The following is a 72,089-nucleotide window of genomic DNA, read 5'->3' on the forward strand; positions in this document are numbered from 1 at the left end:
TGCTTTTTTGGAGGCCATAGAGGAGAAGAAAAAGCATGAAAAACATATCCTACTTTAGCAGTATGAGGAGAAAAATATTTGGAGGTGTGACACCATGTAATATGTATGCACAACATGCAAGGAACCCAATTTAGTAATAATTGCCCTAGTAGCTTTTGAGAACCTTTGACACATTTGTGAAACTTGTTCTATGATAATTTTGAAGCTATCAAAAATGCAAAGATTTCTAGAAGTCCTTGTGGGTGCTAGCAACCCACCACTACTTACAAACCGTAGTAGCTTTACACAAATTTTTATTGGTCGAGGAAATGAAATACCATATGAAACAAATCATCTATAAGGTCCATTCTAACTTCTAGATCTTTCCCATAGTCTAGGTATCTTTCATGCTCATTATAATCTCATTTCCACTAGCAAAGTCCACAAGTTCTCCATGCACATCATTCCTACTAAGTGAGCTGCCCCCTCCACTTGAAAAAATTAAAGACAAATCCAATTGGGTAGTAGATGAATAACTTATGTACTTCAATGTTACCAATAATTTTAATAATAATTTTTTTAGATATTCATGGAAATAATTATGCTTAGAGGAATGAACTTTAGAGTCATTAGTTATGATAGCCAAGTTAGAAAATTTCTTTGTTCCCTTTAACTAAAACAACTAAGAAGAATCACATTCATTACGAACACCATAACCAATACGATCATTGGTACTAGTAGGTTTTAATTAGGATTTTGAAAAACATAGACCTCTTCTTTCTTCCTTATGAGATGAAATGGGGATGCTTGGAGGTAACCCATTCCTTTTATTGATAGAATAGGGTGATCAGATGTAGGATTGACCTTTTCCTCTAAAAAACATAAATATGTTCTTTGTTCCTTTTGAGATGAAATGGAGAGAATTGGAGGTAACCTATTTGTTTCATTTTCTAGGAAAAGGATGATCAGAAATGGGATGGTGCTTGTCATCTGAGATACCTGATGAACTTAAATTACTCTCTTCTAGTAATGCACATTCTTGTTCTCTAGCTGTAAGTGAATACTGACACTTTTGGTCCAAATTGAAAGGTGCTTTCCCTTCAATTATTGATGGGATAGAGTCAACAACCATGTTAATACATATGTGAGACACAAATCTTCATTTTCATATGTATATGAAGCTATTCCAAATACTTTGCAATGTACACAAATCAATAATGTAGAGAAATATTAGCATACAATAGATCGATTAACATATCTCAACAATATTGTACTACACAGATCAATTTTTATTAACATATCTCAATGATATTATTATGAAGTACAAACATCCATATTTCCATATTAGTGAACTATGTAGAGTTCTATTCTTGTTGATTATACATTCCTATATAACAAATATAATAAAATAAAATTAACTGTCATATAAATCAGATCAAAATTAATAGTAATGATCCCTTTCTAGCTGAATTATAAAACCAAGTCAAATATGTAATTTATTCTTTTTAGTTAAATAATTACAATCTAAATAGGTAAAGATTTACACATAAAGGAATGTTTGTATCTGTATACACAATTATTGATATTGAAGGGATAGAAATATCTGATTTAGAATATGCTATGACAGTAAATGGTATTGGTGGTGATATGTGGATGATGTTATGTTTAATGTACATGATATGCTCATGAAATTACTATGTATTTCTTTAGTAGTTTGATTTTCTAAATCTAATATGCTAGTGATTCTTTCGAGAGACACTTCACTCAAGTAGAGAAGGTCTGATATAGGACTAATTAGAGAGGTAATGTTCAATGACGTAGGATATTAATTTGCTAAGAGGTCAAAAGTGTAGACTCAATACTAGTTATATATAACAAATGAAGAAATTTCCATAACGATGTTGAAAGAATGATTTATACCTTCCTAATATATTTTCTCTCACCAAAAGGTATATTTTAAAGAGACATCTTTGTACACACCATTTATAATTTGTGCCATTTCACAACATACTCAATAGCAAGCCATCTCATGATTATCATTGATTACTTAGTTTGTTTTAACAAATTCATTATTATTACAGTCAATCTAAACAAATTGATGAAATTTTTAATATATGATAATACTAAACAAATTGGAATATTTATGTAGTGCATGTTCTGATTGATAATTTTTTAATAATAGCCATTTTACATTTAATTGGTGATTGGAAAATAAAAATAAATTGTGGCATTACTATAGTCATAGCAGGAAGAGTGGGAGATAAAGTTACAAAATTTTCTTTGATCAGTTCTATTTTATCAAAAATGAGTTGTAAGAGAGAAATATATGTTTTTAAGTTTTATGCCTTATATGAATAACACTTTTGAAGAAACCACTACTTGAATGGCACCTTACTTCCCATAACTCTAAGGTTAGAAAAAAAAATTATTCAAATTTAGTCCTTATACACAATATATGGTTGTCATTGAATGTAATTGGTTACGATAAATTATTCTCCATGTAACCAACACATATATTGTGGAGATTGTAGTTCCGATGAAACCAAACATTAATATTTAACCCTTATAGAGTGCCTACCTTTGAGTCATGAGAAGAGAACATTTGTGTCAAAAATTTCTCACTAGAGGATACTACAAATGTGAATTATGGTGTAGGCTTGAGTTAAATTTTTAGACTGAGTTTGTTTCTCGGCAATGGTGGGTTTTTCTTTTTCTTTTTCTATATGTAGAGCATATGTAGTTTAGTCTATTGATTCAACCTATTTTATTTTGATCTTATATATTGGTAAGTTGTGGTTCAGAAAGGCATAGCTCATAAGTAGTCCCTATGGAAGAGGATCAAATTCAAAATCTATGGAAAGCAAAACCCACAATTCAAACCAGCTCATCTACATTAACAAACTTTGGCTTCTTTAGCCACACCTGAGGCTCTTTGAATGTCATTTTATTTTCTATTTCTTCTTTTTTTCTTATGTAATCTAAAAATATTGAGGAATTATGCCCACATAATGGTTGCAAGTTTAATTGGTACTTTGATGATAAAATTCAAAGTTTCCTCAAGATTGTGAGCTCCACTAAGAATGTTGACCAAGAACATATAGTGATTAGTTTTCAGCACAATGCAATAGGAGTTACTCATGATATTGAAGTATGTATAACCCTCATCCATAAAACTTGGATGGCTGCATGCAGACAAAATAGGTGTGAAGCTAACATGCTCAGGATATGTTCTAGAGTGCTTCATTTTTCAAAGAGTTTGGGAGCATTATTACGAAACCTATTTTGTCCATTTCCTATAACCATGGCATTCCATCATATGACACCTTTTTGAGATATTTGTAGTCAAACAATTCACATGCCTTGCGTATGTTTCCATAAGATGACATCTCTTTAAGGAAGTCTATCAAACATTTCACTTGCTTTGAGTTTGATGGCATCTCTTTAAGGAAGTTTGTTAAACATTTCATGTGCTTTGAGTTCTCTTCCACTTTTTGCATACATTTCTATCAGGGAATTTATAGTTACAACATCTTAAAAAAATACACTTTTGATTGTGCTTTGATGGAGGTTCATATCCATTTTTAAAGCTTCCATTTTGCACAGGCTATTAGGATGCCCACAAAGGTTGTAAAATATAGGATTACATCCGCCAATAGCATTTTTTGAAAGGTTTCTATATCCTTTTCAATGAATCCATTCTGTACGTATCCTACAATCATTGAATTCCATGAAATCACATCCCTATGGATTTTTTTTTCAAATATTTCACATGACTTGTTTATCATTCCACATTTTGCATATATGTCTATCAAGGTGTTGCAAAATGTGACATCTTATGGAAATCTTCTGACACACATGCCACAATGGAGGTTTATTCCTTTTTCTAGAGCTTCCAATCTAATATGGTTGGGAGTAGGTTGACATTTTCTTGAAAGTTTCCAATGCATTTTGAAAAAAATGCAATTTGTGCATATTTTGCATTCATCAAAGTCCACGAGAGTACATTTTATTAAAGAATTTCATCAAATAATCCAAATGTTTTGTGCATGATTCTACATTTTAATCTCACTTCCCACTATGATATATGAATATACTCCACATTTAATTATATTTTGATGGATGACTACATCATTTTCTGAAGCTATGATTTGAACACAGGCTGGGAGAATGCTTGCATAGTTGAGGAGTTTGGCTCTGCTCCAACTAGTTGCATTTGATTAAAACCTTGTAAGGCCTTCTAAAAAAAACCACTTTGTGTGTATCTTGAAAAAAGGCATGAACATTTAGAAGAGCATTTTTCACCCCCTAAAAAAAAAACAAGAAAATGCATACTTCCCCATGGCCATCTCCATCTCATTTATGCTCATCATTAGTTTTTATTTTCTTCTTCCCTCATCTTATATCTTATCCATCATCCTCCATGAGATTTCCTTCCCATCCATCCCATGCTCTACTTCACTTCAAAATTACCTTCAATGAGTCCATCTTAATGAGTACAACAATAAATGAAACAAACTATTGCATAGGTGGTTTGGCATATCTTATGACAATCATGCAAATCTCGTGGTCTCTATTAATGCATGTGGTTTCTCAAATTATTACAATGGTATATATAAGAGCGTATGAAAAATTTGTTTTCTCACATCACTTAGCATGTAGAAACATCAACCATTATCATTCCTCCTTGTTAGGAAATTTCTATTATATTTACTAATTTAATTTTCCTTATAATAAACTTGGTGAAATGATTCTACGCTTTCCTTGTTCACTGAAGCACCTTACATTCTTCAATTTGTAGGTATCTTTTAATTTCTATGTCATTCATCAACCTCCTCTCTGTATGATCTTCTTTCAATCTACCTATTTCTACATTCAAGTTTGATAGAAGAACATAAGTTATGGCATTCTTGGATCCATCTCAAAAAGAAGACTTTTTGTAAACAATTCCAACTATATATTCTTATGTAATCTACACATTGAGGAAACATGTCCATTGGAATTTTGATGATAAAGTTTAGAGTTTCCTCAAGATAGGCATGTTGGCTGAGGAGGTCAAGCATAAATACATAGTGCTTGGTTTTAGGCATAATGCAATAAGAGTCACTCATGCTATTGAAGTATTGAAAGCCTTCATCCACTAAACCTGTGTGACTGCATGTAAACAAAACCCATGTGAAGCTTGCATGGTTAGAGTATGTCCCTCAATGTTTCATTTTTTCATAGAGTTTGAAAGCATCATATAAAAATTCATTTTGTGCATATCTTGTAACAATGGTATTCCATCTACTGACATATTTTTGAAGCATTTTGTCAAGCAATTCACATGCCTTGTGTATGTATCTACATTTTTCACACATGTCTAGCAAGGAATTGGTAACAAAAACATCATAGGAAAATCCACTTTTTATAGATTGATGTATTTATATACTCCATTATAAAGCTTCTAATTTTACACAGGTTGGTAGGATGCAAGAAAAGGTTGTAGATTCAAACTTTACATTTTCCAATATTATTTTCTTAAAGATTTACAATGCCTTTTCAAGAGATCCATTTTGTGTGTATCCCACAACCCTGGTATTCTATGAGTTGGCACCTTTATTTGGCAATCTATCAAACAATCCATGATTTGAGCATGTTTCCACAATTTCCATACAAGTCAATTAGGGATTTTATAGTTATAAAATCTAACAATTTCCACAATGCCGGTAGGATGATGGAAAAGGTTGCAGAGTCATACTTTACATTTTTCAATAACATTTGTTTAAAGGTATACAATGTCTTTTCAAGATATCAATTTTGAGCATATCCTACAACCTTAGTGTTCTATGAGATGGCATTTTTTTGACAGTCTATCAAACACTTCATGCTCTAATCATGTTTCCACAATTTCCATACAAGTCAGTTAGGGATTTTATAGTTATAAAATCTAAGAAATATCCACATTTTATTATACTTTGATCAAAATCCCTATCTAATCCTAAGGCACTCATTGTTTCATAGAATGTTAGGATGTTAGAGAGGTTGTGAAATATGGCATTACATATGCCAATAGAATTTGATTAAATGTTTCTAATTTTGCATACCCTTTTTAACAAACCCACATTGTGCATATCCTACAATTATTGAATTCCATGAGACCACATCCCTTTTATGTATTTTGTCAAACAATTTAGATGACCTTTGCATCCTTCCATATTTTACATACATGTGTATTAGAACATTGATAACAGTAACGTTTGACCAAAAGCTTTTTTCAAAATTTTTGATGGTTGTTCATGCGTGTTATAAAAGGTCCCATTTTGGCATAGGTTGGGAGGAGGTTGGAAAAGGTTATGGAGTCCTGCTTTACCCCCCGCGAGCTGTATATGCTTAGATTCTAAGGCTTTTTGAACAAATCCATTCTGTGCATATCCTGCAATCATCTCAATTGATGAGACTATCTGTCATTGATGCATTTTTCAAATAGTTCACATGCCTTACACATGCTTCCCCATTTTACCAACATGTTTACCAATGCACTTCCAACTAGAATATCTAAGTGGATTTCTCTCTTATTTTTGTTTCAATGGACAACCGTGACTAGTTCCAAAGAACTAATTCAAGCATAGGTTGGGAGAATATTGGAAAAGGTTGAAAAGATTTGTATTAAATTTTGTAAATTTTTTTTAGAAAATCCATTTTTTGAATATCCTGCAATCATTGTAATCTATTAGAGTACAATTGATGCTTGAATGCTTCCTTCACATATTATCTTTGGTGTTGTGGTTGTAATGTTTTTTGAAGTTCCCTTACATGTGACATTGACATGAGCATCTTTATCATTGTTGCATGTCTTCCTAATAGCATAGGTTATGAGAATACTTTTCTTTATTCACTTCTTAGACAGTAAAATCTACATGCTTAGGTATTTGATTACAACGGTATGTTCTTCCTTACTATCTCATGGTTTTGATGATTATTAAACTTCTTTATGAAATTTATTGAAGGCATGACAACATTTATATATAACTAACATCATTGTTATGGAAAAGTAATCTGTATTCATAGATTACAAAAAGTTACATGTGTTTTTGAAATAGATAACTACATATTATCATTGTAGAACATTGGAAAGATTGAAAGGTTCTTTTTGGTTGTTTGGTTTTCCTTCTTATGGGTTCAAACACAATATCTTGGTGTCTTGTAATGAAGATGCCATGAATCAGAAATTCTTATTATTATAAAGAATAACACAGTGAATCAAAAATTTATGGATGTGGTAGAGGTAAGTGAAGGAGCTGCATGAATGTTTAAGGATTTCTTTCAATTAGAAGATACTAAAAACCATTTGGGAGAGAAGGAAAGGCAGTCTATTAGAGTGTAGGAACTAGACATGGTGGTCAGTAAGGAAACTCTCAGCAATACACGGGTTTAACAGTTTAAAGATCTCCTTAATCGTTGGGAACCCAAATGCTAGTAGTTTGAGAATGATTACAAAAATTCAATAACATGTTTTTAGCAAAACACATAGATTGATACTAGGAATCTAAAGCTTTCACAAATTGATTTGGGTGGCTATCCTTTTGGAACAATTTATACGAACATATTTTGGAGGATTGCATAGACTATGATATAATTAATTGCTAATGCTAGATAAATGAATAATTTATTGATTTTGCAGATCCCTTGAAAATTTATGATTTTTATTAGAAAAGATGAACTTGAATATCCCATGAATTATCTAAGAAAATAAAATCAGAAACCATAAAAATGTCCTACCAACAATGGTATGACAACTATTAGAAAGTATTTTCAGTATCATATATATATATATATATATATATATATATATATATATATATATATCCTCTTTTTAGTTATAACAAATTCCTTTAGAAATGTGAGGTTGTCTCTAATATTAAACAAATACTTTTGGAGAAATATAGTGGGTTACAATACCCAATTAAAGACAATTCTTTTAGACTTATGGAGAAATATAGCAGGATATGACATCCAATAGAAGGCAATTATTTTATTACAAATTACCTGCTACCTAATTTTTTTAGCACATTGTGACATAATTTATAACTCTTTTTGAAATATATGGCAACTTTGCAAATTTACATCAATTAGGAATAGCTGAAAATGAAAGTTATACAACCCTCGAAAGAAATTAAAATATTATTTCACATGTATGCTAGTTAAATGGAGGCTGCAATTAGGCAATTCAATCATATTGTCAATGGGTGGAAAAGATATAACATTATAATATTAAAAAATCTGATTATGAACACCCAAAAATGGTATTCTATAATCACCACAAATCAATTCAATTGTTTAAACTTAATTTCATATACTTCTGAAATTTGTAATCCAAAATTGGATTTGGGAAAATAACTGCAATTTTAAACACACTAGCAATCTCTGAATGACTATATTAAATCATTTTAATGGAGACAAGTGTTTTCATCTCCAAACCCAATCATTAAAGTTCATGGATGATCAGTGGATGAAATTGCTCATATAAATAGTTGGGTCTTTTTCCTTGAATCCATTTTTCATAAACAAATAATCTTCTAAAATACTCTATTCCTCCTTATTTAGGTTCTTTCAAGGAATATAATATTAATTTCTTTTATTGTTAAGTGTCTAGAAAGACTTAAAAAAAAAACACCAGGTCCCAATTGTAGTGACATTTTATTAACTATTTTGTAAAATAATTTTAATAATAAAACATAAGTTGCCTCTTGATGAGCACAATTACTATTTGGACAAATTAAATTATTCAATTGTTTCTCTTTTAATGTCAGGATTTTTTTAATATCTTTGGCTGAAAAAGGAGACATGGCAACAAGTGCCTTTGTTGATAAATATGTTTCAAGATTATAAACTCTGTAAATTGCTCCTACAAAATAGCTTGTCCAAGATGGAGAGGCCAAAAGTAAAACTTAGAAGGTGAAACTCCTTTATAATTTGTTTTCTGGTATTAGAACCAAAGCCAATCATTTTTCAGGCACTGGAAACATTATATAATCTAGGAAGAATTTCCCTTAGTATAATGACAATGTTCAGTAATTAAAAATTCCATTTGTTAAGGCAGCAACAACATTCTGACTCATGATAGCCTTTTTATATGAGACTAGAGGATAGTGTCCATTGTTTGCCAAAAAGTTATTGGGTAAATACTTTTAGCCACTTATATTGATGGCAAATATCTTAAGTTTATCTAAATCTCTCGATTCCAGTAGCTCTATCTCACTATATATTCTAAACTAATATTAAGAAGTAATCGATTGTAGTCTTTTTTGGTTGATATTTGATTTCTTTTGCACATTTAAATATTTGACTATGAAGACTCTAAATAGAAAAATTAAGAGAATGTTTTCCTATCATCAATTTGATGTATGTAAAATATCTTCTTGTGAAACATTTACATTCCAAAGAGTAGGGAAAAAATAGATTTAATGCAAGCATGGATTTAATATTTAGCCAAAGTACAAAAGTTGAAGTGTGGATAATGTCATGTTACATGGAAAGGACAAGTGTAGACACCAGAAAGACATTTTGGATATTTTTTGCACTTAAGTTATTTGTATTTTTTGTTCAACTCATGCATGATTAATATTTTGCAATCATAATTGAGTTTGCTAGAGATATGGCACTTGTATTAGGGCCAACACTTAAGAAATAATTAGGTTGTGGTGATAACATTTAAAAAGAATGGACAATGATGGATAAGATTTATAAATTTCTATACTACTACCTACCTATCGAATTGCCTATTGACATAGCCGTTGTAATGCATGTGATGCAATTGTTAGTATTGAAAACCCCAACTATACCTGTAGATTTAAGACTTACCAAATGCAATTGATATTATGAAAAGAAAACATAAGTGGAAGCTTTTTGGAATTAGTAGTAATGATTAGTTAAACCATTCTTGCTGATCCTTTATCAAGAACTTATGCTTCTCTACATTGAAAATATAAAGCATACATTGATTGTGGAAAATAAAATTTTGTGGCAAGAAAGGATTATGTTGCTCCCAAGATTCAATTAATTTTTTAATGATAATTATGTTTTAAGTCTAAAGTGTTTTTGCAGTACCTGTAGATTATTGTTGATGGAGAATGGAGAGCTTGTCTTGAAAATGGTAAACTAATCTAGTTTCCTGGCTTCAATGGTATTATCAATTGTAATAATTTTCCTAAGGGAAAAATTCATGTAGGAACTAAGAACTCAAACACAAGCACAACTGTAGACCAGAAAGAGAGAGTATGATCAGAATAACGATATATTCATTCAATATGCCATGCTTAGAGTACACTAGGAGTGCCTGTATATAAAGGCCTCTGAGATACATCTAGAATGCCTCATAATTAGCTACATGATAAGTCATACAACCAGGGACATGTCCACCAGATATGGGTTATCCTCCATTAAGCATGGAAGTAAGTGCAGTGATGAGAGGATAAGCCTACAAGGGTGTGACATGCAAATCAGTGTTGTAGACACCATGTGCTAAAATAGAGTTGCGTACTACTGTGTTGTCAACATGACAACTCAAAAAGGTGCAAAAACTCCTAAGTGTCTCACAAAATAAAATAATAAAATAATGCAAAATAATAAAATAATGCATTAGCCTCAGTAAACTTAAGTAAGTGTAAATAGTAAATATGTATTTACACCAACATCCCCCCTTAAGTGCAACTTAGGGGAATTCCTTTAAGCCTATGAAGACTAGGATGAATATGCAAGATGGGTCCCAGCTACTAGGCCATGCTAGGTACCCATGCACATAATGAAAATGCAATCTCTCATAAAGTGGAGAAAGAGGGAAAATCACAAGGAAAACACCCTCCCCCAAAAAGAGAGATAAATAGGGATGCATTGATGGATGGAGTAATCAAGACCCCCCCATTATGACATACATCCAATATATAGAATAGTGAAAAATGAGAAGAACAAGAACCTTACAAGAGGGAAAAGTCCCCCCCATAAGAAAGAAGAGGAAGAGAGACAAGGTAGTCCCCCCCCCCTCCCCCCAAAAATGAAGAATGCCTGTCAGTGAGAGCTGCTCCAATGAAGAAGCTGGTCCAAGAGTGTAGAATGGTGTTCCTCGCCTTTGGAAGAAACAAAGACATAGGTACAATCTTGAAGATGTATGGTGGCCCTAAAACCTGCTCAAGTATCCCTATGCTGATGCTGATGCTCACCCCTTCCAACTATGCTGAAAAGAATGAATGTAGATCTGGCAAGGATGTTTGTTGAACCTATTCCAATGAACCATCTATCTCCTCCACTAACAAAGAGACCTTTTACAATTTTTGTTCATAAGGATCATAATCATGCCAACCTGTGAAGATTGATCATGTAGAGAATGGACTTGAGGGTCAGAGTGAGCCCTCACAACAATTGTAGAAGGATCACCTTCATCAAAGAGAAGATGTAAGTCTTCAAGGCTATTTCCCAAGTCAACTAAAGATGGAGTTGTAAGATGAGATGTACCATGTTGTGTTGGACCTTTCACTGTGGCAATGTAAGCATGTGGACTAGACTGATGTTGTGACCTCTCACTGTAACTGTCGATAGAACCTCATGTGTCTAAAGCTGTTGAAGCACTATCATTGGTGTCACTATTAGTTTCTACTATGTATGAAGTGCAGAGAGGATTATAGGATAAGCTGGGTGAACTTTCCTCAAAGTGAACATCCTTCTCCACAAAAATCTCATGAGTCGATCAATAAGTCTACAAGCCTTTGCATTGTCTTCATAACCAATGAAGGTACAAGGCCTAGGTGTTAGTTCCTTGCAACCCCTAGAAGATAGGTTTTCCCATGCTAGACAATCAAAGACTCTGAAATGACTCACAACTAGTTTTTTTTTGCACCATGCCTCAAAAGGAGTCTTCCCATCTAAGGCATTATGAGGAGACCTATTAAGTATGTGAGTAGCATTGCTAATGGCTTCAACTTCTAATGTAGGATCAAGAGACTTGGCTTTTATCATGCAACTTGCTATGGTCTTGAGAGTTCTAATACTCATAGCTGAAACATTTATCTTGTGTGGAATGAATGCTGGTGGGTTCTGAAGATCAATCCCCTCAATTCTACAAAAGTCCTTAAGTCTTTTATCTACATATATGTTCTCATTGTCCACTCATAGTACCTTGATGGCTTTCCTTGACTTGTGTTCAACATGAGTCTTAAATTATTGAAGCTTATGAACCACTTCAATTTTGTGATGAAGGAAGTAGACCCAAGTGAATCTTGAAAAGTCATCAACAAATGTGAGGATGTAGCGGCCTTGGTTGACTAAAGTCACTGTAAAGGGTCCTACTAAAACTATGTGAACCAACTAAAGAACAACTGGAGCTTTGGAAGACTTTTTTTTATCATACTTCTCCTCAAGATGCATATCCACTAAACATGAACACTCTGCCTTAGAAAAGTTGATGTTAGGTAGACCTTTGACCATGTGTTTTGAGCAAAGTTGCTGAAGAGAGTAGAAGTCAAGATGACCAAACCACTCATGCCATAATGTGATTTGTGATGTAGAGTGAGTCAAAAAGGCTTGAGAAGGAGACTTAGGCACAAAGCGGGAGAAGGAATAAAGCCTCTTGTCATTATTGACTTTCCCCACTGCAACCAATGAATCATCTCTAAGACTGCGCACCATCACTAAATTTGGAAGGAACTCAACTTTATGATTATCTCCAAGGTGAGTGATTTGGTAAACTAATAGGAGATTGGAGCTAAGGTTTGGAACATAGAGAACATATTTGAATTCCCCATTTTCCATTTCCACATGTCCTTTCCCTTCAACTTCCATTTTAGTATCATCTCCCACGAAGATGTGTGGTACCTTTGACTACTTCAATGAAGAAAAGTCTCCCTTTGAAGAACCCATGTGGTAAGAAGCACCTGAGTCAAGTATCTATTCTAAAGAAGAACTTGTGTTTTCCATAAGTGCTTGCCTTTTACCCTTTGAAGAGGTTGGATTTGAATCCTTGGAAGTACCTAGCACTTGAATCTTGTTCTTCCTAAGTAGGTTTTCCATCTCATCAATTCATTTTGTCTTGCAATGATGCTCATCGTGATTTGGATTTTTGTAGTATGCACAAAATAGTTTGTCCTTCTTTTCATTACTTCCCTTCTTGTTGGAAGAAGAACCACCTTGTTGCAGGGAGGGTTGTTGTGTCTCAGATTGTGATTTTTGCTTCCATTGCTTCTTCTTGTTTTTTCTTTTCCCTCCTTGACTTGATTGGTGCTCGTCACTAGCCACCAAGGCTTTGGTCTTTGATGATTTGAGAAGTCCTAAATCCATCAAGTGAGATTGTTCAAAAATCAACATCTCTATGACTGCATCAAATGAAGGTTTCTGGTAAGAAGATCCCATGGTCAACCTGTGAGTATTAAAAATCGAAACAAAGGAAGTGTACTTTGAAGGTAGCCTCTTTAGGATGTGATGAATCAACTTTTCATCCTTCATGGGATTTCCAAAATCTTTAAGAAGTGTCCTATACTCATTGGCTTTGATGATATAATCCTAAATTGTGTCAAAATTCTTTGGATCCAAGAGAAATAGATTATCCTCAATTTGAAATCCTTTTTCTTCATCCACCTTACCATACAATGATTCAAGCTTGTCCCAAGCTACTTTGGGTTCTGCACAACTAGTAATGTGAAAGAGGAGATCCCCATGTACACAACTCTTGATAAATCCTAAAGCCTACCAGTCTTGAGCTTGCCAATTAATGAGTTCTTTAGCATTAGTAGGTTTGGTAATTGTACCATCAACATAAAGACTATATCCTTTTTTCATTAATCTACTCCATGAAATATCTTTCCAAGTAGAATAGTTACATGAAGTTAGAGGAGGACATTTAAAACCCATTATGCAAAAATTGAAAAGAGCACAAAAGAGAGACACAAGAAACATAGTACACCCCCCCCTTTTCACTCAATCAAAAGACCCCCCCCAAAAAAGATGATTTTGGCACTTTATAAGGAGTGCGTGTACAATGGGCCACTTGTCAAAATGAACAAAGTGGACTTTCTAATTTTTCTTTTACATTTAACTTATGAGACCCAAATTTGTCACTAAGCACTATAGCTTAGATGTACAATAATTCTAAAAAAGAATCAAAGCTTTATAATGCAAAGAAAGGCCTAATTCTAAAAGTGAGATTTTGGTCCACACAACCCTAGAATTTGACTTTAGTTATGGAAAGTAGATGAAAAATATACACTTTCAAAAAAATGGAACTTGAATAAGTGACCAGATGTGTTCGTACAAAGTGTTTGAAGTTGCAAAATGCAAGATTATCTAGGTACAGTCACCAAAAAATGTAATTTCTAAAAAATTCTTGCACCAAAACTAGAAAATAACACCACCAGTAGAAAATTCAGGAAATTCTACCCAATTTCAAAAAAAAATTGTACCTGAATCGGAGTTCAAATGTCCAAGTTATGGGCTCGCAAAGTTAGGCTGCCAAATTGAAAAGCAATCTGGAGAGGAGTCTGCCAAGAAAACTATGTGACTAAATTTGATGGTCAAATGGCTATCACAATAGTTATAAAATGCCTAGTTTTGACAGTTAAATGGACGTCAATTTTAACATAATCTTCTACTGACATCAGTGAAAAAAGGCCCCCTGCTGTGGTAGGGTGATTAGGCATACAGACGTGATGTGGTGGTATGATAGGTTGATGTGGAATTTTGTACTGTATAGATCTTGTGTGGTAGTAGAAACTACCAGATTCCATGTGGTACATGTCAGTTTTGGGCTTACGTGTCCATCTTTACATGTGGTAGATAACTATAGATCTACGTGGTGTACATATGTGTCAATGTGGCATTGACTTGTCTTTGCTAATGTGGGTGGACCTATACATGTGGCAAGTAGTAAGTGGGCTACATGTCTAAAGGTTCTAATTGGTCCCTATTGAGCTATGGCTGACTACACATGACAGGGTAGACTGTTAGGCACTTGATGTGGCACCGACTGCAGGGGTCCATTGAGGTGTATGCTGAGTGGGCTTACATGTGGCTTTTTGTGGGTAGGAACGTGCAGGTGCCAGGTTTTTAACTTTTGTGGCTGAATTTAATCGCATCATGAGCCAAAATTTTCAAAATTGCATGCCGAAAGGTCTACAAAGAGTGATGACAAAAACCTTCAGCAAAACTCCAAATAGGTCGCCAGACTTCCAAAAATGATGCCACCATAGCCGAGAAACAAAAAAAAAGGTTGCTTCACTTTTTTTTGGTGTGGCCAAAGTTGCAGGTCAGAGCAGTGGTTGATGCTGCAGACTGCAGACATGGAGGCTATAAAAGTTCCACGAGGGCCGAATTTGCTTTGGAATTGCCAATTTTTGATTTGTTTAATCCCACATCTATGCTATGGTGGGTGTTATAAGAGTTTATAACACATAGCACTTAGTTATGCAGGCAAAGAGCTTACCATTAGTTGGATGAGTGCCCATCTACTGATTAGAAGTGGGGATAGTCGATATGGTAAGGTTGTGGCTAGATTTTAATCCACTGGTATATGTAGTGTGGTGTTCAAAAATAATTTGATAAAGCTCGCCATGAATATTGACTGGTTTGGCTGCAAGTAAAACATATTGTCTTACGACAAATAAAATAATATGCCACCAAATAGTAGAGCCAGGGTATCACTACCTAGTTCTACTAAAAAAAAATTCTCTATTGGGTGCCCAAAGGGCAATTTTTTTTTCAAAAATTTGTAGTTGAAAAAGAGAGAAAAAAATGTAGATCTGAATAAATCAATTAAATATGCAAAAAATGACCATACCCCAACTGCAAATCAGGGCCTCTGGGTTTCAATTTGCAAAAAATTTTTGGCTTATGGTTGACTTTAGGCCAAGGTAGTTGATGGGGACACAACCCAAGAACAAAAAGGACACAACAGAAAAGGGGAAATTGTATTAACTGAAAAATAAGCTAGTACATCCAGTACAGAGAACATAAACTTCAAAACATGCCCTAAGGGCTTACAATAGCATAAATGTGGAGATAATTTCTCCTTTCAGTACCTCCTGTCAAACTCCACTCCGAACTACCTTCTACAATGCCAGGAATCTCCTTAAATAGACCCCAGAGGGTTAAGGACTAGGAATACATTCTAGAAAGTGCTAGTAGGAATCCACCAACCAAATAGAAGGCTCCAGAAGCTGGGTTAGAAGTCGGTGCAAATCTAGAAGAATCCAGAAATGGTAACTGAACTTCTAGGAGGCATAACTTTTGAACCGTAGCTCCGATTGACAAACCATTTACATTTTCAAAAAGCTCTCGAAGCGCTCTATAGCCCTATGGACCAGCTTTGCTTGTCCCCCATTTTTTTGCCCTTTTCAAGGTCATTTAATGCCCCTAACTTGACTTTGAAGCATTCTTAGGAGGTCTCCAAAACTCGAAAAACTGCAATAACTTTCAAACCGTGGGGCCTTTTGACCTGATTCTTTTTCTGGAATGCTCTAAATCACAATTACATTCATCTGGCCAATTCACACCTTCTAGTTTACCAAAATGATGGCCCAATTACCTGCTCCTATTTTTTTGGGATTTTCTAGCACACTGATAGTGGAATTGTGAGAGTTGGAACCTTTATTTGACCCAAATGGGTGTCCAAAAATGAAAACACATGAAACAGAAACTAAGTCTAAGTACATTTTTTTTGGGTGACACAAGATTGCCCTTATACCTCTGGATGCTCTTGCATCAGACACCCAGGGTAGATTGAAAAGTGACCCTGTCACTTTATGAATGGTAGAGGAAATCCCAAATGGGAAACCTCAGCTGCTGAAATCCAAGTTGAGTCCTCGATCGATCCTCCTTCCAATTTGACCAAATACTCTTCATATTGCTTGTTTCTGGTACTCCCACCCTCACAATGATCTAGAATGTCTTCTATCTCCTCCTTCTTAGAAGTAGGAATCAGACATGGCTCTAACACTAGCTCCTCATCTGCACCATCATCATGATACTCTATTAAATCTACAATGTTGAAAATGGGAGAAATGTGAATACCATCTGGAAGCTCCACCTCATATGCATTTCCTAAGTAATGTTTCTTCAAAATTTTGCAAGGGCCAAATTTCTTCATTTTTAGCTTGTTGTAAGTACCGGCTGGAAATCTTTCTTTTCATAAGTGCACCATGATTAGATCCCCTACTTGGAATTCCTTATGTCTTCTCCTTTGATCAGCCCTAGCTTTATACTCTTGACTCATCTTGGTAATGTGTGCCTGAACCTCCTCATGTAGATGCTTGATATGTTCAGCAAATTCTTCCACTTCAGCACTTGTCCTCTCCCCTTGCTCTATCTTTTTCAATTTTGGTGCAGTCCTTGGGCTATTCCCATATACAATTTGGAATGGTGATTTTCCAGTACTCTTATTTATAGAGTTATTGTATGCAAACTCTGCTTGTGGTAGAATCAAATCCCATCCCTTGGGCTTATCCCCAACTAAACATCTCAGCAAATTGCCCAGACTTTTGTTTGGCCATTAGTTTGTGGGTGATGCGTGGAACTGAATTTCAAGTCGGTTCTTAACTTTTTCCATAATGTCCTCCAGAAATACCCCACAAATTTAGTATCTCTGTCAGAAACTATGCTCCTTGGAAGACCATGTAGTCTTACCACCTCTTTGAAAAACAAGTCTTCAATATGGACAACATCATGAGTTTTGTGGCATGGAATGAAATGTGCCATTTTGGAGAACCTATCAACCACCACGAATACTGAGTCATTACCCCTTTGTGTCCTTGGCAATCCAAGAAAAAAATCCATACTTATGTCCTCTCATGGCCTTGATGGAACAGGCAATGGCTGATATAGGCCAGTATTGTGACTAAACTCCTTGGCAACTTGACAAATCTGGCAACTCTGTACAAACTTCTTCACATCCTATGAAATTTGAGGCCAAAAATAATGTTCTCTAAGAATGGCAATGGTCTTATATCAACCAAAATGTCCTGCCATCCCTCCACTATGTTTCTCCTTAATCAGATTTTCCCTCATGGAACTCCTTGGAATGCACAATTGACTACCTTTGAACAACATGCCATCCTGAATCAAATAGTCTAACCACTTGGTTCTATCTACAGCAATAGGTTCTTTACAAGCTTTCCATGCTTCAACAAAATTAGGATCCTTGGGGTACAAATTCTTGAGTTCATTAAACCCAACTAATTCAACTTGCATTACTATAAGCAACAACTGTCTCCTACTTAGTGCATCTGCAACCCTGTTAGATTTTCCACTTCTATGCTTCAACACAAATGTATAACTCTGCAAGAACTCTACCCACTTCATATGCCTCTGATTCAATTTACCTTGGCTATTTAGGTACTGTAATGCCTGATGATCAGTATACAAAAAAAATTCCTTTGGCAATAAATAATGCCTCCATTTCTTTAAGGCTTGAACTATTGCATAGAATTCTTGATCATAAACAGAATACTTCTTCTTTGCATCATTCAATTTTTCACTAAAATATGCAATAGGCTTACCTTCTTGGCTTAATACAACCCCAATAGCACTGCCACTGGGATCACAATCCACCTGAAAAACCTTTCTAAAATTTGGAAGTGCCAACACAGGTTGTTTTGTTACCTTCTTCTTCAGCAATTCAAAACTTCTCGCAGCTGCTGCAGTCCATTTGAACTCTTTTCTATCCCCTTTTATTGTATCAGTTAGGGGTGCACATATGCCACTGAAATTCTTAATAAACTTCCTATAAAAACTAACCAGACCATGAAATGATCTTACCTTAGTAGCAGACCTTGGAGTAGGCCATTCCAAGATGGCTTTTACCTTCTCTGGATCCATTTTGAGACCTTCAGGTGATATAACAAACCCCAAATAGACTAACTCCCTTTTTGTAAAGATACACTTCTTCAGATTAATTAACAGTTTCTCTTCCCTTAGCCTTTCAAGGACACTATGAATATGCAATAAATGTTCTTCCAAAGTCTTGCTGAAAATTAAAATATCATCCAAATAAAAAATAACAAATTTTCCCAAGAACTTCTTAAGTACGTCATTCATGAACCGCATGAAGGTGCTTGGGGCGTTCGCCAATCCAAAGGGCATGACTAACCACTCATAAAGACCCTCCTTGATCTTGAAGGATATTTTCCACTCATCTCCTTCTCGAATCCGTATCTGATGATAGCCACTCTTGAGATCTATCTTTGTGAAGTACTGAGCTCCACTCAAGCAGTCCATAAGATCATCCATCCTTGGCAAAGGAAACCGGTACTTGATGGTTATCCTATTTATAGCTTGAGAATTTGTACACATCCTCCACTCTCCATCCTTCTTTGATGCGAGTACTGTAGGTACTGCACATGGACTCAGGCTCTCTCAAATCAAGCACTTCCTCAATAGCTCCTGAACCTGTCTATTTAGCTCCTCTGTTTCAACAGGAGTCATCCTGTGAGCAGCCTTGTTAGGCAAACTAGCTCCTGGAATTAGATCTATCTGATGACTGATTTGCCTTACTGGTGGCAATCCATCTTTAACATTATCAGAGATAATATCTCCAAATTCCCCTACTAAATCTAAAACTTCAAGTGGTATTTCACTACTACCTTCTTTATCTTTCCTAGGAATCAAAGCATAACACATATGCTAATGTTTCATGCCATCTAAAAACTTCCCTCCATCAACAAGAAAAATCCTAGCACTGCTACATACCTTTTCACCTTCCTTTTTCATGGGCTTCAATTTGTGACGAACTCCATCCTTTGTCAGAGAGTATGTGTTTGCATGCCCATCATGTACTACATGTCTATCAGACTGCCATGGTCTAGCCAACAATAGGTGGCAAACATCCATCGAAATAACATTACAGAGAACTTCATCATGGTAACTCCCAATTTTGAATTTCACTAAACATTGTTCACTTACCAAGACCTTATGATCATCTTTTACCCAAGTAATTCGATAGGGCTGGGGATGTTTCTCCCTCTTGAGCTTCAGCTTAGAGACCATCTCTTCTGATACCAAGTTATCAGTGCTACCACCATTAATGATCATGTCACAATATTTATCCTCACACTTGCATTTGGTACGAAACAAACTCCTCTATTGTCCTGGTTCAATCTCACCACTTAGTAGGACTCTTTCATTTACCAAGGTCTCTCCTCTTTCTGCATCCTCTGAATGTGATGATTGTGCATCCTCATCAACATGAGCAACCCTAGCTTGGCCCTCAGCTCTCCTATCTGTCCTTCCTTGTTGTTGAGGGCATTCAAAGGCACGATGACCTTCTTCATTGCAATGGAAATAGGTACCATGGAAGCCTCCTCTTCCTTGTCCACATCCTCTACCTCTTCCTCTCTAATTTCCAAAGTCTTGATCATGGGAGTGGTTGAAACCCTCATTCCTCTGGTTCCTGCTAGTACCCACATCTTCATTTTTCTTTTGGGTTTCATTGCAGCCTCCAGATGATCTACCGCTTCCCCTTCCTCCTTGACTGTGCCCTCTTTGTCTTCCTTCAAACCTTTTATTTAGCTTCTCTTCAATTGATAGGGCAAACTAGTATGCCTCTTCAACACTAATCATTCTTACCAGACTTAATTCATCCTGGATGCTAGGTTGCAACCCACTGATATAATGAGAAACCTTCTCCTTATTTTCTTCTACATGCCCTACTCTAATCAAGAGTCGATAAAATTCCTCTGTATATTCTTGGACTGATCTTCCTGCTTGCTTTAACCCATGTATCTTCTTAAACAAATCAAGTTCGTAGTCCATAGGAATGAACTGCTTCTTCAATTTGTCCACCATGCGATCCCACCTTGTGATCTTCTCCTTTTCTCTTCTGTTTCTTTCCAATTGGACCTCTTGCCACCAGATTTTGGCATGGCCTTTCAGTTTGGCCTTTGCAAACTTAACCCTATCTGGGTCCTTGATATCCTTATACTCAAAGTATTCTTCCAGTTCATTGATCCAATCGATCAACTCATCTGGTTTCAGATTTCTTGAAAATACACCCACTTCAATTGTAGGTCTTTTCCCAAACATAGTAATGGCCCTAAAAAGACTTTCCTCTGCATGATTTAGAACTTCCCTGTCAAATTCCCCTTCTGGTCCAATTTCATCTTCTTTGTTGTCATCTTCACTTTCATCACCTGCAGCCACAATTGTTCCTCTACGGAGCTCCTCTTGCAATGCTTGTACCTACCTTTGGAGGGCTCTAACCTCCTTAGGATTAATAGCTTTGGCCCTTCCGCCACACTCTCTTTGTGGAGGCATCTTCTTAACTCAAACCCACAACCACACAGTCCTAGTGCCAACTGCCTCACAATCGACGCTCTATCTAAACGCTCAGAAAAACTAGCTCTGATACCACTTGATGGGGACACAACCCAAGAACAGAAAGGACACAACAGAAAAGGGGAAATTTTATTAACTAAAAAATAAGCTAGTACATTTAGTATAGAGAAAATAAACTTCAAAACATGCCCTAAGGGCTTACAATATCATAAATGTGGAGATAATTTCTCCTTTCAGTACCTCCTCTCAAACTCCACTCCGAACTGCCTTCTACAATGCCAGGAATCTCCTTAAATAGACCCCAAAGGGTTAAGGACTAGGAATACATTCAAGAAAGTGCTAGTAGGCATCCACTGACCAAATAGAAGGCTCCAGAAGCTGCGTTAGAAGTCGGTGCAAATCTAGAAGAATCTAGAAACGGTAATCGAACTTCCGGGAGGCATAACTTTTGAACCGCAGCTTCGATTGATGAACCGTTTACATTTCTGTAAAGCTCTCAAAGTGCTCTATAGCCCTATGGACCAGCTTTGCTCATTCCCATTTTTTGGCCCTTTTAAAGGTCATTTAATGCCCCTAACCTGACTTTGAAGCATTCTTAGGAGGTCTCCAAAACTCGAAAAACTGCAATAACTTTCAAACCGTGGGGCCTTTTGACCTAATTCTTTTTCTGGAATGCTCTAAATCATAATTAAATTCATTTGGCCAATTCACACCTTCTAGTTTACCAAAATTATGGCCCAATTACATGCTCCTATTTTTTCAAGATTTTCTAGCACACTGATAGTGGAACTGTGAGAGTTGGAACCTTTATTTGACCCAAATGGGTGTCCAAAAATGAAAACACATGAAATAGAAACTAAGTCTAAGTACATTTTTTTGGGTGACACAAGATTGCCCGTATATCTTTGGATGCTTCTGCATCAGTAGCCAAGTTTATAGTCAATTTTTACTGAATCAATGTTTCAGACGCAATGGTGAGGTTAGATCTAGCTCTAGACACTCCCAATTTTTGTAGTCCTTTGGAATTGGGCTGAAGTGTTGAAGCAAAAATGGTCTCGAATGACTATGTGATGAGAAAATATCCTAGCTCTAATATCATGTAAGAATTTTTCTAAGGGAAAAATTCACCCAAGAACTAAGAACTCAAAGACAAGCACAACTGTAGACTAGAAAGAGAGAGTATGATTAGAATGATGATATATTCATTCAATATGCCATGCTTAGAGTACACTAGGAGTGCCTTTATATAAAGGCCTCTGAGATACATCTAGAATGCCTCATAATCAGTGACATGAAAAATCATACAACCAGGCACATGTCCACCAAATATGGGTTATCCTCCATTAAGCATGGAAGTAAGTGCAGTGATGAGAGGATAAGCCTACAAGGGTGTGAAAAACAAATTAGTGTTGTAGACACCATGTGCTAAAATAGAGTTGCATACTTCTGTGTTGTCAACATGAAAACTCAAAAAGGTACAAAAAATCCTAAGTGTCTCACAAAATAAAATAATAAAATAATGCATTAACCGAAGTAAACTTAACTGTAAATAGTAAATATGTATTTACACCAACATCAATTATGTTATATCTTAGATTCTCTCTCATGGTTTGTCCAAGTATTTTTTTTTTTTGTTTCATCAATTATTTTTTTGCATATTTGAAATAAAAGATATCCTTTTCTCGTAAGGAATGACTCTAGCTTATCCCTGTTCTAAATCCTCTTAATCTTATTTTTAGGGGATTTGATTTACCCTCCTTATCATGAACTTTGTTATGACATATCTTGAGATTTTTATGATCAATGTGCCAATTCCTATAATTTTAACAGGGATTGTATTGATGGAAAGTGTGATTGTTTTCTTGGATGCAAAGGTGACAAATGTGCCACATGTAAGTAACCATACTCTTTCATGTTTTCTACAAGAAAGGGTCTTTCATCCATTCCAAACTTAAACCTATAAGGAAATCCCATAAATTTCCCTTATTAATTTCTTTGTTTTGTATAATCTTATCTAATATAAAGTATACTTGCTTTAGGAACTTGTCTTGCTGGTTGCACGTGCATCTCAGCTAGTACTTGTGATTGTAAACTTGGTTATACTGGAATTGACTACTCCACTAGTATCAACATGAACCTTTTTCCTGATATTGTTTATAATTTACCTACATTTTTATTCTTCATGTTGGTTATACCTTAGTAAAAGTAAATTAAATGGGTACTACTAGCTAAGATTAAGAGCAACTATCAATATTGCTTATGGGTATGATTCTAAAGTGGCCTTGATGTTCTTGTGTGCATTTGTAGCTAGCTATGACAAGTAGTTTAGCCTACATGGTGGAGTTTGTGATAATGACATTTGCAAGTTTTGTTGCTTGGATTATATAGCATACACTTTTCAGAATAGAAATCTTTTATTTTTGAGCTTATCAATGTGTGGGGATGTGCTTGTCCAAGAGGTAGAAGGTCAACACTGTGCACCAAGTGAACTGGGCAATATTTTGCAGTAGCTGTTGTAATGCCAAATTAAAATAGATTGATTCCTAATAGCCACACATTATTTGTTGTTTTAGATAGTGGATATTGTGCAACACTTTCTAAGCACCTTGCTTGTTGGGTGACTTGTAATAATTTTTTCCTATTTGTGTGCTTCCTTTCTTTTCCTATGCGATAAATTTGGGAACTATCCCTTTAGTGTGTTGTGTTGAGGAAATTAGGAGCCTTCCTTAAGAAATTGGCCCCCATTAGATCTGACTTATTTTATCTAAGAAATTATAGGATGGAAGTTAGGAATTTAATAGTGAAATTAATGCCTCGATGATTTTTGGAATTCTTTTATATGATAAATGATGGAACTCGGGAGTTATATAGAAGAAATTATGACTATTTCAAATAGAAATTAAAATTATAAAGGGAAATTTCATGCAAGTTCTCTATACTCCATGCTAGTTTATAGTTACATATATAGGTCTCCTACTGTAAAAAGAACGTTAAATTTTAAATGCTTGTAGCTACATTTTCAATTTCGTGCAACTATCTTCAGAGTAAAGATGGAAAGAAGCCCAAGATCACCTTCCTTGGGACTTCATGCTTAGTGGTTATTATGCAAAAGCTACAAACCATTTGCAGTGCATTAGGAAAATAATTAGGAAGCATCTATGAATAGGAAGAAAATGCTTTATTGTAAATCCTTTTAATGAACTTCTTAAAAGTTAGTATGATAAATTATTACCATTGTAATGTACCTTTGTCAACAAGATGGGCTCTTATTTCAATCAAGTGAAAGCCTGCAGCCTATGAGCACAATAGTCCCATGAAGACACATGTCTTGTAAATATGTCACCCCAATGAAGACATCTAACTTATGGATGCAGTGATCCAATGAGAGTTTGAATTTTGGTGATTGTCACAACAATGATTCCATTTGTGCTAAAACCTTGTTGTCATGGAAGATATTCATGTGCATCCTCATGGTGGTTGATTCTTTGAAGGGCCTCCCTAAGAATATCAAACTTAATGCCCCAATGGTTTGTGGATTCAGACTCTACTCTTAATGATTCATCTGTGGTTGCTGATGGTGCCAATAGCTTTTCTCCATTTGACCAAGCTTGTAGAATAGAAGCTCCCCCTCTTGCTTGTACACACATCCCAAGTGCTAGATGTAATCTTTGACCTTAGCATCACTTTCTAGATCACTTTAATGACACACTGGAACAACAACCATTGTCAAACCACACTCTTGAATTTGTGCCAATGGAGTGAGAAAGAAAAGCATCTTTAGGGAGTTGCACATAGCAAATCAGATGTTGCTTCATTATGCTCTTATAGATCTGATGTCATTGATTTCATTTGGAATTTAGTACTGCATTCATTCTTTGATCATTCTTGGAAATGACCCCATTTGATGGCCACAAGGAGCTTCCAATAACAAAAGCTTCCTCATCACTTGTGCTAAGTAGCCCAATTGCTAGATGACAACTCACCCTTCAGATCGCTTTCCAAGAAACAACAATGACATGTTGGAATGACACCTATGACCAAAGTATTCTGAAAATTGTACCAATGAAGTTTCATAGAGATGACTTTGGGGAGCCCTTGCATAATAATCAAGATGCTTCACAACCCTCCAATACAAAGGATTCTAATGCCAATATTCAAAATCCAAAAAATGTGTCTTTCTTGAACACTAGCACTTATTCTATTAGAGGGTCGCTAGGAGCTTTCATTATCAAATCTTCCATTAGCCATGATAGGTTCATAAAAAATTGGTAGAGTGCCAAGAAACCACCTAATTCTAGATGAGGGCTCACCATTAGATCAACTTCAAAATTGCTGAATAGACACACTTTAAAATGGCAACTGTAGCCAAGCCTCTTCCAAAATTGCGTCGATTGAGTGATCAAAGAAGATGATCTAAGAGAGAGTCCACAGTTAGGAATCCATTGGGGGATTCAACCACATAGAAAATTTCTATAGTAGCTACATAGCATATTGACAGTAATCAATATCACTACAACCCACTGTACTTTTATTTAAAAAAAACTAGTTTGGTCAAAATTTTGACCAACTCTTCAAGATTTTCCACCAATATTTGGTCAAAATTTTGACCATCCCTTTGGTCATGACCATGGCATCCTAGTCATGGGATGGGCTAGAACTGGTCAAAATTTTGACCAATTTTTTAAAGTTTTCCATGAAGATTTGGTCAAAATTTTGACCAATCATTTGGTCATGATGGCATCATAGTTGTGGGATAGACTAGGATTGGTCAAAATTTTGACCAATTCTTAGAAATTTTTGACCAAGATTTGGTCAAAATTTTGATCAATAATGATAAATTAGGGTTAGAAGAAATATAAACTTTTTGACCAAAGCGTTGGTCAAAATTTTGATCAACTTAAAGTTTGGTCAAAATTTTGATGAGAAAAATTATGATGTATTGCTTGGTCACACTTTCGACCGAGATGGGTCAGAATTTCAACCAAAATTTGTCAAAAATAGGTCAAAATTTACTAGTGGTTAATTTATTTTATCCAAAATGTCTTTGAGACATCATTCTCAAATAACATCACTCTTACTAGTTCTGTTACTGACTTGTTCCTTCTTTCAACAATCCCATTTTGTTCAGGTGTTCTTAATGAAGATAACTGTCTTTTGATTCCATTCTCTTCATAGAACATGTTGAAATCTCTAGAGGTGGACTCTCCTCCTCTATCTAATCTCTAACATTTAATGTTGACACTAGATTCATTTTCAACTCTATTATTAAATATCTTTAATTTCTCAAAATATTGAGACTTATCTTTAAGAAATGCTACCCACACTATTCTAGTGAAATCATCAACAAAAATCATAAAGTACCTTTCACCATAGAATCCCCTGGCTCTTGTAGGACCACTCAAATTTGTATGAATAATCTCCAAATTCTCTATAGTAGAGAACTTCTTGCTAGTAAAAGACATTTTTCTTTGCTTAGCATAAATACATTCTTTGTAGATAACATTAGTAGGCTTGATAATCTTAAGAAGATCTTTCATTGCAAATGTACTGCTAAAATTTACAATATTATCAAATTTCATATGATAGAACCTCCTATTCCATAACCAACTATTATCAACTTTTGCTACCAAACATGTCATTTTAGTAGGATTCAATTGAAATACATTACCTCTAGATCTAGTTCCAGTATCAATCAACTTACTATCTTTGTCTTTGATAATACAATTCTTCTTTATAAAATGCAACAAATATCCCTTGTCTACCAATTGTCCAACACTTAACAAATTATGTTTCAAACCATCAACAAAGTAAACATCATCAGTGTTAATTTTACCATCAAGAGTAATAGATCCAATTCCTGTAATATGATAGGCTGTATTATTACAAACTCTAAGAATACCTCCATCATGATTCCTGAACTTAAAAAACTTGTTCATATCATCAGTCATGTGATGTGAACATCAACTATCAATTATCCAATTTGATTTCTTTCTTTGAGTAACTAGAGCTCTTTCTTCTCTAATTTCTCTATCAAGATCATCTTCCTTGATAGCCAAAAATCCTAATCCATCATTACTTTCACTCTAACATCTTTCATTAGATTCTTTATCCTCATTAGCATATTAAAAAATTATATCCTTATCTCTTCTAGACTTAAACTTTGCTCTAAACCTTTTCTCTCTTTTAGGACACTTAGATGCATAATGACCATATTCATCACAAGTCCAACACTTAAAGATTTTCTTACCATCTTTCTCTCTTCTTACTAGAAGGGCTATTCCTTCTTCAATCTTCTTATCTTCTTCAGATCTTCTACTACTGAAAAAGTTTCCTCTTTCACTTGCACTTCTTGATAGATAAGGTTGAATGTTTAGAGCACCAAAAGCTATCTCAACTCTGGCTAGTTTTCCAGAATGTCTTAATTCTACTTCTACAAATTATAATATTCTAAGCAATGTTTCCTTTGTGAAATATTTGGTCCATGACATTACTAGCTGAATCATCTGAGTTGTCTGCTTGAATGGTGGTGTCAAAATTTTCAAGATCTTCCATATAACCTCATCATCTTGTTTAGTTCTACCAAGAGACTAAATACCTGCAATAGTTTTTGATATTATACAAACATAACTTCTTATAGTTTCATCTTCCATCATCTTAGCATCTTGAAATGCACAAATCCAAATTTTCAATCTTATTCTTTTTGTATGATCATCACCTTCAAATGTGAATTCTAATGCTTTCCAAATTTGATGAGAATTTTGAATTTTTTTACTTGATTGTATTTATTCTCTAGAAGAGCTGATAGTAGGGATTATTTGGCTCTCATGTCACACATGAACATATCTCTTTCTCCCTCACTACATTCCTCTAGATTTGATTCTTCAATAATTGCCTTCTTAGCTTTCATCAAAAGCCAACATCTTGGACCCATGCATAATAGACAAGTCTTCATATTTTCCTTCCAATTATTGTAGTTGGCCCCATTGAATCTTGGAATTTCCTTCCTGAAGATGTTTTCCATCGATCTCCCTAAGATATTAAACCTTATCTTCAAGGACTTGATGCCCCGATACCAATTGTTAGAATATATAGTCCACAAATATAACTGAGAGGGGGGTGTGAATTGGTTATCCAACTATTATCACAATCATTATCCTTAAATAAACTTAACCATGCAATTAATATAAAATGAAACCACAACAAGCTACTCATGCACAATTAACACCAAATATATTAAGTAGGGAAACCCTTGATCAAAGGGAAAAACCCCAGTGGGGATGGTACCCACAAGATGATGTACTAATTTAAATATTCCTTTTTAAATGATAGACCTTGTTAGGAGTCTATTTCAAAATTTAGTACATATGAGTCCCTATTAGGAGGCTTTGAATCTCTGTTAGGAGATTCCAACCCTTTTAGGAGATATGCCAACCCTATTAGGAGTTGTTGAAGGTAGCTAGACCTATTGCCCAAATAGCTTCAAGGTTAAGATCAATGAACCCACTATCAAAATGATCTTTGTATTATTCCTTGTAGAATAATAGAACTAAATTGTAATTTCTTCCTCTATTCTTATTGTGTCAACCATACTTCTACTCCTTCAGATCTTGTAACCAAATCTCATATTGCACATCCAATGATCCCTTAGATATCTTACACATATTCAGTAAGTATTCTGATCATTCTTACACTACACACTAATCCTTTACATCCCTCTTGATCCTCTAATCTAGGATACACTACAAATAAGGAAAAAAAACTTTCCTTTATACTGTATCTTCATAATAATTCCTTCAGTCAGCCTTAAGGCTTCCCAATTAAGTAAAATAAGACAATTGATTAGTTCACAATTGCAATAGCACTATTGGCTTATAGTCTATACAAAAACTTCACACATGTGATACCAAGTATTGCACACACATCGATGTCACCACATGACTATCCTCTATCACTATGTGATTATGCATCTCTTCATTACATCGTAGATGAAAGATAATAATAGATCATTAGAGCATTTTTTTCTAGTACTCTATTTCAATACTGCTTCCAATAAACTAAGTGTAACTTTTGTACACCATCAGCTTAGAGTTAGTCCTTTGAACCACGTCATTAAGATATTTAGAGGAACATGTCCTTCACTGTGCATCATCTGAACCTTCCTCAACTTCTATGCATCATAAGATCTCTGACTACTATTGTTCCAGTCTTTACAAAATTACTGCTATGTTGACATCAATGATAAATATAGTCATGAATCCAACATATCAATACTCTCCAATGCTTAAGATACTCCCCCAATGTAGTGTTATCAAAATTCATTCTAACATATAAAATATATTTCATTCAGCATGGCATCTATTCATTTCTCCATATATGTGAATGGAGCAGTATGTAGTTTTTTCAAAGTGACTAATGGGTTGAGAAAAGGTGATCCCTTATCTCCTTTTCTATTTGTATTGATGCTAGAAGTTTTGGTTAGATTCATTAGGAAACAAACCTCACTTAGTAGATGGAAAGTGATCTCTATTCACAATAGGTTGGAGCCTTTTTCTCATTCCCACCTAATTGATGATGCAATTTTGTTTGGGGAGGCTACCATTAAGGAGGCTAAGATTATCAAGGAGGTGCTATACATATATGCAAGAGAATTAGGCCAAGTATGAATATTCAAAAATTGCAGGTGTACCTCTCAATACTATATGCCTAAAATGTGAGCACACTTCTATGAGTCATTATATCCAAGATTACTCAAGAATGAGGTCTTGAATGGTGGCTCATAGCTCTCTATTCTTAGAGTGCAAGGGTTTGTAATAGAGGCCCTCGATTTTACCTAGTTTTTGCCCATGCAAATACACCATAAAATGAGAGATTCAAGATCAAAATATGCATGCGAATGAAGATGCAAACTAATATAAATGATGACAATGCAAAACAATGCAAGAAAGGAAATCTAATCTATGAAAGGAAATAACAATGCAATATTAATCTATGAAAATAAATATGGATCGAAGCTAATATGAAAATGAAAGGATGTAATATGATGATGAAAGCCATGGATGCATAAGAGAAGAAGACAAGAAGATATAATTTCTCCACAAAAAGTTTTAATGCTCAAATTCCTCCAAAAATCGCTCTCCAAACTTGCAACATAACAACAACATAATTGTGAATCTCTAAACCTACAAAATAGCAATAGCATAATCATGGATGCCAAAAATGAGGAGAGGGCTCTCCCTTATAAAGAAGAATGTGGTGGTGGGAGGCTTCTCACAACCAATATGGGATACTAGAGTTTGTTCCATGTGAGACAAAATTCTAGCAATAAGAAAAGAGGAGGAAAATTAAATGAGGGAAGGAAAAAATAAGTTATTTAATTTTCATTTATTTCATTTCCTTTTTCACATGGGAGTTTATCTAATTAAAAGAGACCAAGTTCTTTTAATTAAATGGGAAATATTTAATTAAATTAAAAGAGGGATCTTCTTTTAATTCAAAGGCGATTTTATTTAATTAAAAGGGAGCAGGTTCTTTTAATTAAATAGGAAATATTTAATTAAATTAAAAGAGAGATTTTTCTCTTAATTAATTAAATGTGGATTAATTATTTAATTAAAAGAGAGGTTGTCTTTTAATTAAATAAGATTTAGGATAAAATGATCAAACCTTATGAAATATTAAAATAAATAAATTAATTACAATTTGATCAAAGAAATTGATTTGAACTAATTTAATAAAATATTGCAAACTATTGATTCAAAAAATTTAATAAATTGAATAATGGGGGCCCATAGTCTAAGCGACCATTTTAGGGTGCATACATTTTCCCCTCTTTGACTAATGTGTGATCGATTTGGGAACACATGCAGTCAAAGAAAGAAATTGAAGTGTGAGATCAATTTGGGATCACAAAAAAACCTAGATGTGTGGTCAATTTGGGAACACATAAGGAAAAAGAATACAAATAAATTTTGTCTTAAAAAAGTCAAGGATAAAATTGATAAAACTGAACCAAGGATTGAAGTTGATAGATACTGCCCCCTCGTGATCGAAATTGAAATGAGATAGAGGAGAAACAACAAACTGATAAATTTGATCAAGTTGAACAAAAGATAAAGTTCTTGATGTAAGATGAAAGATATAAGAATCACAGTACCAAGGTAGATCATCAAGTATGAAATATTATGCCCCAAAGGTGAATTAGAAGAAAAGAGGCGGGGTAAAAGAAAATGAAAGATACAAGTTTAGAAGATATGGAAAGAAATAGAAAGAAGAAAATATAATGCCCCAAAATCAATAAACTATTTAAGATATAAATTTTGATTGAGATCATGAAAGAAGATAAGAAAATGAAGATCAAAACATGACCATAGTTGATTAAATGTCCACAAGAAAGATGACAGGAAAACCCTCTCAAACTCATAATGCAGCCTAGAAATGAAAACTAACATGAAGTCTAATAATGCAAGCTACATAAAAATGTAAAGGTGTACTTGCAATAGAGAAACTATAACATAGGATGTGTTCATCATTCATTAGAGAATGGAAAAGAACTTATTTTCATCATTGGGCCATTAATAATAGACATCAAGAAATCACACAATCATCACTAGTTACAAGTACAACTATGAAGATATGAATGCAATTTATATTAGATTAGAATGTGGAAAGATTCTAACATAAGCATCAAAGACATTAAGGTCAAGATGACTTTAATGTTAGCTTACCCAATTTAATGTAGCAAAACCATGCTCGCATCAAGGCATAGATGCCAGAATGACCATAAGAATGGTTGTGCAAAAGTAGTCAAGGATGATGCCTCAAATCTCCTAAGAATTTCAAGGGAACAATAATAGACACTCTAGAGTTTCAAGACCACACCCACAAGTAGAAAGCAAATAAAACATGTCCCATGCCCAAAGTCCTCTAGCTATGAATCCCAGAGAGACTTATCAGACAATGACACTTAACAAAAATCAATAACAATCAACACACAAAGAAAAGGTCAAGCATTAAGTGTTTGTGTTAAAAACAATTTAATTGTGTTAATTGATACTGAATTCTGAGGATAAGGATTGAAAGCTTGCAAGTAGGTAAGATCACATGACAAAACTTGGTAAGACCAAACCAATAAGTGTTGAAAAACACTCAATGCCAAGGGCTGTATTGAAAAATACAGTTGGGATGGTGTCGAAAAACACCATTTGTGAGATGTTCTAAAGACTAATACAGCCAAACCAAATAAAAAACATCTATGCCCCTTAGATAAAGACCAATTCCAAACCAATGCAATAGGACAAGGCATGATGGAGAAATACCAAGTGTCGAGGACATGCACTAAGAAATATGGGTGCAAAGACCTCAAGTAGCACCTATTTCTGGGTTTTCACCACTTGGATTTATTTATTTATTTTTGAAATATGTAATTTTTTTGAAGATACATCAAAGCACTTATTACTAAGATGATCATTTTTTCAAGACATTTTCCAATTTTTAGAATTTTGATAGTATATCATTTTTTTGGATTTTTGAAATATATCATTTTTTATGAATTTTTGCAGGATCAATAAATATGTACAAAGATGCCCCCAGACAGAATGGGCATCATGAATAAAACTTCTTCAAGTGCAAGATATTGATAGGATTGGGGAGCTTCTCTCCCTCTACTGTAGATAGTAAATAGGCATTAGAACCAAAAGTTGCTGTAATAATGTAAGGTCCAAGCCAATTAGGTTCAAATTTACCCTTTTGATCTCTACTCTATTGATTTGTAGGATTTTCATGCAGGACAAGATCTCCCACCTGGAATTCTCGAGGGTGAACCTTTTTGTTGAATACTTTTGACATGCACTTTTGAAAGACCCTCGTATGGTCAAATGATGCTTGGAATTTCTCATCTAGAAGTTCTAACTCTTGAAGTCTCATGGCATGGTAGTCTTCATCTATAACTAGACCTTTGAGGGAAAATATAAGTGAAGGAATCTCAACCTCTAAAGGTAAGACTGCTTCAACACCATATGTAAGGGAAAAAGAAGTAGCCCCAGTGGGAGTACAAATACTCATTCTATAGGCCCACAAAGCTAGATTTATTTGTAAGTGCCAATCCCTACCACTCTTATGAATTGTTCTATGTAAGATTTTAAAAATGGTTTTATTTGACGCTTCTGCTTGAACATTTCCTTGTGGCAAGTAAATGGAGGACCAATGTTGTTTTATCTTGAATTACTTACAAAGTTGTTTAAGGTCCTTATTTTTAAATTGGCCTCTACTATCAGCGATAATCTTGGAGGGAACTCCATATCTATAGATAATATGATTCAAAATAAATAGAGAAATTGTCTTTCCCAAGGCAATAGAAAGTGGGATAACTTCTACCAGTTTAATGAAGTAATTAGTAGCAGTGATAATAAACTTGTGTCCACATGATGAGTTGGGATGAATTTTCCCAACAAGATCAAAGGCCCAACATTGAAATGGCCAATGAGAGATAGAAGGAATGAGTTCCCTACCTGGAGCATGTATCAGGTTACCATGTTTTTGACATTTTTCACACGACTTTGCAAAAGCTACTGCATCAATTTGCATCGTAGGCCAATAGTACCCCATCCTAAGAAACCATCGAGGCATAAAAAGACCATTGGAATGTCCCCCATAGATGCCCTCATAGATGTCAACTAACACTTGATTAGATTATTCCTTTTCTAAGCATCTAAGAAATGTTCCATCTAGACCTTTCCTATACAAATATTCAAAGATAAGGGAATGATGAGAGGTGTTTTGAATAAGGTTTCTATGTTCAGATCAGTTAAAGGTGTTAGGTATAATTCCATCATGAAGGTATGAATAAATGGCACTGTAATGAGATGACACATGACCAACAAGGGTACAAATAACATGACTTTCTTGGGAATCATAGATAGGGTGATGTAGCTCTTCCTCTAGGAATTCAAATCTTGATTCATATTGTTCTAATTAAAGAAGTGAAGCAAGTGTATCCATAGCATCAACTAATTTTTTTCTACTCTAGGTATTTTTAGAAATGAGATAAAAGTGAAGTAGCATCTCAAGGAATCAACCATGTGCTTATAAGGTACTGATTTCTCATTTTTGTTAAATAATTGTCATTGACTTGGTTGTTTATCAGTTGTGAATCCCCATAGATGTGTAACTCTTTAATTCTCCATTCTATAGTCATCTTAAGTCCATTTGTTAAAGCTTCATACTCAGCAATGTTATTTGTACATGAAAATAATAACTTGTAAGATTTTGGAATCGTGTAGCCATGAGGAGAAACAAACAACACACTAGTTCCATAACCACTTTGCATAAAGGACCCATCAAAGAACATCTTCCATTTTCTTTCAATCATATAAATGAGATGATCATCTGGGAAATCAACTTGAATAGGTGCATTGTCTTGTAGCGGGAAATCAACCAATTGATCTGTTATGGCTTGCCCTTTGATTGCTTTACACTCAATGTACTCTATGTCAAACTCTGAAAGGATCATCATCCATTTAGCAAGTCTACCCATGAGGGAAACTTTACCTAGTAAATACTTAAGTGGATCAATTTTTTCTATGAGGTGTATAGTGTGTGCAAGCATATAATGTTGCAACTTTTGGGAAGTGAACACAACTGCAAGGAAAACTTTCTCAATACTAGCGTAATTAACCTAATATGAAACAAGAGTACGAATAATGTAGTATAATGTTGTTTCTTTCCCATGTTCATCCAAATGAGCTAATAATGCCCCCAAGGAAGACTTTATCGATGAAATGTATAGAATAAGTGGTTTCCCTGGGATAAGAGGCATTAAAATAGGAGGATTTTCCATTTCTTGATTTTATCTATGCTATTTTGACACTCCATTCCATACACATTTGACTCCTTTATATAAGTTCTTGTTGAAAGGTTGAGCTCTATTTGGCAACTATGAAATAAACCTCCTTATAGATTGAAGATGCCCTTAAAGACTCCTCATTTGACTTATGTTTTAGGAGGTGGCATATCCATGATTTCTTTAACTTTTTCAGGGTCCACCTCTATTCCTTTTTCTGAAATAATGAATCCTAGTAATTTTCTAGAGGTGACTCCAAATGCACAGTTTTTAGGATCTAGAATGACTTCTAAATCATTTAAGTATGTTTCTCTTTTCTTAGACTTGGACAAGGTGTCATCCACATAATCTCCCATGTTTTTATGCATCATATCATGAAAAATAGTTGTCTCATGCATTTTTTAACCCAAAAGGCATAATATTTCAACAATAGGTACCCCATGCACAAGTGAATGTAGTCTTTTCTTGATCTTCAAGAGCTATCTTAATCTAATTATATCTGAAAAAACTATATGTTAAGAAATAAATCTCATAACCTATAGTCATATCCACTATCATGTCTATATTAGGAAGTGGAAAATCATCCTTTGGGCATGCTCTATTAACATCTCTAAAATCTGTGCAGATTTGAATGGTTTTGTCATGTTTTGAAACTGGTACAATGTTTGATATCCATTCAACATAGTCAATAGCTCCTATTAATTTTGCACCAAGGAGTTTTTCTAATTTTTCCTTGACTAGGAGAGCTTTGTGAGGATGCATCTTTCTCAAATTCTACTTAACTAGTTTAACACCTAGATCTATGGATAAGTGATGCATAATAAGATTAGTATCCAACCCTGGCATATTTGAATAAGTTCATGTAAAATTGATCTTCTTTTCTTGTAAGAACTTAGTGTAGGATTCTTTTTCTTGCAATGAAAAAGACTGAGCCAAATGTACCATTTGTGGAGCTTCATCTATACCCAAATTGACTACTTGTGTGGGTTCAATGAGCACTAAAGATCTATCTTGAAAATAACTAGGGAGATGATCAAGTACCTCATCCTCAGTGCCTCAGAGAGGTTTTCACCCTCAGATACATCCTATCCTTTTACTTTTTTTGGTTTTGACACTGCCACATAGTGGTTTTCACCATCAAAACTCCTATTCTTTTTATTTTATTTTATTTTTATTTTACAACTAAGGTACTTGATGTTTGGCTCTGTCATGTTGGTAGCTAGTTCACTAGTGGAAGAGACTATGGGTTCAATGGCATTCAAATAGCAAGCTATCTCATAATCATTTTTAAACATTAAAAGCTCAAGTTTTTGATTGCATTGGGACCAATCAATCAAATTAGGATGAACAAGGGGTAAATTGATGATTGGTTCAAGGTTATGAATATGAATGATATCTTTGGTGATCGAAGAGTTAGAATCTATTAAGTAGCTTCCTAAACTACCCAATTTTGGATTCGTCCTAACAAGTGAAGAATCATCCACTAAGGTAACATGTGAGTTCAAATCATCTGATCCTACACATGAATCATCGACTAACTCAGGTTGAGAACTATATGTATGAATAATGTCAATATTCATATTAATTGTAGAAGGCTCCGAGAGGGAGTCCTATTCATACTCATTAGAATCTATTTCTAAATCTTGACTACGATGCTTACACCATGAATGCTTGGGAGGTCTAGACATGGAAGCCTCAATGTCATCAAGGGCCACACTCTCTTGTTCTAAATTGGTAACTGTCTGATGAAATATTGGATTATTTGAATCTCCCCAAAGGAGATTAGTAGAAGGGACCCAATATTCACACATATCTTGTTGATTTTCCAAATTAGGTATGTACTCTTGTTCTTCTTCACTATCTGACTTATCAAGGATATAAGCAACATTATTGTGATTTTCATATCTTAAGCCAATTGGCTGCTTAGACTTGCGTATGAAAAGACCATGATCAAGTGGTTCACATCTAGTATCCAATCTATTAATAAGAGGGCCATGTCCACGATAGCCCATCTTCTTAACAAAAGTATACCCTCTTCCATAAGCTTTAGGAGAGGGAGTGAAGTTCTCATTGTGCATATACTTCTCTTCTCTATAAATCCAATCTCTAACAACCACATCTTCTTTCTCATCTTGAATAGGCACTGACAACTGTACAAATATATCAAATAATGTCATATTTGAAGAGGAAGGTTTTATCTCTTGTAAAGGTTTACCATAAGACCTAGGTGAAATTGGTAATGCTGCGAGGAAGTTGAGTTGATATCCCCCCATGCCAAGGTCTAGGGATTTGAACTTGTCTTTACATTCAACTAAAGTTGCATCAAAATCATCTACTTCTCTATTGAGGGGAACATGAGTACTTGCTGAAATTGAGTTAATAGACAAAGTATTATCCCCAAGTATACAAATCTCTATTCCACTGTAAGGGAACTTAACACATTGATGATAGGTAGATGGCACTTCCTACATATCATGAAACCATGGTCAACCAAGTAAAATATTGTATGCAAGGGGTCTAACATCAACTATTTGGAATAAAATATCTTTTTCAATAGGACCAACCCTAACAGGAAGGATGACCAACCCCTTTGAACTTCTCTCTGCCTCATCATAGGCTTTGATGATAATCTTCCTTCTAGTATCAATAACTTGTTCAGAATAACATAATGTCTTTAAAAGACTCAAAGAAAAAATATTAAGCCCAACACCCCCATCTATCAACACACACCTAATACAAGTTCTATGGATCACGACCTTAATGTTAAGGGCAAGATTGTACGGATGGCTCAAAGATTCATCATCTTCCTCCAAAAAGGAAAGGTAATGAGGGCTAGCAATATGATTAAAAATGTTCTAGAATTGATGGACATCTAAATTTTTGGGGACATTCACCACGTGACAAGCATCCTCAAGGACTTGTTTGTGTCTTGGAAACAACTCTAAAAGCTCAAAGATTAAAATTTGAGTGGGGGTTCTTTGTAGTTGATCAACATGATTATAATTCAACCTAGGATTGATGACTAGTTTTGAAGGAACATACTTGGATTGCACTTGTTTTGGCTTACTTGGTTGGTTTGAACTTGGTCCTTTGATGACAAGGGCACCTCGACTTCATGTAACAACATTGAGACTTTGGGAAGACATTATTTTAGGTTTACTTGACCAGTTTGAGTTGGGTCCCCTAATGACAAGGGGCCCTTGAGATGACTCTCTAGAGTGAGCACCCCTTAGCACAAAAACAAGTTTTTCACCAAGGATAAGAGAGCTCAAATTTAAATCATAACCATTGGGATCTTTATCTTCCATCATGTTGACACTTTCTTCTACAATCTCAACCATATTGACAACATTTTCTGCATTTGCATAACTGTAATTGATTGCAGCCTTACCATTCTTAGGTTGGGAAGCATCTCCTTTCTCATATTTGGGAAAAGGATCTTTGAATGCTGTGTGATCAGCATTGGTATTTAATCCATCTATTTCAAGTTTTTCATTCTCAATAAGATCTTGAAAAATATGCTTAATTCTCCCACAGTTTTCAATATCATGTCCAATGTAATTGTGAAGCTTGCAATAGGCCTCCTCATCCCACCACCATGGCTTAACTTTAGGTATGTGGAAATTTGTGGCATCATAAGGGTGCACAAGATTATGAGTAAGGAGCTTCATGAATATCTCTTCATATGACTCACCCAATTGTGTAAAGTTATGTTTCTCTCCTTTAGGCCTTTCTTTATATCTTGGCTTGTTACTGTGTTGATTGGTACTAGCCAAATGGAGAACAACTTGGTCTTTAGGCTTAGAGGAATCCACAACTCCATCATTAACTAGTTGTTTGTTCTTATTCCAATATGTGTTCTTTCCTTTATCCTTTTTATTATTGTTATTCTAACCATTGTTGTTGTTGTTTCCATTTTTTGTCAAAATAACTTGCTCTCTCAAAACATCCTCAATTCTAAATGCAGCTTCAACAATGGTATCAAAGGACTAGAAAACCATATTCTTAAATTCATACTTCATCTTAGGAAGCATGTTACTAATAAGGATTCTAATCTTTTCTTTCTCAAGAATAGTCCTAGAATAGCAAGAGCACTGTTATCTCCATCTTTGCAAGAAAGTAACAAAGGATTCTCCTTGACTTTTCTTTGTGTGACATAAGTCTAATAGTGAGACAAATTGTGAAAGACTGTATGTAAAGTGTTGAAAAAATATCTAAATTAACTCAAGGAACATCTTAACAGGAGGAGTTATGTTGGTAAACCATTCCATTGCTTAACCCTTAAGATTCCTTGGAAGTAATCTCATAAGATATGAGTCCTGATGATGAAACTCAAAACTCATAGGATAGAAATGACGCACATGATCATTTGGATCCCCATTTCCATCATATTTGTCATATTGGGGGATCTCAATTTTTCTAGGAAAATCTTTCATGTCAACACTCTTATCAAAATGATTAGGACAAATTGAATCAAGTGAAAAAAAAATCTTGGGTGCTGATATTTACTTTAGTTGTTTCTTCAATTGGTTAATTTCTTCTTTCATAGAGGGATCATGCTTTTGAATCTTTTTGTCTACATCAAATTTTTAAGGGACCTTAGCACCATTTTTGATTAAATTTTGAAAGCATTCATCTCTATTTTGGTCCGTATATGCTTCCATACATTGCTGAAAATGTGGGTCTAGTTGGATAGGTGGGAAATCATAAGCATTATAGTCAAAGTTTGAGCTACCACCTCCATATTGTGAATCATGATGAGCTTGTTGTGAAGGTTGTCTTGAAACTCTAGGAGGTGTTGGTCTCCTATAATAATCATGTTTTGAAGCTCTCCTTCCTCTAGGGCTAGGAGATCATGAAGATGTTCTTGAGTGTCTTCCACTTTGTGGAGTTTTAGGAGGGGTGGATGGAGGAGAGTTTTTTCAACCACCAATGTGCACATTATTGAATTTATTATCAAGTTATGAAGCCATGAGAAGGTCTTGTGCTTCTTGATGGGACTTCCTTTCCATCTCAATAATAACATTCCTTTCTTCCTCTAGGCATCTAAATTTTTCTTCCTTCTTAGCTTGTTCTTCTAGAAGAGATTTTCTCTCATGCTCAAGTAGTTTTAGTCTACCACTAGCATAACCTAAAGGTTTCATGAGTGGTGTACATGGTCTTGAATACCTAAACTAGTTACCAATAAATGTTGCATTCACATGAGAACTAGAAGGCTCACTAATTCAATCATCATATTGAGATTTCTCTTCTTGATAGGTATAATGCTTAACTTTCTTAGCCCTTTGGTGTGCATCCAAATATCTTTCCTCAATATGGGGTGAGGTTGGTCTATTTTCATGAGTGGGACCACCACTCAAAAGGTCAACATAGTATTCACCAATTTGATTATTCTTTTGTGGAGCCATTGTAAAATCCATATGCATATCTAAGTGAGGTGATGCTAAGGGTGTACTCAACTCAATAAGACCACTACTAGGGTCAAACAAAGCTTCTAGAATATTCAAAGGTGATTGAACAAATAGAGGTTCTTTTTCCTTACATCTTTGATGAGTTTGAATTAAAGGTAATTTTTTAAAGATGACTTGAGGTCACTTTCCTTGATCTACTTGATTTCTTGTTGTAATCGGCATGAAAGACAAGGTACTAAGTGATAGGATAACCCTAAAAAATGATGGTACTAAACTAGGATAGTAAAAGCACTCACTTGTCCAAAAGAGATGTGACAAGATATAATTTTGCAATAGGCATAAACCAACAGTGCCACAGAGGTGCCCGCAACTTTGAGTGAATACCCTAGCACATATGGACTAGGAGGATGATTTACCCAAATTATATATAATTAAAATTGAATTTTTATGAAAATGAATGGATAAGAAATTACTAAGACTCTCCAAGCACAATATCAAAGAATCCAAAGGTATATCTTTCTCAACAAGGATGGTCTCTAACTCACCGACTCCAAACAAGGCCACTTGTGAAATCAAAAATAACTAATTCAAGGGGTCAAAGAATAATAACCCAAGGTGCAAACAAGTTTCTAACAATGGGGTAAGTAGCCTAATCTAAACCAGATCAACCTAGGGAGATTGGAAATAATAGGATAGCAAAGCAGTTTGATCATAAAGTCTTGACTCAGGAACTCAGATTTTATTTCTTTTAAATATCCAACTTGGAGTGATAAATTTCAAATCATAAACCAGACACATAAGAAAACAATTAGGAATTTCAAGAAAACATCTTCAAACAATGAGCAAGGGACAAAGAAACCTTGTACATGAACAAGAATAGTGTTGTAGTATCAATCTAATCCTTGGAACCACCATTGTGTATGTTCTCAAAATGTTTTCCAATCACGCACATAGTCTTAGAAAATAAAATTTGGAAGTACTATGGTTCTTAGTAATGTTCAACTCTGCATCTTTGGCAATTTAGAGTGGGTGAAATCCAATCTTGGTGCACTATGGTTTTGACATATTCTAAGAATTTAATCTATTAGAGATACTAGGGAGATCTGACAACCCAACAAAAGATTACACCTGTGAGGATTTTTCCCACAAGGACATTTATATAGCAATTGCTACTACTATGTCAAAAATGGCGATTATTTCTTGAGGTTTTGTCCACATGGTTGACCTAATAAAGGGAATGTTCAATATGGTTAACCCTCTCTAATCAAGGAAGACTCACAAAGTTGTACCACATGGGGACTTGGTTTTGATTCACGGGTTCCAAGTTTCTAATGTGCCCAAAACGGAACAGAGCATACTCCTCTAGCCTCTTCACCTTACCCAAACATAGCAAACAAGATTCTTTGACATGCTAATTCAAAATCACCTCACCAAATGTTTGGAAAAGCCAACAACAAAAACCACTAATCTCAAAAGAGAAAGTACTAATGGATGTTGAGGACAAATCCAAGTGGAATAGTGAGATAATAACAAATAGCATTCCCTACCTACAAGGGGATCTATCTTTGAGAAGTGTTTTGCATGTAAAGAAAATGAATAAAGCACATTCCCTCAAAAACTTCACAAATAGTGTTCATAGGGCCTAATTAACATGCAAAACACATATTAGTGTAATTAAATCTAGATCCAATTTTAGAGCACCAAATGAAGTGTGAATCTATGAAAGCATGTAAAAGCACTCAAGCCAAACACATGAGAGGGTTCATTTTACTTCCAAATCCAAATGTTATTGAGATCCAAAAAAATACTTGGTAATCCTTGCAACACATCTTTTCTCTGTTGTACCTTTTGTTTATGCTTGAACACTTGCTTGCAACGAACAAAGTAACAAGCAAAACAAGCAAACACAAGATATGCTATATGTAGACACCTAAATTTGATTACACTATTTTAGTAATCCTATTTAGTTATCTAAAAAGGAATTATTAATTAAATTTCTATTTAATTAATCCTTTTTCATCCCCTAGTTGATTAATTTAATTAATCATCTATAGTCCTAATTGATAAATCAAATAATCTATTATTTATCAATTAAATCCTATTCTTCTATCTAATTCCAAAAATCCCCATTTATTAAATAAATCTATTTGATAAATGAAATCCTCAAATTCAAAAACCCCTAACCTATCTCTAATCCTCCATTTAGCCTAATCCACCCCATCCACCCATACTAACCAAGCTTAGCCACTAACTCACCCACCCTCATTAATGCCATCCACTTGCACATCTCTAACATCCCTAATCTAATCCTAAACCCAAGCCTAATCCACCCCCTAATGTTGTCACATTCCTTAAACAAGTTTAAGACTTTCCTAATCCAAACCAAAGTCTCCCCTCAAAAAAACCCAACCACTAAGTCATGAGTGCTCTTACAAAACATAAAGACTCTTACAAGCCCACTCATGACTCTTACACCCATCTTCCACACTTTTCCCTCTTCCACACTCATTCCTCTTACATCCCTCTTACATACTCAACCCCACTCATCATGACTTTAACCAACCCTTTACCCTACCCTCTCACACTCATCCTCCTTATGACAAGTGTCACCTTCCCATTGGTGCTAAACAAGCACAATCCATGTGCTCTCCTTTGAGTGCATCCTAGCCCTCCTTAAGCCTTCATCCATCCTTGCATCTAAGCCCTCCATCCCTCTACCCCTTAGCCTATAAATTGAATCCCATCCCAAGCCATTTCATCAACAATCTTTGAGCTAAAGTTACCATGCTATTTTGAGAACCAAAGCCATCAACCATACCCTTATAATGCCAAATTGAGAGCTCACAAAGCTACCAATTTGCCATTACCCATCTCCATTGAAGCAGCTTTTGAGCATCTTGAGCATACATCCACAGCAAAAGGACACATCTACAGAATCAAGAAAGCATGAAGTGTTTTCTCTTGTGAGGTTTGCACTTCTTATTTTCTTTCTTAGTCTAAGCATATATGTGAATTTAGTTTTTGGTTTGTGAATGTTTACTTCATTTGTTAATGTTCTTTGCATACTGATTCTGGTTCTACACTATATATATCCAACTTCTGCAAAAATAGGGTTAGATCTGAAAATCTAATTTTGAAGAGTGGTAATAACCAGAAAATAACCCAAATAAAAGCTCACATCATATATTGATCCATATGAAAATTAAATGCAAGCTATTCAATAAATGTCCTTTTTTGAATATTGATTTTTGACCTAGTCAACAAGATTGGTCCTATATGATATGAATTCGGATCCAGACCCCTAAATGCAGAAAAGAGACCCCTATCAAAATTCAGAGAGCTTTCCAAAAATGTCATAATTTTGGAAAGATCTTTTCATTTGTGCCCTAGAGAGCCATTTTGTCAAAATAGATTAGTTTTCACAAATCAAATTATTAAGCCTTAATATGACATCTAAAATAAAAATACAAAGGACCAAATCTATTTAAAATTTAGAGATATTTCCAAAACTATAAACTTTTATAGTAAATCTGTTAATTTTCTTCCTAAAATGATTTTTAATGAAAAATAAAGAAAAAATTATAAAAAATCGTAAATATCTCAGAAAAATCTGAAAATTGGATTGAAGCTTTTCCAAGAGGTTTCCACCTTATAAAAAAACATTTAGATCAAAATACCTAACCTTTTGTGAGATATGATCAAATCTTTCAGATCTAGGATTTTTTTGTCTCCAAACAAATCTACACAAGGGGGTTAACTCCAAAAATATCCAAAACCAGCAAGTAAACCAAAGATGTATGCCTAAAATGTGAGCACACTTCTATGAGTCATTATATCCAAGATTTATCAAGAATGAGGTCTTGAATGGTGGCTTATAACTCGCGATTTATGGAGTGCAAGGGTTTGTAATGGAGGCCCTCAGTTTGACCTAGTTTGTGCCCATGCAAGTACACCATAAAATGAGAGATTCAAGGATCAAAATATGTATGCAAATGAAGATGCAAGCTAATCTAAATGATGACAATGCAAGAAAGGAAATCTAATCTATGCAAGGAAATAACAATGCAATATTAATCTATGAAAACAAATATGGATCTAAGCTTATATAAAAATGCAAGGATGGATCATGATAATGAAAACCATGGATGCATGAGAGAAGAAGAGAAGAAGATAGAAGTTCTCCAAAAAAAGCTTTAATGCTCAAACTCCTCCAAAAATCACTCTCCAAACCTAACACATAACAATAACATAATCATGAATCTCCAAATCTGCAGCATAACAATAGCATAATTATGGATTGCAAAAATGAGGAGAGGGCTCTCCCTTATAAAGAAGAATGTAGTGGTGGGAGGCTTCTCACAACCAATATGGGGTAATAGAGTTTGATTCATGTGAGACAAAATTCCACCAATGAGAAAAGAGGAGGAATATTAAATGAGGGAAGGAAAAAAGAATTTATTTCATTTTTATTTTTATGTGGGAGTTTATTTAATTAAAGGAGAGCAAGTTCTTATAATTAAATAGGAAATATTTAATTAAATTAAAAGAGGGATCTTCTTTTAATTCAAAGGGGAGTTTATTTAATTAAAAGGAAGCAGGTTCTTTTAATTAAATTAAAAAGAGAATTTTTTTTCTTAATCAATTACATATGGATTAATTATTTAATTAAAAGAGAGGTTGTCTTTTAATTAAACAAGATTTAGGATAAAATGATCAAACCTTATGAAATATTAAAATAATAAAATTAATTACAATTTGATCAAAGAAATTGATTTGAATTGATTTAATAAAATATTACAAACCATTGATTCAAGAAATTTGATAAATTGAATAATATGGGCCCATAGTCTAGGCGACCATTTTATGGTGCATACAAATGCCACCCACAAAAGGAGGGAAAACATATCAGCTATTCTAGGATTCAAGCAAGGAACATTCTCAATCATCTATTTAGGTCTAACTCTTTTTGTAGGTTGGGTGGATAAAAGCTTTTGAGAGGAAATTAGTAACAAATGTCAAGGGAAAGCCACATCATGGAAGAACAAGTGGAATTCTTAGGATGGGAGGATCCTCATGATTAAATCTTTTTATCATCCATTCCAATCTATTATTTGTTAGTTTATAAACTCTCGAACATAGTATCTAGTAGCTTGGAAAGTATCTTGAAGAAGTTTCTTTGGGAGGGTTCTAAAGATGAGAAGAAAATTCCTCTTATTAGTTGGGACAACTTGTTTGGCAAAAGAAGATGCAGGGATAGGTCTGCATAAAATATCTTTACAGAATCAAGCTTTGGGTGTGAAGTTGTCTTGGAAGTTGTATAAGGCTTCAAAGAAACCATGGTGTTAGATCATGGTGGAAAATTTATTTTGACTCTTGGGAATTAGATAGAATTTTGATGATAGAAAACACACCTAGTGGTTCTTATTTTGGAGACACATTGGAAGAGTCATTAGTTAATAATAGGGAATCTATCATGACAGATTGGTAATGGATAGAGAGATCGATTTTGGAGGGATTCTTGGAGTGGGGTTCTATCTATTAACTCCTTCTTAGATAAAGAATGGGTTAATCTGATGGAAGCCATGGTGGGCCAATGGGTTGCGGATTATATGGTGTTTGAGTCTCCATCCTCTTTGAAGGAAGGCTAGAGGTTCATAGGAGATGTCTCCTAACCTCATTATAATACTTTACCTAATATTCTCTTGAATAGAATTGTGCTTCACTCATTTTTAGAAGACTCTTTAATCTAGACTACTTCCAAATCAAGAGTAAATAAGGTCAATCTTGGCTATGAATTACTTAGGCAAAGACAAATCAATCCTTTCTTGCCATCAAATATTTTTTGGGGTAAAGAGCCTTTACCAAAGCTAGGGGATTTTCTAAGGATAGTATTTAATATAAGGATTGTGATTAGTAGACTAAAATTGATAGGTATTACAGGTCCTAATCAATGCATTTTATGTAAGCAAGTAGAGGAGATGATAGATCATCTACTATTTTTGTGCCATTTTTCATGTGAATTCTCTAATTGGTTGTTAGAGAGGATGTAGTGGTTTGTTGTAAAAAATTTCTCCTTATTTGAGTTTCTATCTTCATGGCCCATAGACAAAGTAAATTTTAAATGGGGATTTATTTGGCTAGTGAGTCTGTCGATGTTGGTGTGGCATATATGGAAGGTGCAAAATCAAAGGATTTTTAAGGAGGAATGTTTGACATTAAATGAGTTGAAACACATGATTCATAAAGCCATTGAGGAAGTTTTCATTACTAGAACTCATGGTCTACACTATCACTATCAGTCAAGATGGTAGTTTGATATGGAAAGGTCCTGACAATTCAAACTATGTGGGGATCACATGATCTTAAAAAGAAGGGTCAAAGGAGTACCATAGTTTGGTAGGCTCCACTACAAGGATGGAAGAAATTGAATTTTGATGGTGCCAGCACAACCAACCCACTTAGACGTGTTATAGGAGCAATCATCAGGGTTGATCAAGGAAAATTGTTGTAAGGCATTTCTCATAGTGTTGGGATAACTACCAACAATCTGGATGAGATATTGGCTCTAGAGGTAGGGTTACGTTGGTGCTCTAACAATGGTATAAATAATTTATTAATAGGAGGGATTCCCAAATCATAATAAATTGGGTGGATAAAGTAGAATTTTGTAGCTGGAGATTAGCTAACTAGTTGTTGAGGATAAAAGAAGCATTAAAAGCATTGTAGGATTACTACCTTCAACATGAATTTAGTGAAGAGAATAAAGTTGTGGAATATTTGGTTAATCTAGGTATCGATTCTATTTCAAAGAAGGTGTTTGGTCAGGACAATCTTCCCCTGGTGGGTTTGCACAATGTCATTTCAGTAGACATTACAACACTCCTGAGATTTAGAATTAGCTAGTTCAGTTAGGCTTAGCTAATGTGATAGGAGGAAGATGGAAACTATTGTACAAGTTTTTGGTCCCCAATATATCTACTACTATCCTTTGAATCCATGGAGAGGATTCTAGTAGATCTAGAGTAGGTTCTTAGCTTGATATAAGGAGTAGAGCATTCATACTTTGGACACAATTTTGTAGTGGCTCACATAATTGTTTTGGAGGAGTTATATTTAGAGGTGCTCGATGCTATGGATATGATAGACATTAATATCTTTGATGGTTGTTTTCTAGGTTTTTTTTTGTTTGGAGGATGAAGGGAACTAGAAGATTATGAAAAAGGCCTGGGTATTGCTCAAATTGTGCATAGTAAAGGAGAATGATATGAATAAATTTGAGGCCTTCTATTAGGCTAATATTAATCTCTTCCCAAAAGAAGTTGCTACTAGGCTACTATCTATCGGTAGATGAATTGGCTATTTTTTTTTGGAATTAACAAGTTGGAAGATTTACTTCTGAGAGGAGGGGGTGAATCAAAAGTAACTAACTTTAACAATTTAAAATCTTTAGCTGATATCATTCACATGCATCTAATTCATCTAATAAACATGAAAGTAAAAGCATGCATGAAAACTAATAACACAAGATTTGGTACCCTAGAAATGCTCCAAAATGAGAAGGTAAAACTAGGGTGGGGACGACACCCACAAAATATCACTACAACAATGTGTAACTGTTCAAGGTTACAATGTTTGACCACTTCCAATGGTTTTCCCTGTGAAAGGCTTGTCTTGTTAAATACTTTACACCCTATTAAAAGTGACCTAGTTAAAGGATTTAACTACCTTGTTAAAAGTAGGCCTAGTTAAAGGACTTTAGTACATTCACATAGAATTTCACCTTGTTAGAGGATTTACAAATGGCTGCTAAGCCAACCTAAGTCCATAGGATTTCCATATCTAATACAATTGCTAGAGAGCATTAGAAGATTTTGACTTGATAACTTACAATCCTCAATTGCCGATTATAGATCCTTGTTCTACTCTAACTGAGTTGATCCTTGCTTGATCTGATATGTCACTCTCCAACATTCTGATACTCTATTCTTGATCAACTAGATTTTGCAATGTTGCTCTATTCTCCACTAAGTCTTTTCACCTTTTTGCACTTTGCTATAATTCACGCATACACTTCTCATACGTGCACATACAATGGGGTATTTTTCTCCTTTTAAAGATTTTGAAGACTTAGGATTAGGTATGAATCTAGGATCAATATTAAATCTTCATTTCTTGCTCATTTCTTGCACTTTTCCTATTGGTTGCATGCCTTCTTCATTTTTCTTATTGGTTGCATGCTGATTGCATAGGTAATGCAAAAGATTTGATCTTCTCTTCAAAATCCTTCAAGATTCATCCTATGTCAGCTCCAAAAACTGGTTTACATCTGAGTTAGTGAAGATACAAAATCATATGCTGATTTTGTGTTACTCGACACTTACTAGTTGCTGATGCTTGGCACATATAGGAAAACTAGCTCACTTAGCTCCTATAGTAATTCTATTTCACTCAGCATCTATAGTAACTCAACATCTATACTTTTCTTGGCACTTGAACTTCACTCAGCACATAAATATTGCTTGACACCTGAAGTTCACTCGGTAGCTATTGAATTCTCTAGCTTGACATTCTTTGTAGCTCAACTTCTATATTATACTCAACATCATCTTGAGAATTTGGTTAAGTGTGTTGACACTCAAATGTCAAAACCAATATGAGACTAATAATTTGTATCATTAAAGTTGGGTAACCTAGCCTATTTTTGATTAGCTATTTGTATCGGGAGAGATATCTCCAATATCATTTGTAAATTCTATTTTGGTAATATAAAGGGTACTGCACCCTAGGCAGAGTTTGCTTAAAAAAAAAAAGAACTCTATAAACTTTGAGTTTATGAAAATTCCAAGTTAAGTATACACATACAAAGATGAAATTGTTAGAAATTCTTTACAATAACTAGGGGGGGAGGCGGGGGGGGGGGGGGGGCTGAATCAATTATTCAATGTCCAAATGTCCAAATCAAACTTTTTATCAATTAAAGTGTGCTCATCAAACTTGTTCATTCATCTAAGCTTTAACTTTCCTATTGAGCAAGTTACCATAAATCAACATGGAAACCCAATTTGGGAAAAACCACCAGTAACATGCTACTCCATTCTCACTCTTCTGAAGTGATGCCATGTGAAAGGCCTGCCCTGTTAAAGGCTACAACACACTATTAAATGTGACCTGGTTAAAGGGTTTAACTACCCTATTAGAAGTGGGCCTGGTTAGAGGACTTTTGAACATTCATTTAGAATACCACCCTATTAAAGGATTTAAAAATGGTTGTTAAACCAACCTAAGCCCAAAGGATTTTCCTTTACCCTAACTGATACAATTGCTAGAGAGTAACAATAAGGGGTTTTGACATGATTGCAGCATACAACTTAACTTGCAAATTCAAGATCACTCTTCAGCTCATAACATTGCCTACATTTCAGTCTCTGTAGCTTTGACAGTTTTCCCTCCTTTCAAGCTTTGTCTCCTTGAGTCTCCATGCACAATGTAACAGTGCAATCATCTCTCTCTCTCTTTGACCACTTATCAAAGCAGAGTCTCTATGCTTTGTTCTTCCTTCTCCTAGATGCCTTCTTCTTGACACCCTTCAACCACCTCACAATTTGGAAGTCCAACAACTCTTGCTTTATGGTCTATGACTCCTTAAATAGAAGTCTAAAATTGATTTTCCTGTTCAATTCTTCTCTCCTTTAATTTTGGTTTGAATGGATTAGGTAGGATTTATTGAATCTAACCCACATTTTGTTTCCTCTAGAAATATCTTGAAGAATCCTCTTGAATTTGTTCAAAAATGGTTTACATAGAATTCTGTGCCCCCAATTCGTCATCCTTATCCTCCAACTGGTTCAAAAAATTCAAGGTAATAACTCTGTCAGCTTAGATCTGGTGAATTTTTGACTTTTAAAATAATGTAGCAGCTTGACGCTATTACAATTTTGGTACTTGTTACATACTGTGTTACTCGGCATCAACTACGTTTCACTAATGTTCAACACCTACTATGGATTCACTTGGAATCAACTAAGTTTTCTTGTTTTCTTAGCACCTTCTATGTCACTTGGCACTTGAAGTTCACTCAGCACCTGAAGTTCACTTGGCACCTAAAGTTCACTCAGCACCTGAAGTTCACTTGGCACACACTAGATTTTGCATTTTCTCGGCTCTAACTAAAAATTTACTTGGCTTGAACTAGCTTGCTTGACACCCACTAATGAACTTAGTTCAAAATTTGCAGTCAAACCTTGTTACAACTTATTCCTCCAAAGTTTCTAAGTGTGACCAACCTTTGTATCTTTAAGTATGTTATCAATACATCATTTAACCATTTTCTTAACTAATCCTTGCACTTCATTACAAAACCATAACTCAACCTTTCTCCTAGGTGCTCTTGTTACATCTTGTTGATTAAATCCTCTTCATCAATCAACTAAGTGATAGTACTTGGATCTTATAAGAAATTTTCATTCTAGCAAGTAGTAGGTTTGATATCAATGACAAAACAATGATTGAAAATATTCTTTATCAACCAACTTCCTCCTTTGCAACAATCTCCCTTTTTGATCTTCAACAATGATCTTTTCAATAAGATTTCTAACAATCTCCCTCTTTGGCATTGATGACAAACCAAATTGATCTATCATCTGACCAAACTATTTAACCAATTTCTCAAAATGCTAACTAGGTTAAAATAGTAAGTCAAATGCCAAAAGGAAATATGTGTTACCATTAGTTTTCAATTCTCCTTCTCTGATTTTCTATCCTGATTACTTTACTTCTAATTCTCCCTTTTAGTTGTTGTTTCCTTACACTTTTTTTTTGTACTGCTCCTGTCTTCCTTTTACATTATTTCTCCCTTTGTCTATTTGATATTTCTCCCTCTTTCTTTGGATTTGATCAGTTTGTTTCTGCACTTTCTCCCTCTTTGACAACAATGCTAAAGACACATTACTTCAATATCTTATCATGCAAATATAGCATCTTTTGGAACTTCCAATTTCTCCCTCTGTCACCTTACTTGTGACTATTTTGGAACTTCTACACTTGGATTACTTCAGGCATAAATCCTAAAGTAATTATCCTCTGCATCAATGTAATATTTCAACAATCAATTCGTTTGATGCAGAGCAATCTTTGCTATTGCTTAAGTAGCCTTAGCTAGGGGTATCACCCCTAACCTACCTCTAAGATATTCAAAAGCATCTTTAGGTAATGCTTTTTTGAAAATGTCAGCAATCTATCCCTTTCAACTAACATATTCCATTTTCACTTGCTTGTCTTCCACTAATTCTCTTACATAGTGATACTTGATTGCAATATGCTTTGTTTTGGCATGTATTACAGGGTTCTTTGATATGTTGACGGCACTTGTATTATCACAATAAATTATCACAAGCTCATTTACCTCTTCCTTCATACCTTGCAACAAAGGATTGATCCATGCACTAATCTCTTCTCCCTAAGAAAAGTTCTCCTCCATTGGTGCTTTTTCTATCATCAATATTGCCTCCCCAATCTACATCAGTGTAGGCTCTCAACTCAAACTTGTCACTTTTCTTGTAGTACAAACCAAAGTCATTAGTTCCTTTTAGATACCTCAGTATTCTCTTTACTACCATCAGATGATTTTCTCTTGGATTTGTAGAAAATATTGCCACTATTCCAACTACTAATTCAATGTATGGTCTACTATGTGCAACATATTGCAATTTTCCAATCATTGATCTGTACATTATCTGATTCACTTTAGCTGACTCATCATTCTTGGATAACTTATGTCCAGTTACCATTGGTATACTTACTGGTTTTGAATCTTCTAATCCAAATGTCTTAAGTATCTCCTTGATGTATTTCGATTGATTTACACATATGCCATACTTCAGTTGATGTACTTGCAATCCAACAAAGAATTTGATTTCCCCAAACATTGAAATTTCAAACTCATGCTTCATTTGACCAACAAAATCTTTGCATAGAGTATCTTTTCCTCCAAATATTATATCATCAACAAAGATTTTAGATATCAAAATGTCTTTACCTTTTTCTACCTTGATATACAGGTTATTGTTGTTGTCATGTGTTCTTTCAAATCCAATCTTCACAAGATATTTGTGCAGTCTCTCTTACCATGCTCTAGGTGCTTGCTTCAGACCATAGAGTGCCTTGTGCAATTTTCAAATCATATCCTTGTTCTTATCATAAACAAATCCCTCTAGTTGTTCTATGTAGATTTCCTCTTTGAGTATACCATTTAGAAAAGTAGACTTTACATCCATTTGGCAGACTTTGAAACCTTTGTAAGTAGCATATGCAAGTAGTGTTCTTACTTCTTCCATTCTTGCAACAGGGGCAAATGTTTCTCCATAATCTAATCCTTCTTCTTGTGCATAGCCTTTGCAAACTAGTATGGCTTTGTTTCTAGTTATCTCACCATTCTCATCAAATTTGTTTCTAAAAACCCATTTTGTACCAATTACATTTTTATCAGCTAGTCTAGGAACTAGGGTCCAGGTTTTGTCTTTCTCAATCTAGTCTATCTCCTCTTTCATGGCATTATACTATTCATCATCTTGTAGTGCATCTTTCACTATTTTAGTTTCAATCTTAATCATCATACACAATTCATTTCTTAGTCTATTCCTTGTCATTGGTCTGATATCCTTGTCACCAATGATTTGTTCTACAGGGTGATGTCTTCTCACATACTTGGCTAATCTTGGTTTCGTCCTTCTTTCCATGTTTGATCCTTTAGTTTTAGAGTCATTTTGGTCTTCTCCATCTAGTATTTCATCATCTCTTTCATGTGTACTAATTTTAGAGTCAGAATGTGCAATTTCTTCATTCTACAACTTAGCTTTTGAATGTAGCTTGACATTCATTGGTTGAGACTCGGCAGATACTAATTTTTTTTGCTGATTTCCAACTTGATTGGCAGCATCATCTTCAATAGTCATTCCTTCATAGAAGTATACAAAGGATCTATAATCTTCTAATTTCTAGATTCATCAACTTGAACTTTTGCATGCTTATCAAAATTTACATTTTCACTCTCCATAATCTTGTTAGTGTTAGTATTCAAACACTTATATGCTTTGCTTCTAGTGGAGTATCCAAAGAATATGCCTTCATCACTCTTTGCATCAAACTTGCCATTTCTAGTATCTTTAAGAATATAGCATTTACAACCAAATACTTTGAAATTTTTTAAATTAGGTGAATGACCATACCATAGTTCAAAAGGTGTTGCATTTGTTCTTTTCTTGACTTGGGCTCAATTCAGGGTTTAAATAGTAGTACTTATAGCTTCTCTCCAATACTTTAAAGAAACATTTTTCTTCATCATCAAGGTCCACATAGTCTATTATTGATCTATTCCTTCTTTCAGAGATACCATTTTGAGGTGGATTTCTTGGTACTGATGTTTGTCTCTTTATTCCTTTATCATTGTAGAATATCTCAAATTTTTTTGATGTAAACTCACCTACTCTGTTTGATCTTAGACATTTAAAACTCTTTTCTATTTCCTTCTCAACTCTGGCCAAATACCACTTAAACATTTGAAATGCATCATATTTTTTCTTTAAGAACATGGCAATCAACATCCTAGAATGGTCATCAACAAATAGCATTATGTATTTGTCTCCTTGGTAGCTTTGTACTTCTATTAGACCACACAAGTCTGTATGGACTAGCTCTAGTACTTCTTTGGAAGTGTAGGTTTTGCCTTTGAAACTAGACTTGGTCATCTTTCCTAGTTGATATTTTTTGTACAATGTATTTTCTTGTTTCTTCAATTTTGGCAACCCCTTAACTTTCTTCTTTTTGCTAATGCTTATCAGATTGTCAAAGTTAACATGACACAATCTTTTGTGCCATAACCAAACATCATCAAATCTAACAACAAGACAAGATGCATCATTCATATCTAGTTAAAATAAGTTATTCCTAGTTTGTTCATCTTTTCCTATCAGATTTTTGTCAGTGTCATAGATTTTGGCAGTTTTGTTTCCAAATTCTACTTTGCAACCTACATTCCCTAACTATTATACACTCAACAAATTATAGTTCAATCCTTCAACATAGTATGCATTATCACATGATATTTTCTCTATAATTTTAATAGAACCTTTTCCTTTGATTTGGCATGGAGCATCATTTCCAAATATAATACTATTTCCATCATATTCAGTAAAGGTAATAAACTTACTTTTGTCTCTTTTCATGTGATGTGAGCATCCATTGTCTATGATCCATTTGTCATTTTTGTTCACACAGGTTACCAATACTATTGCTTCATCTTCATTTGATTCATCCTTCATGGCCACATAGACTACTTTATCATCATTCTCATCAGAATCTTCTTTAACAATGTAGCATCTTTTTCCTTTGTCTTTGTAATCTCTGTCATCATCTTCTCTCTTGTTCTTGTACTTATTTCCTTCTTTGTAGTTTTTCTTTTGCGTATACCTTGCAGCAATGTGTCCTACTTCATTGCAATTAAAACAAATGATAGGAAGCTTACCTTTGAATTTACCTTTGCTTCTATGGAATCTTCTAGCTAGTAGTGCTTCCAATTGTTCCACATCTTCCTCATCTGTGTTGCTATCACTGGATGCATGTTTTCCTTTTCTACTCTTCTTCTTAGATTTCACCTCCTCAGTGTCTTTCATTGTCATCTTGGCCTTGAAAGTAGTTTCAAGGTTCTTAGGTCTATAATTACCAAAGTTTGACAATTCAAATGCAAGAAGTCTTCCTACTATTCCTTTAGAGGTTAGTGTGTTTCCTTGTACATACCTTAGCTCTTGGATGGCTAAAACACTAATAGCATAAATAGGGAGCAGGGTTCTCAAGTATTTGCTATTCACAATCTCTTCTTCCAATTGACCACCCAAGCTTCTTATTGCACTTACGACTTCTTTCATTCTGGAACCATATTGAGCAGCATTTTCACCTTCCTCCATTTTCATGTCATCAAACTTTCCTCTGAGGCTTTCTCTCTTTGCTCTCTGAACATTTTGATCTCCTCCATAGATATCTGTCAAGGCTTTCTACATTTTGAATACAGTATCACATCCTTTGATGTCATCAAATTTAGGATAACTAAGTGCAAAGGCAATCTCTAGTATTTCTTGATTGTGCTCCTTCCTTTTGTTCAAATCATCTATAGAGAGGGGTCCAGCTGGGTCTACATGCTCCACTCCAATTGAGGTTTTTGCATAATCACCTATTGATGCAAGGTGCAATTTCATCAGACTCTGCCATACAAAGAAGTTGTCTTTGTTGAGCTTGGGAACTTCTCCCTTGGACATCCTAATCTTCCTACTTCTACTACCTTAAAATTAAATTAGTAGTTGTCTTTGATACCAATTGTCAAAAATGCTTTAGAATAACTAAGAGGAGGGGGGGGGGGGGGTGAATCAGTTATTCAAGGTCCAAATGTCTAAATCAAACTTATTATCAGTTAAAGTGTGCCCATCAAACTTGTTCATTTATCCAAGCTTTAACTTTCCTATTTAGCAAGTTACTGTAAATCAACATGCAAGCATAACACATGAAAAGATCAATACATAACACAGTTATTTACGTCAAAATCCAATTTGGGAAAAACCACTAGTATCATGCTACTCCATCCTCACTCTTTTGAAGTGATGCCTTGTGAAAGGCTTGCCCTATTAAAGGCTACAACACACTGTTAAATGTGATTTGGTTAAAGGATTTAACCACCTTGTTAGAAGTGGGCCTGGTTAGAGGACTTTTGAACATTCACTTGGAATACCACCCTGTTGAAGGATTTACAAATGGTTGTTAAACCAACCTAAGTCTATAGGATTTTCCTTTACCCTAACTGATACAATTGCTAGAGAGTAATAATAAGGGGTTTTGACCTGATTGAAACATACAACTTAACTTGCAAATTTAAGATCACTCTTCAACTCATAACATTGCCTGGCTTTCAGTCTCTACAGCTTTGACAACTTGCCTCCTTTCAAGCTTTGTCTCTTTGAGTATCCATGCTCAATGTACTAGTGCAACCACCTCTCTCTCTCTGGCCACTTATTGAAGCAGAGTCCTATGCTCTGTTCTTCCTTCTCCTAGATGCGTTCTTCTTGATACCCTTCAACCACTTCACAATTTGGCACTCTAGCAACTCTTGCTTGTTGGTCTATGACTCCTTAAATAGAAGTCTGGAGTTGCTTTTTCCACTCGATTATTCCCTCCTTTAGTTTTGGTTCGAATGGATTAGGTAGGATTCATTAGATCTAACCCACATTTTGTTTCCTCTAGAAAAATTTGAAGAATCCTCTTGAATTCATTCAAAAATGGTTTACATAGAATTTTGTGCCACTAGCTCATCATCCTTATCCTCCAACTAGTTCAAAAAATTCAAGGTAACAACTTTGTCAGCTCAGATTTGGCAAATCTTCAGCTTTTAATATTTAATGTAGCTCAACTTGACACTACTAAAATTTTGGTGCTTGGCACATACTGTGTTGCTCAATATCAACTATGTTTTACTAATGCTTGAGACCTACTATGGATTCACTCGACATCCACTAAGTTTTCCTATTTTCTTAGCTCCTTCTATATCACTCAACACTTGAACTTCACTCAACACCTGAACTTCACTCGGCACCTGAAATTCACTTGGCACTTGAAGTTTACTCGACACACACTAGATTTTGCATTTGCTAGGCTCCAACTAAAAATTTGTTCGGCTTGAACTAGCTTGCTCGGCACCCACTAATGAACTTAGTTCAAGCTTTGCAGTCAAACCTTGTTACAACTTATTCCTCCAAAGTTTCTAAGCGTGACCAACCTCTGTATCTTTGAGTATGTTATCAATACATCATTTAACCATCATCTTAATTGATCCTTGCACTTCATTACAAAACCATAACTCAACCTTTCCCTTAGGTGATCTTGTTACATCTTGCTGATTAAATCCTCTTCATCAATCAACTAAGTGATAGTACTTGGATCTTATAAGAAATTGTCATTCCAGCAAGTAGTAGGTTTGACATCAATGAAAAAATAATTATTGAAAACATTCTTTATCAACCAACTTCATCCTTTGCAACAATCTCACTCTTTGATCTTCAACAATGATCTTTTCAATCAGATTTCCAACAGAAATCATAAATTCTCAAAGGGAATTTTTAAATTGAATAATTATGAGCTATTAATCTTTCAATACAATGATAGAGTGTAGGTAGAATTATATCTAATATTAAATTGTTCTAGTAAAGAGTTTTTGGCTAGGAGCCAAAATGCCTTTTGGATCAAACATTTTTTCTTTGTGAAAACTGGCCCTGATTTCTCCCAAAATGTTGAGTCTAATCTGATTGGGTTTCATGGATATCAAGATATTATTTTACTGGAATACTGATACTTTTACAATAATTAATAATCCTTCAATTTTGTGCTATTAATGTGGACATTCTAAGGCCTTATGGATAGGGCTTGCTAAAATATAAGATAGATACTCCATAGAAAATATCATCTTCATTGTCTAATAGAATAGTAGATGCATGAGAATTCTACCTACATATAAAAAACATATATCCCTATACATTAAATATAGAATCACACAATAAAAATTAAAAATAGCTAACTAATCATTTTTTTATTAATATAATATTATTATCAAATACAATTCAAAAATAATGTTATTCAAGACATATTAGATATATCTTACAACAAGTAGATTATAGTTAAAAAATAGAATCTAGTAATGCTATTGGAACTTATAAAATTTTATGCATAGGATAACATTTTATGATTCCATCCATGCCTTCTTTGAGAATTCCATTGAAGACATGATGATCAAATTGAAGCATTCCTCTCTTTGGAATGGATATATTGATCCAAGGATGTGAAGCATACCATATACTATTGGCTAAGGCTCAAGATTGAATTATAACCCTATAATGAAACCAAGTTCACTACTTATATTATGCACAATTTACAAATTGATTAGCTTCCTAATTTAGTGACATTAAAACATGCTAATAATTAAAAAATATATATTTATCACTTGAACATAAATGTTAAAGAATCTTGCACGCAAAATTACTAAAATTTAATATTATTAATCCTAATTTCACTATCATATCATTCTCATTGATATGAAAATAATGGTCATAAAGTCAAATTTGAAATGCATTATGAGACATAATATTATATATTTTAAAGTTTAAAATAGGGTTAATGCTTACTCAAAATCCATTCCTATAAGACTCAAAATATACCAACCAATCAAGTTAGAGTAAAATAGTTATAATCAATAAAAGTTTGGGTGCAAAAATGATAGGCTTAGCAAAAAAGGTAGGAAATTATGATCAAATGCGAACAACCCTAGCATTTTTGCTAATAAGGAAAAAATATGGATTCTACAAATATTTTAGTAATTTAGAACTACCAACAGGAAATCCATAAATTGTAGAACAATCTAATTAAATTTCCTCCTAACTCCGATGAAGAGGGGGAAGATTGACAACAAGTGATAAAAAGAAAGAATAGGAGGACATTGGTTTAGAAGAAGGTGGGCTCCAATATGTAAAATAGGGAGGAAGATAATGGTGTGAGAAATCACAACTCAATAACTTCAAGATTTTGCTTGGTACAAAAATGATGTCAAGTAATAGGAGAAGGTGCTAAGTGAGATCGACACGTTAAGAAGCTAAGTGAAGTGCTTGGCAATAGGGGATGCTGAGTGAGCTCAAAAGCAATGGGACCTAAGTGACTTGGTCACCAAAGGGTAGCTTTGCACCTGAAGGGACTCAACACCTAAAGGGAATACAATGCCAAGTGAAATTGGCATAAGAAGAGATGGAGTGAGCTTGGTAATCACAAGAGTTGGGTGGATTTGGTAGATACAACACAAGGCCAACCAAGTTAATGGGTACCGAGTGAACTAACAATAGACAAACTATCTAGACTATTCCATCACTATAACATAGATAATGAAATAGAGAGCTTGCAACTCTTATCTTCTCAAATACTAAGAACCATGCAATAATGAATAGAAAGGAGGCAACAAAGAACCTAAACAAATGGATCAAATAGTATTCTTACTTTCTTGTTTTATATTCAATTGGGTTAAACTATTACAAAATTTGTGAGTATTCATCTTCAACTAGAAAAAATAAAAAGTACTTCAACTGATAAAACTAAATTTAAACTTATAGAAATTAAGGTTGTATACAATAGTGCCTAGAGGAATCACTACTTCTTAGGAAAAATAAGTATGAACTCACATAGAACAAGGAGAACAAATACTGTGCTACTATAACTTCTATCTTCTTCTAGTTCCTTCTGTCCTCTAAAATTGTTGTACTTTTTTTTGCACTAATTTGTTGATCTTCTCTCTACCTTCTCCTTCTTCTCAATATTTGATCTACTAGGTATCAAATGAATGAGGGTTCATTCCCTTTTGTCTCGATTCAAAGCTTTTGCCTCTGTTTTCTAGATTTGAACTCACCTACTGAGTTAAATGCTATAAAGCTAGTAGGTGGGCATTTGGTTCCAAGGGCAACCGACCATTGTCTTTACAAATTTATGACACTCTCCCTTTGTCCTCAACCAAACAAAGAAAAGTTTACTCCTGATCCAAATCAACTACACCAAGACTCTTTCTTAGGTGCACAAAACTTGATATGCCCAAAGACTTAGTAAATACGTTTGCTAGCTACTGCTCAGACTTACAAAATTCTATTTTGATATTTCCATTCTCCACCAAATATCTAATGAAGTGATATCATATTTCTATGTGCTTTTTTCTACCATGTAAGACTAGATTCTTCGATAGTGCAATTAAGGAAATATCATCACAAAAGATTATGGTTCCATCCTCTTTCCTTTCATTCAAATATGTCAAGATTCTTCTTAACTAAATGGCTTGACATTTTGCTGCATTCTCTACTATCTATTTAGCCTTGGCTATAGATTGATCAACAATAGCTTGCTTCTTGGATGCCCATGAAATTGAACACGATCCCATATGGAACATGTACCCAAAAGTCTTTTTCCTATCATCTAGACTTCTAGCCCAATCACTACTAGTGTAACCAACCAACTTGAAATCATTATCTGTAGTATAAAAAATCCCAAATCCATTGGTACCATTTACATACGTTAGAATCATATTTCCCTCTTGCCAATGAGAATCCTTTGGTGCTTCCATATATCTAAAAATCAAACTTACTGCATGCATCATGTCTGGCTGAGTTGTTGTCAAATAGATCAAACTTCCAACCATACTCTTGTTGGAAATTCACACTTTTGCTACAATATTCCTTGCTCAACTTCATAGTGCTTACTGTTATTGGTGTGGGAGTTTCCTTACTATTCTGCATTTTGAATCTCTCCAAGATCTTCTTTGTATATCTTTCTTGAGAGGTGAAGATACCATCATGCATTTGTTTTACTTCTATGCCTAGAAAATGATTTAAGAGACCTAGTTCTATCATTTCAAATTCATTCTTCATGGCCTCTTTGAACTCACCAATTAGGAATTTATCATTTCTAGTGAAGATTAAGTTATCTACATACAAGACAACAATAAAAATCTTGTAGAGAGTGGGCTCACCATTTCTTTTTCTAAAGCCATTGCTCATCAAGTATGAGTTAGTTCTGCTATACCATGCCCTTGGAGCTTGCTTGACCTTATATAGAGATCTCTTCAATCTATACATATTGTGTTATTCACCTGCAACTTCATAACCAGGTGGCTGCTCCACATAAACCTCTTCTTTCAATACACCATTTAAGAAGGCAGACTTCACATCCATTTGATATACCTTCCATCTATGTTGGGTTGTAATTTCTATGATAGCATACATAGTTTCCATTCTTGCAACCAGGGCATATGTCTCATCATAATCGTTACTATATTGTTGCTTGTACCCCTTGACCACTAAGTACACTTTATGCCTATCTATTTTTCATTCAACATTGCACTTGGTCTTATAAACCCATTTCACTCCAATTACTTGTTTCTTGGGAGGCAAAGTAGTTAACTGTCATGTTTCATTTCTTTTAATAAAATCTATTTCCTCATCCATGGCATTACACCATTTCTCTTCGTTCATAACTTCTTCAAAATAAATTGGATCACTATGAGAAAATAATGCAACACTGACACTCTCATCAAACTCTTCATCATACCTTTCTTCTTGGTATATCTCCAGGTTGGATTTTTAGTCTTTCTTGGAAATAGGGAGGCTTGGATGCTTGCTCAATGCTATCTTGAATTTCTTGAAGCTGAAGCTTAGAATGTTTAAGCCTACTTGCCCTTTTTCCTTTGTCTGCAATTATCCAAGTTTTCTGCTCCATCATCTTTTTGATCACCAATTTCTTCTTCTTCATTAATAGTCAGCACTCTACTTGAAGTGCTTGAAGATTCATTAATCGAGCCATCCCATGACTTATTTTCAAGAAACTCCACATCCATTGAAATGATGATCTTCTTGGTGATTGGATGATACAACCTATAAGCCTTTGATTCTAAGCTCTATCTAGTGAAGATACACATCACACCTTATCATCCATCTTTTTCCTTTATTCCTTCGACAGATGTACATATGCTACACATCTGAACACTCTCAAGTGCTCAATTGTCCATTTATTTCTTGACCATGCCTCAAGAGGAATCTTGTCATGAATTGACTTTGTAGGATACCTATTTGACAAATACATTGTTGTTTCTATAGCCTCTCCCCAATATTCAGTTGGGAGTCTCTTTTCATTCATCATGCTTCTTGCCATCTCAATAACGGTCCTATTCTTTCTCCCAGCTACTCCATTTTTTTGTGGAGCATAACTGGTTGTAAGCTCTTTCTTGATGCCATTCTTTCTGCAAAAAATTATAAACAAATTGGAGGTATACTCCCCTCCTCTATCTGGTCTAAGGAATTTTACTTAGTGTCCACATGTTCTTTTTCAGCCAGGGCTTTAAATTCAACAAATTTATCAAATGTCTCAATTTTTTTTTTCAAGAAATACACCCATGTTCTATGATTAAAATCATCTATGAATATCATAAAATAAGTACTCCCCCAATAGAAGTCGTTTTCATAGGGCCAACTAAGTTAGAATGCACCAATTCTAATGGTGCTCTAACTATTCTAGAATTAACAAAATTAAAAGGACGCCTATGTTGCTTACCCAAAATACAAGCCTCACACTTGTCACATGAATCTATAATTCTTGGAAAACCATCTACCATTCTTTTCTTGGACAAAAAATTTAAACTAGCAAAGCCAAGATGTCCATATCTAAGATGCCATAGCTTGGAGGGGCCTTCAATCATGGTCCTTGGAGTTGATTGCTAATGTACTGTAGTACATGGATGCTTGGGAGGGGCAGTGCTAACTTGAGAAGAGGATAATGTCTCTATCATCAATGGGAACATCCGATTATTTATCATTTGGAAAAAAGAAAGTATTCTCTTACTCCCATCCCTTTCATGAATGACACACTTTTCATTTTCCATCAGGGCATTGTGACCATTTTGGATGAGTTGTCTAACACTCATTAAATTGTGCTTCACAGAGAAAAATATATATTTTGTATCTCCTTCTCACCTTTCTTGGTGCAGACCATGATAGATCCTTTGCCCATTATGGAAATGGTTCCATTATTTCCCATCTTATTTTTAGACTTGAAACTTCTATCAATGAAAGAGAATAAACTTTCATTTCCACTCATGTGGTTGCTACCACTACTGTCTAAGTACCATACTTTAGGGTTACCTTCTTCACCAATGTTACACATGATGAAGGCTATGGGATTGTTTGCATTTCCCATATTTACATCAACCAAATTTTCATTTTGCTTTGACTAATCACCCTACTTCTTCCAACATTCACTTGCTTAATACCCAAACTTATGACAGTAGTAATATTCTACATTGCTCTTATTAGAGTTGTAACTCTTCTGGTTGCTAGCTCATCCTAAGCTTTCTATAGCAACATTTCTTTGACCATTCCTTCCACAACCTCTACTTCTTGAGTCTCTACTAGAGCTATTTCTTCTTCTCCCATTGCCTCTTAAATTCTCTTCAGCCTTAGATGAGTACTCTTGCGAAGTTGTTGCTGATTTGTTGATCTTGATCTAGTGCTCATGGGTTTGAAGAGTTTCCATCAACTCATCCATGTTCAATGTGGTGAGGTTCTTTGCTTCCTCAATGGTCATTACAAGATTTTCATATCTCTCAGGTAAACTCATCAATATCTTCTCCACAATCTTTTCTCTTCACACTCTTCTCCATTTGATTTGGTCTGGTTTATCAAAGTGGAGATTCTTGAGCTAAATTATCAATAGGTTCATGGTCCTTGATTTGAAGGTTCTCAAACTCCCTTTTGATCATTTGTAGCTTCACTAATTTGACCTTATTAGTTCTCTTAAAGTTTTTCTCAAGGATATCCCATGTTTCCTTTAAGTAATTTGTTGCTGCAATCTTGGGAAAAATAGTTTTTGTCATTACTTCCTTAATCAAATCATTTCTTCTTGACTCTTTCAGCTGAGCCTTTTGTGGGTTTGTGTGAGCAACATACTAGTCTGGTTGAACTTTACATTATTGAACCCATTGATCACAAACTCCCACAAATCATTAGAAACCATAATGGTTCTCATTTTCTTTGCCCATGTATTGTAATTTTTTCCATCAAAGGATAGTGACTGCTGCCATATCTTTTTGCATCTCCTACCATATGAAATATACCCAAAAAAGAAACGCCCTAACTCATTGTGGATGTGGGGCTTCAAAGCTCTAATACCATGTGAGATTCACAACTTAATAACTTCAACATTTTTATTGACATGCAAATGATGCCAAGTGACAGGAGAGGGTGCCGAGTGAGCTAGGCATGTTAAGAAGTTGAGTGAAGTGCTCGGAAGTAGGGGATGCCAAGTGATCTTTGAAACAATGGGAGCTGAGTGACTTAGTCACAAAAGGGGGTCTCAACACCTAAAGGGACTCCTCACCTAAAGAGAACACAATTCCAAGTGAATTTGGTATAAGAAGAGATTGAGTGAGCTCGGTAAGCACAAGAGCTCAATGGATTCGATAGACATAGCACAAGGCTGACCGAGTTAATGGGTACTCAGTGAACTAACAATAGACAAACTGTCTAGACTATTCCACCATTAAAACATAGAGAATGAAACAAAGATCTTGCAACTATGATCTTCGCAAATACTAAGCACTATGTAATAATGAATAGAAAGGAGACAATAAAGAACCAAAACAACTAGATTGATTAGTATGCCTTTGGTTTCTTTCTATTCAACTAGGTTAAACTATTACAAAATATAAGAGCATTCAACTTCAACCAGAAAAAATACAAAGTATTTGAGCTGATAAAACTAAACTTACAATACTAAAGGCTACATATAATAACTCCTGGATCAATCACTATTTCTTAGGAAAAACAAATACGAACTCACAGAGAACAAGGAGAACAAAGACTATGTTGCTATAACTTCTGTCTACTTCCAGTTCCTTCTACTCTCTAAACTTACTCACCGATCTTCTGATCTTCTCTCCATCTTTTTCTTCTCCTCAATCTCTGATCTGTTGGCTATCGAATGTATGAGGGTTCATTCCCTTTTGTCTTACTTCAAAGCTTTTCCCTCTCTTTTTGGGATTTGAACTCACCTACCGAGTTAAATGCTATCAGACTGGTAGGTGGGAATTTGCCTCCAGAGGCAACCAACCGTTATCTTTTCAAATTTCTAATAGAAGGTAGATGGTTTTCTTCAACAAAACTAAATATGCATGTTGAAGAAGGATCCAACAGTGCCTAAGTAGAAGAATGAAGAGCCCAACATTGGAAGTAAGCCTTGACAGGAAATTGTTTTAGTAGCTATCCTTTAGTTTTATGCTGATTTACTGTTAGACTTATGTTATTTTAGTTATGTGCCAAGTCTAATTAAAGGACAAGTTGTTTATTTGACCATTCATCACGATGATTTATTATTTCATGTCGTGGCTTATTTTCTATAAATTATACATTTTTTGCAAATTGTAATTATTAGCATAAATAAAATTCATTGTTCAACAAATCCATTTTTCCTCTCTTTTATTTATGCATGTATTATTTTCTAGCTAGAGTTATTCAGTCATAGCTTTTTCTAGCTCTTTTTTCCATGGTTATCAACGAGGGATGCAAAACAATTTATATGTATGTTATTAACCATGGAGAGATGCAAAACAATCTATATGTATGTCATTCGAGGATGGGAGATGCATATAGAACGTTTTGATCTATATATCAAAGCCAGAGATGCAGAAGATATAATTCATATTACAAATTGTTTTAGGAAAATTGATTTTTTCCCTAAATTTTTATGGTTCAACAATCGGCCTAACCTTGGTGCGAGTACAAGTGCTAGTGTTAATATCAATGTGGACATTTTTGATGTCATTTGATAAAGACCATGTTGAGTTTTTGGGAAGGTAAATATTAAATGTTCAACACACTTAACTTGGCTATGATATTTCCACGTGGAAACTCACTGAGGAACTGATTAAGAGTTCGCAAAGTGGCCACCATGGGAGAATATGTGAAGGTTTTTGATTCATTATGAAAACTTTTGTGTTGGGTTTATGTGATGCCGAGAGTGGTTTGTTATGGGCAAGGTATTGAATCATTTTCTAATGGTAAATGTGATAAAAGGGTTTTGTGAATATTAAATTGTTGCTTGAAGATCTTCCAACTATTTCCTATTTCTAATACAAATGGTGGTTGTGATAGTTTCTATACCTAACTTTATATGAGGATTTCCATTGGTGAAAGAAATCATACCATTATGTAAATCTGTTAGTCTATGTTAAATAGAGGCATCAATCTAGAGGGGATGGAAGCACCGACCTCTCAACAATCCCCTTTATCATGATCCAAGCGATTTGAACAAGGAACCCAATGTTCTGATACCACTTCTTGGAATCACTGCTACCATTATCCATGAGAGACAGTTAAGCACATTTCACAAATCCATCAGTCTATGCTAGACATAGGCACCAATCTAAAAGAGACAACAATCTGTATAATATTTTCTTCTTGAAAAAATTGTATGAAAAGGTAAGATCATGCAATTCAGTTTGAAAGAAGAATAACAATATATGCAAAGATATATATATATATATATATATATATATATATATTTGTTTTATTTGGAACATGACATTCATGTTTAGTTTCATTTGTTGTTTTAAATATATATTTTTGGTTTAAAACAATAGGCAACAAGGCCTAATGAAAAGAGTTTTTACATAACATAGAAATACTGATGAAATCAGGGCATTTAGCTCAAAGTTAATGAATAGAAAGAGATATTATTCTAATCCTAAATAGAAGAGTAATGTGAACTGTGGAGGAGATGACTAAAAACCTCAAACATGTCAGGGTGTTTTACAGAGAAGACCCAAAACTATATTGTAGAAACTACCAGTCATAGATAGAGGCCATTATATCATTTGAAAACAAAAGTTGAACAAAGGAACATACACTATTCATCCATTCTGTCCTGTGGCTGAGGCACATTTTTTGGAAATTAACGTCAACGCCTGCAGGTTGTCCTCGAGTCCCATGCCTATCTACCCTGTCAGGTCACCGCAGGCATCCATGAACGGCAAGCATTCATTTTTGGTAGGTGAGAGTTTGAAATTTGAACATTGAGAGGAAAAGGAAGAATATGACAAAAGGAATGTTTTCTACATTCATTCTTATCAAGTGCAGATCAAGCAGATCAGTCGTTGGAAGAAGAAGAAGGAAGTTTGTTTGTTTTGTGCCTGCAGTTGCACGTGATTGATTGCTGGTTACCTTGTAAGTTTGTTATTGTTTGATTCATCCTGTTGAAGCAGTGATTGCTCCAGGCATTCATGTATGCAGCCATTAGAGCTGCAAGTTTTAAAGTTGTTTGAAGTTTGAAGTTTTAACATTTTAGGGTTTTTTGGTTGAAGCCGAATGCTCCCAGATTTATAATAGTTTAATGAAAGATTGAATAGAAAGCAAGCAAGCATACTTGAATCTATTGATCTTCCCTTGTATGTTGCATTTAAGTAATTTTTTTGAAAGCTTAAAGATTTGGCTCTCTAGTTTTAATGGTCAAAGCATTCGCATTGAAATCTCTTAAGTTATAATTTCTTAGTTGGAGCTGAGCTCACTTGGCATCTATTGTTGCCGAGCATTTCTTTTGGAGCCGAGCATACTCGGCATCTATTGCTACCGAGCTCCTCTTTGTGCCGAGTTCACTTGGCACCTGTTGCCTGTCACTCAACACCATCAAGTGCCGAGTAAATCTGGCACTCGGCACCTTCCTGTGCTGAGCACTTTTCTTCAAGTACCGAGCAACTTGCCACTTGGCACCATCAACTGTCGAGTAAAATTGGCACTCGACACCTTCATCTGCCGAGCAAATTTCAAGTGCCAAACAAAGTTTTTAGGGTTAGGCTTGTGAGTTGAAATTTAAATTTATATTAATATTTCTAACATGGTATCAAAGCTTTGAGGCCCCACATCCATAATGAGTTGGGGCATTTGTTTTCTTGGGATATTTATCATGGCAGGAGATGCAGGAAAGATATGGCAACAGCCACCATCATTTAATGGACAAAATTATGATGCATTTTCAAAGAAGATGAAGACCATTATGGTTACAAATGATTTATGAAAGTTTGTATTTAATGGATTCAATGATGTGACTGATCCAACTCGGTATGCTGCCCTCACAAATGCACAAAAGACTCATTTGAAAGATTTTAGGAGGAAGGATACTAAGGCATTAAGTTTGATTGAAGTAGCAATGACAGAGTCTATATTCCCTAAGATTGCAGCAGCAAATTATGCAAAGGGAGCATGGGATATCCTTGAGACAAACTTCAAGGGAACTGATAAAGTTCATACTGTAAAGCTACAAAATATAAGGAGGGAATTTGAGAACCTTCAGATAAAGGAAAATGAATCAGTCGCAAACTTCAGTTCAAGGACCTCAAATGTGATTAACCAATTGAAGTCAAATGGAGAAGACTATCAAGAGCAGAGGATAGTGGAAAAGATATTGAGGAGTCTACCTCACAAATATGACCATTTGGTCATGACCATAGAAGAGGCAAAAGACCTCACTGTTTTGACAATGGATGATTTGATGGGTTCTCTCCAAACCCATGAGCATAGGATCAATAGATCCACATCTTCTACTTCCCAAGAGCAAGCATTCAAGGCTCAGTCAAATTAAAGAGGAAGGGGGAGAGGAAGAAATGGCTTAGGTAGGAACTCTAGAGGTAGAGGCCAAGGAAATGGAGGACAAAGAAATGCTGTAGCAGAAAGCTCAGGAAGAGCAGATGGAGCAAGTAGCTCACACAATACTTCAAGAGGAGGTAAGAAGAACTACAACTCAAATCAGAGTAATGTAGAATGCTACTACTGTCATAAATATGGGCATTATGCAAATGAATGTTGGAAGAAGCAGAATGATCAGTCAGGACAAGCAAATGTGGCTAATGTGAACATGGGAAGTGGACCCAATGCTGCTGCCTTCATCATGTGTAATGTTGGTGAAGAAGGAAGCCCTGAGGTTTGGTACCTCGACAGTGGATGTAGCAACCACATGAGTGGTAATGAAACCTTGTTTTCATTCATTGACAAGAGTTTTAAATTAGAAATTAAGATGGGTAACAATGGAACCCTACTAGTTGTGGGCAAAGGATCTATTATGGTCTACACCAAGAAAGGTGAGAAAAGGGAAATACAAAATGTGTATTTCGCCTCTGGTATGAAGCACAATTTGATGAGCATTGGTCAGCTCATTCAAAATGGATACAAAGTGCTAATGAAAAATGACACGTGTGTCATTCATGAAAAGGATGGGAGTAAGAACTTACTTGCAACAGTTCAAATGACAAAGAATAGAATGTTTCCCTTGAGGATTGAGACATGTTTCTCATCTCAAGTTCATGCTGCACCTCCCACACAATCAGCTCTAAGGAGTGTGATTGAAGACCCCTCACGGCTATGGCACCTTAGGTGTGGTCATCTTGGCTATGCTGGTTTAAATTTATTGTCAAATAAAAGAATGGTAGAAGGTTTGCCACGTGTAGGAAATCCTTGTGACAAGTGTCAGGCTTGTATTTTGAGTAAGCAACATAGGCTTCCCTTTAATTCTGGAAATTCTAGGAGGGCTAGATATCCATTAGAATTAGTGCATACTGACCTAGTCGGTCCTATGCAAGTTACTTCCATTGGGGGGAGTACTTATTTCATGACATTCGTTGATGATTTCAGTCGTAGGACATGGGTGTATTTCTTAAAGAATAAATTTGAAGCATTTGATAAATTTGTAGAATTTAAAGCCCAGGCTAAAAGAGAATGTGGACACTATATCAAGGTCCTAAGATAAGATAGAGGAGGGGAGTATACCTCTAATTCTTTTGTAAATTTTTTCAAGAAACATGGCATTAAGAAAGAGCTTACAGCCAGCTATACACCACAGTAAAATAGAGTGGCTGAAAGAAAGAATAGGACCATTGTTGAAATGGCAAGGAGACGGATGAAAGAGAAAGGTTTCCCAACTAAATTTTGGGGAGAGGCTGTGGCAACAACAGTTTACCTAATTAATAGGTGTCCTACAAAGGCTATTCGTGATAGAATTCCAATGGAAGCTTGGTCACGAATAAGATGGACAGTTGAACACTTAAGGGTGTTTGGATGTGTTGCATATGCACATGTGCCTAAAGAGAAAAGGTAGAAATTTGATGACAAAGGTGTGAAATGCATTTTCACAGGGTACAACCCAAAGTCAAAGGCATATAGATTGCATGACCCATTGAACAACAAGATGATGTTTTCAAGAGATGTGGAATTTTTTGAAAATCAATCTTGGTATGGACAAATTGATGAGTCACCGAGCACTTCAAGTAAAGTGCCAATTATGAGTGAAGATGATGCTGATGAATAGCAAGAAGAAGGAGCAAGTGGAAGAAAAGGCAACCAGGTTCAGTCATTGCCGAGCTCCTCTAAGCATGACCGAGTGTCAGTGCTGAGCACCAGTGAAGACCGAGCTAGTTGGCAATGTAGCAGCAATGAAGATTCTAATCCCACACTCTCCTCCCTATTACCAAGAAAGACCAAGAGTCTTAGGGAGTTATACCAAGATGAAAGGTATGACGATTATGATGAGAGTGTTAATTTTGCATTATTTTCTCATAGTGATCCAATATATTTTGAAGAAGCTATTAAGGAGAAGGAATGGTGTAATGCCATGGATGAGAAAATAGATGCCATAGAAAGGAATGAGACATGGGAGCTAACTGAATTGCCTCCCAAGAAGCAAGTGATTGGAGTGAAATGGGTCTATAAGACCAAATGCAATGCTGAAGGCAAGATTGATAGGCATAAGGAAGGGCTAGTAGTCAAGGGCTACAAACAACAATATGGAAGAGATTATGATGAGACATATGCCCCTGTTGCAAGAATGGAAACCGTGCATGTTGTCATAGAAATTGCAGCTCAGCAAAAGTGAAAGGTATTTCGAATAGATGTGAAGTCTGCCTTCCTAAATGGTGTATTGAAAGAAGAAGTATATGTGGAGCAGCCACCTGGTTATGAAGTTGCAGGTGAAGAACATAAAGTATATAGATTGAAGAGAGCTCTCTATGGGCTCAAGGAAGCTCCAAGGGCATGGTACAATAGGATTGACTCATATTTGATGAGCAATGGCTTTAGCAAAAGCAATGGTGAGCCCACTCTTTACATCAAGGCAACAGATGGTAATGTATTGATTGTTGTCTTGTATGTAGATGACTTAATTTTTACTGAAAATGACAAGGCTCTAATTGGTGAATTCAAAGAGGCCATGAAAAGTGAATTTGAAATGATAGACCTAGGTCTCTTAAAATACTTTCTAGGCATAGAAGTAAAACAAATGCATGATGGCATATTCATCTCTCAAGAAAAATATGCAGGGCAGATCTTGGAGAGATTTAAAATGCAGAATAGCCCCCACACCAACAACAGTAGGTTTGAAGTTGAGAAAGGAAGACTCTAGCAAGAGAGTGGATCCAACATTATACAAGAGTATGGTTGGAAGTCTAATGTATTTGACTGCAACTCAGCCAGACCTAATGCATGCAGTAAGTCTGATTTCCAGATTTATGGAAACACTAAAGGATTTCCATTGGCAAGCGGGAAAGAGGATCCTAAGGTATGTGAAAGGTACCAAGGGATTTGAAATTTTCTATACTGCAAATGATGATTTTAAGTTGGTGGGATACACAGATAGTGATTGAGCTGGAAGTATAGATGATAGGAAGAGCACTTCTGGATACATGTTTCATATGGGATCGGGTGCAATTTCATGGGCATCCAAGAAGCAATCTATTGTTGCTCAATCTACAGTAAAAGCTCAATACATTGCAGTAAATGCAGCAGCATGTCAAGCAATTTGGCTAAGAAGGATCTTGATAGATTTGAATGAAAGACAAGACGATGGAATCACAATTTATTGTGACAACATCTCATCAATTGCATTGTCCAAGAATCCAGTTTTCCATAGGAGAAGAAAGCATATAGAGATCAGAT

This window comes from Cupressus sempervirens, chromosome 5, assembly GCF_028749045.1.
Source record: "Cupressus sempervirens isolate cs-2001-9-10 chromosome 5, ASM2874904v1, whole genome shotgun sequence".
NCBI classification, from domain to species: Eukaryota; Viridiplantae; Streptophyta; class Pinopsida; order Cupressales; family Cupressaceae; genus Cupressus; species Cupressus sempervirens.